Source organism: Mytilus edulis, chromosome 2 (assembly GCF_963676685.1).
Source record: "Mytilus edulis chromosome 2, xbMytEdul2.2, whole genome shotgun sequence".
NCBI lineage: Eukaryota > Metazoa > Mollusca > Bivalvia > Mytilida > Mytilidae > Mytilus > Mytilus edulis.
This window is the reverse complement of record NC_092345.1, coordinates 16,852,348-16,905,720: the sequence shown is the minus strand read 5'-3', so window position 1 is coordinate 16,905,720 and position 53,373 is coordinate 16,852,348. Positions and strand designations below refer to the sequence as shown.

Sequence of the window (53,373 nt, the reverse complement as noted above, 5' to 3'; positions counted from 1 at the left end):
ATACATTGATACGATGAAAATGTATAAAAGATTCACACAGAAATCACAAATTACTACCGAAAAATGTTCAGGAAACGGGAAATTCAATCTGAAAAAATCGCTAAGATGTCCGTAAATCTTTATCAAAATATTTTCAAGATGACCGTAACATAAAACAAGGATGACCGTGATTGGTAAACAGATGACCGTAACTTGTAAAAGATGACCGTAATTTGTAAAGAATGATCGTAACTTTTAAATGATGACCCTCAATTCTAAGAATATCCGTATTTGTATTCATAGCGTTTTGTTGTGTTTGTCTCAATAGGGGCTCAGTTAGCGGATATAAACATGTTTCGTCATTTATTTTTAACTATTTGCTGTATTTTGAGTTCATGACAATTATAGTAAATTGCAAATTTCTCGTAAACAATGAAATATTTATTGATAACGACTTTAAAATTTTAATACAAATTGACAGAGATACGACGAAAAGTTGAAGAAACAAGAATGGGTCTCTAGTACATGCCTCATCTACACTATAATTTTCTATGTTCAGTGGACCGTTAAAATGGGGACAAAAACTGTAATTTGGCATTATGATTATAAAGATCATATCATAGAAAACATGTGTACAAGTTTCAAGTTGATTGGACTTCAACGTCATCAAAAACCTCCTCGACCAAAAACTTTAACCTGAGGTGGGACAGACGGACGAACGAGCAGACGAACGGACGAACAAACGAACGGACGAACAAACGAACGTATGCACAGACCAGAAAACATAATTCCCATAAATGGAGCATAAAAACATTAATCAAACATATGAATATCCGGTAATCGAGCCTGTGTATATGGTTACAGAGGAAGCAGATTAAAATATTAGTTTGTCTTTATATATGAATAATATTGCTGTATATACAAATTGACAAGGTTCCCCTCAGTAGTGGATCCAAGGGGGGGGGGGGGTCCGGGGGTTGGAACCCCCTTTTTATTTACCAATCAGTGCATTTGAATGGGGACGTATAGTTTGAACCCCCTTTATCCTGGGTTGGGACCCCCCTTTTTTTAAACTAATCCGCCCCTGCCCCTTGTGATACGCTATACGCACAAGACTATTTTAAGGATCTATTTTGCTGGAGCTCGCCTTCACTAGTTTGATCGTAGTATTTTAAAAACAGGTTCCGTTATTTTACTTGCAAGACAAAATAGAAGAAAAAACAAAGATGATATAATATCAATTGTTGTACATCAATTGGCATTTTTAAAAAAGTGCATTTATTATATGTCATTACAAGGAATTCCAGAAATTAAAAAAATCTTTTGGCTTTAAGTTGAAGGCTATGCAGCACAATTTTTTTTTTTATTATACTTGTAAGGTGTCATTTAACGCGCTTTTGATGCATGTTTTTCCCACTTTTTCATGTGCATGTCTTGTTGTATGTTCATTTTAAAAAAAGATATATACCCTCTACCGTAAAAAAAAGATATATATGGTGAACTACGTATTTGAAGCACGTCTTATTTTCTCCTACCTATAGGATAATACTCTCATATAAATACGTTTTATATATCAACACCATTAATCATTTGATACACAAAAGGTACTTATACAAATACGGATATTTCTTAGAATTGACGATCATCCTTTAATTTAGAAATTACAGTCATCCTTTATAAATTACGGTCATCTTTTAACCAATTACGGTCACCCTTGTTATGAATTGCTAATTCTGTTACGGTCATCTCGATTGTGATTTACGGTCATCTTAGCGATTTTTTTAAATCGAATTTCCTGTTTCATGCACATTTCTCGGAAGTAATTTGTGATTTCCGTGTGAATCTTTTATAAATTTGCATCGTATTAATGTCTCCTTTGTAAAGAAAATGATATAGAAACACTGTAACAGACAATACAGATACTGACCTATTTTTTCATCCGACATCTTGGGATGACCGTGAATGCAGTTACGGTCATCAGCTTTACCCCAGTGAATATACGGGAATTGCATGAACTTTTAAAGAAGGAGCAAGCTATGGCACATGACAATATATGACATCCCAAGCAGTTATGTGTTTAACTGAGAAGGATGATATAGTCTGCGCACTTTAGTGCGGCTGTCATATAAGTAAGAGGTTTTGCTAGATATAAAACCAGGTTTAGATTGCCATTTGCTACATAAGGAAATGCCTGTACCAAGTCTGTAATATTAGAGTTGTTTTCCATTCTTTTGGTGTATATGAGCTTTTATGGGACTTTCCGTTTTGAATTATCCCTGGGGTTTGGTATTTTTTTTTTTTTTTTACTTTTTTATAATTAAAACTTTACAATTGTTGCAATTAATTCTTTTGACCAAATTACCGACAGACATTTCAAAAGGATATTTGCTTTTGTTCATATTGAAAGATCTGTTAAAAGTTAATAAATATGTGCGATATCATTTAGCTTTGAGTTGTGAACAACTATGACAAAACTAAACTGTATCATAACCGAAATTGGCATCATATACATTTCAACATCTCTAGAGAGTTAGTTGATGCATCTTATAACTACTATTTAGAGGCAGTAATTTGCCGATGTTTAAATCGTATAACCTCATTGAGAGCATGCAAATCAAAGTTTTAGAAACCTGAATACACGGGAACTCTGGAAGAAGGAGCAAGATATGGTACATAGATACAAGTTGAAAGGATTAAAGAAGGACAAAAGATACCAGAGGGACAGTCAAACTCATAAATCGAAAATAAACTGACAACGCCATGGCTAAAAATGAAAAAGACACACTGACAAACAATAGTACACGTGACACAACATATAAAACTAAAGAATAAGCAACACAAACCCCACCAAAAACTGGGGTGATCCCAGGTGCTCCGGAAGGGTAAGCAGATCCTGCTCCACATGTGGCACCAGTCATGTTGCTCATGTTATAACAAATCCGGTAAATAGTCTAATTCGGTAGGTCGCATTCATGAAAGGGAAGAAGATTGTAGTTACGACGTAAGGAACATATCCGATATCATCTGTGAAACGGTTATTCCAAATCAGTCAACCAACTCGTGGTGGCGTCCGAAAAATTTACGAAGGGATGATTTCAACTTTCCCATTTGGAACTCTTGGTTTAATAGATTCCTTGTGAGCAGCAAAATTCTATCAAGAAAATCATGATAGGAAATACAAGCACGGGAATATCGTATCAATTGGGAGATATATGCAGTTGCTGCTGGAATTTTGCTACTTAGAATTGTTTTCATCCGACCCGCATTGTCAATTTCTAGATATAAGTCAAGATATGAGGCCGACTTAACTGTATCTATTGTATCCTTTATATCTAGTTCGATTGGCGGAAAATAAAAGTTAAAAGATATTGCTAATTTCTTATCTTTCTTCCTAAGAAGTTTCTGTATGAAGTCATCCTCATAATAATAAAGAAACAAGTCGGCAATAAGAGGTGCACAATTGGTTCCCATTGGAATGCCGACAGTCTGTTGAAAAACACGTCCTCCGTTAGCCATTCTTTTTTATGATACCAACTTTTTTCAAATTGTCTTTAAGTTTGGAATGTGGAATACTTGTGTAAAGTGTAGAAAAGTTTAATGTTTTCATACTATTGTAAGATAAAAGAGAGTTAGATTGTATGTACTCTAAAAAATCATTGGATTTTTTTAGTATCCACATCTGATGTAAGCCACCTCTAGAATAGGCAGTTTAAGCGTCTAGTGCCTTGCATGCACCAATCACCATAAAAAAACCACATTCAGTCAAAATGTTCGATTCTGTATATTTTGAAATGGCAAAAATCGATATTATGTTTTATAGGTGTTAGCGGCAATAAGTGAAATTATGCATAATGATTAATCTTAATCCTAGACAATAAGTGAAGGCCTATGTAGTAGGTCTATTGCTTAAATAATTATGTTAGACATTACTCTTAAATCCTAGAATTTAAACTTAAACTGTCGATGCATTAATGTTAATGCCTAAAATGAAAATGATAGTAAATAAAAAGAAATGTATTCAAAATTGAATTACATTTGTTAAATAAAATAATAAGAACTGAATTTATATGTCATTTACATGAAATAAAAACAATACTAAACAAATATTGATAGCAAAAATCATAGAATAAATCTCCTTAAATATAAGAAAACTTGTTGGATAGCTGTTTTATTGGCAATGATACGATATCTCTTTATTTTAAAATTGTTAAAAAAATTGTATTGTGGTTTTCTTTACCAAATGATGCTGACATATGGTACAGACAATGGCAAAGATTTTAAGTTTTTAACATTTGCATCAAGTGATTGTGTAGTACATTTGTGTAAGGCCGAAATATTTTGTATAAAGACTAATTTGATTCCAAATGACCACTTAGTTAATTCATTATGCCTTACCCGTGTAGTAAGCATGTCATATATATTTCCTTTTGACGACTCAATATACCCTGTGATCGGGGATGTATTGGCTTTCCGTTATGGATAACTAGTTCTAGCCACATAAGCATTGATTCAGATTATAATAATAACCAAAGCTGTAAATACACGCGTACGCGACACACCAAATATTGTGAAATATCAATTAAATTAACTTTGAAGCACTTTTTGACAAAAAAAAGCTCTAATAAAATATATGTTGTTATGTGATCTTGGTACACCATAAGACAAATATAATTTCAATCTTACTTTGATTGGAAGTCCATTAAACCAACCTGTCATCTTTGTATAACTCTTTGGACATCAATGGGTTTTACTACTACCCCATTTAGCATGTTACAATTTCAAAAACAAAATGGAAGAAATAGTACAAAGGAATCATGACAAATTTTTGCGAGAACATTATTAGGTTATCTTATTATACAATATATAATAATGATAGGCCGCTATGAGTGATTTCTTTATATGGTTTCTCAAAATACCATACAGTTCCTCTAGAAAACTAGAGGCTCTAAAGAGCCTGTGTCGCTCACCTTGGTCTATTTGCATATCTAACAAAGGGCACAGATGGATTCATGACAAAATTGTGTTTTGGTGATGGTAATATGTTTGTAGATCTTACTTTACTGAACATTCTTGCTGCTTACAATTATAATGAACTTGGCCCAGTAGTTACAGTGGAAAATATTTTGTAAAAATTTACAAAATTTATGAAAAAAAATTAAAATTGACTATAAAGGACAATAACTTCTTAAGAGGTCAATTGACCATTTTGGTCATGCTAACTTATTTTAGGTCTTACTTTTCTGTATATTATTACTGTTTACAGTTTATCTCTATCTATAATAATATTCAAGATAATAACCAAAAGCTGCACAATTTTCTTAAAATTATAAATTCAAGGACAGCAACCCAAAACCGTTTGCCTAAATGGTCTGGAAATTTCAGGGCATTTAGATCTTGACCTAATGAGCAATTGTATTCTGTCAGATTTGTTCTAAATACTTTGGTTTCAGCGATATGAGCCAAAAACGGTATTTTACCCTATGTACTATTTTTAGCCATGTTGGCCATCTTGGTTTGTCAGCAGATCATCGGACACAATTTTAAAACTAGATACCCGAATGATGATTGTGGACATGTTTGATTAAATTTGTCTTAGTATATTCAGAGAAGACTTTTGTAAAAGATTATAAAAATTTACGATAAAATTGTAAATAATTGACTATACAGGGCAATAACTCCTTAAGGGATCAGCTGACCATTTTATTCAAGTTGACTTATTTGTAGATCCTTTTTTGCTGAACATTATTGCTGTTTACAGTTTATCTCTATCTAAAATAATATTCAATATAATAACCAAAATCGGCAAAATTTCTTTAAAATTACAAATACAGGGGCAGCAATCTAACAACGGGTTGTCCGATTCATCTGAAAATGTCAGAGCAGATATATCTTGACCTGATAAACAATCTTAGCCCATGTCAGATTTGCTCTAAATGCTTTGGTTTCAGAGATATAAGCCAAAATCTACATTTTACTCCTATGTTCTATTTTTAGTCATGGTGGTCATCTTGGTTGGTTGGCCGGGTCACCGGACACATCTTTAAAACTAGATACCCCAATGATGATTGTGGCCAAGTTCGGTAAAATTTGGCCTAGTAGTTTCAGAGGAGAAGATGTTTGTAAAAGTTAACGACGACGGACGACAGCCGACGGACACCAAGTGATGAAAAAAGCTCACTTGGTCCTTTGGGCCAGGTGAGCTAAAAATGAACTTTAAAATTTCTCTAATCATTCTTGTTTACTTAAGTAACCAGTCATTCAAACCTCCAATTGTAAACAAAAATGTTAAACAATTTTTAGATGTTATAGTCTATATAGCTATCTTCTTTTCTGGTGCAAAAAAAAAATATATATTCAATTAAACCGGTGGAAAGATAATGTCTGGCAGAAATTCATTTCTACAAATTGTCTATTTATGACTGTCAGTTTTTCTCATCAAATCATCGAAACACTAAAAGACATTGCTATATATCTTGTGCGAATTCACTTAGTATAAATACTCCACCCTAAACAGTCACATTAAAATATCTCATAGCTAATTATAAATTTGGAAAAAAGGAAAATAAAGAAAATGTAAACAATTCGGATTTGATAATCGGGGTGTTGTACTTTCTCTTTGATCTTTTTTTAAATTCCTCATTTGTATAACTCACATATGTTTATCCAGTGTACATATGTTCATTGAAATGTAATTCTCCGAATAAAAGAAAAATACAAATAAACATATTTTGGTTACCGGACATCCTGAAATAAAACCTGCATATCTTTTGTTTAAATGACACTCTGAAAACTAAACCTAACAATTGATTAATAAAACCCGATCGGATAGTTTTACTTTGTCTTTCACGAAAAAAAATATCATATATCTTATGGACGACATCAAAAGTTCAAAGTCCACTGACCCCCCCCCTTCTTAACTTAATTTGGGAAAAAATTGATTTACCAATAGGGATATATGTAAAAATCGATTTTAGATATACAAAACTTGCAGAATTTTAACCCTACCCCCACCCCCACCCCAAACTATTTGATTTAAGTTTTTTTATCCTACATCGATCTTTTGATGTCGTCCCTTAGTACATTTACAAACGAGATCTTAAAAATAATCACAATTAATCGAGGACTAGAGCTAATCAGGTGGTGCTACTTGTATATGGTGTGATCAAGATCCAACATAAACTCTTGTCAAATGAATATTCAAAGCTGACAAAAAATCTTTGGACTCTTTTTTTAATTCAGTAATGAAGATAGTTGATATACGTATTCAACATTTTAAAGAACATTTTACTACTAACAATAACCACAATAAACCTATTTCTCGTATCAAACATAAACTAAAAGAACTAGCCAAGGAATTTGTTTTTGTCCCGGCCGATAAAGCTGCTAATAATATTATTATTGTTTGACGTAAATTTTACATTGAGGTTTTGAAAAAGGAAATCACCAATTCACCAACATTCCAACTGACTCCATTTCAGAAAACGAAATCTGTAACAAACATAAACTTTTAGCCACCGCTTTACAAGCAGAGCCAAATACAATGAAAGTCCCAACTATATGTATTGGCTTCCGAAGCTACACAAAACCCCTTACAAATATAGATTTATTTCGTCTTCAAGCCATTGTTCAACTACTAAATTGTCTATTCTTCTCACCAGCACACTTGGTACAATTAAAAACCTGATAATAAATTGTTCAAATAAGGCCTTCGAAAATAGTGGAATAAATTACTTTTTGAGTGTCAAGAACTCGTTGGAAGTACTTGATAAATTGCATGCTTATATTGGTGATTTTGAATCTGTTCAAAGTTTTGATTTTTCTACCCTGTATACCACATTGCCTCACATTCTCATTAAGAAAAAATTCACACACCTAATTAAATGGGCATTCAAAAAATCAGAATGTGAATATATATGTTCAAACTCTTTAAGGTCATTTTTTAGTAGCAATAAACAAAAAAACTATGTTAATTGGACATGATTTGATACTATATATATATATGTTCCAGACCATATGAGTATACGTATACTCGTACGGTCCGACCATACGCGTACGGTCGGACCGTATGAGTATACGCGTACGGTCCAGCTGATGTTATGGGATCATACTGGTTAAATTTAAACAAATATTTATCAAAATCATTATTTTTAGTTATATAAATTGATTTTATTACATGTATATGGATGAAATGATTAAGCGAACAATTGAAATTAGATATGTGTTTATTTTTATATCCGTGATTCCTATTTTGGTACTCAAGGTGACACTGACTTCCACAAAGAACGTCATATTTTTTTTTTTACAGTAACATAATTTGTTCATGCACGTTGCTTTGCATTTTTTTTTTTGTAAAGTTCCTTAATATTCTAAAACGATTGTCCTCCCACTCTAAGTTTACTTCCGATAACTTCAATTTTAATTAGCATACTTGGCTTCAATATATGAATTACTGACATGCTAAATACAGGAGATTAACAGATTAAATAAACGTGATTTTTTAAAATAGTTATAACATTATTTTGTTTTATTTCAATTACTATTGAACTTTTTACATTAATTTGAGATGTAAGCTATGTTGATCTGTTATATACATTTGTATCTGATAAACGTGACCAACTTCTTAATATTAGTCAGACCGTACGCGTACGGTCAAAATACTCATACGGTCTGGAACATATATATATGTTCCAGATATGTTCCAGACCGTATGAGTATTTGGAATGTACGCGTACGGTCTGGACCGTATGCGTACTTTTTCAAAATACGCATACGGTCGGACCGTACGCGTACGGTCTGATTAATATTAAGAAGTTAGTCAAGTTTATTAGATACAAATGTATATAACAGATCAACAGAAATTATGTCTCAAATTAATATAAAAAGTTCAATAGAAATGGAAATAAAAACTTATTATTTTAACTATATAAAATAATCACGCTTATTTAATCTGTTAATCTCCTGTATTTAGCATGTCAGTAATTCGTTAACTGCATGCAGCCCATTATGCTCATTGAAATTGAAGTTATCGGAAGTAAACATAATGTGGGGAGACAATTGTTATAGAATATTTAGGAACTTTACAAAAAAAGACAAAGGAACATGCATGAACAAATCATGTTAATGTAAAAGAAAATATGACGTTCTTTGTGGTATATTTGTAGCAAGTGTCACCTTGGTCCAGAGTAACAAAATAGGATTCAGATATACAATTAAACAAATATTTAATGTCAATTGTTCGCTTATTCACTTTATTCATCTATTTGTAATAATAACAATTTGTATGACTAAAAATAAAGATTTTGATAAATGTTTGTTTAAATTTAACCCATATGATCCCAAAACATGTCTGCTCAGCTGGACCGTACGCGTATACTCATACGGTCCGACCGTACGCGTATGGTCGGACCGTACGAGTATACGTATACGGTCCGGACCGTACGCGTACGGTCCAAATACTCATATGGTCTGGAACATATATATATATCTTTATTAGCCTCCCTAAGGAGAGATAGTGATACCAATACAATATTATTGCATAACACAATATGTACAAATTTGAGTATACAGCAAAAAATAATAATAATAATTGAAAGTACTTTCGACTTAATTCACATTGTTAATTCGGATTGAGAAAAAAAAACTTTGAACTTAATTCATATTGTTAATTAGGAATGAGAAATGTTTTGCAAAATCTGTAAACATATTTGACGCATAAAAATTGAAAACGTTTTTTCTGCTCACAGTCTAGTTCAAATTCAGTTTCGCATGAGAGTAAAATGTAACAGAAATCTTCATCATCTAAGGAACCAAGAAAGGCACTGAAAGTTATTGGGATTTAAGCATAGTAGCTCGCACCAGAATTCATCTCGAATTTTGGATAAATAATCACACGAAGAAATTGCGTGAATACACGGGTCGGTGAAAAGTTTACCACATTTATCACATAAAATACTATCACTGTTCGTATTGTGGACCAAACAACACAGGGATACTATGTAATTTGCCTGTTTACGCAAATACGGAAAGTCTAATGCAACTGTCCATGCAGGATGAGGCTGAAATACTTTATGTATCTTCTTGAAAATGTTAAAGTCACTATCTATATTTATACGTTGTTGCCATTCCTTAAGTTCATATTCAAAAATAGATCTGTGAACTATTCGCTTCCATATACGCTGAGACGGAAAATGTCCGCTATCCATAAACTTTGTTAAATAGTCCGATAAATGGTATTTGTAGAGTATATCCACACAGTCCTATGAAAAATCCGATGCACAATTGGTGTACTCTTGATTGAAATACTTGAGTTCAAAAAGTTTACGTACGAGAATACGAAATGAAATTGCTTTTTGTGGTAAATTACAAATTCGTCCGAAGAACAGTAACTTGCGTTCATTAATAAAACTGTCTAGGTTTAACCAACCAATGAGAGAAAGGCACATATCAGTTCTTGTCCGTCTAGGTAGTCCTTGAATGAACTTGCAAACATAGTGATGCGTTCGTTCTAACATAAGTGTTTCTGTTTTAGACACCTTGCCCCAGATCTCGCATCCGTAAAGAGCTTTTGGGTAGCATACTTGGCGAATAATTTTTGCACATACTATAGGGTTGAGAACAGCAGGATGAATACCAGAGCGAATCACAAACGCAGTGGTTGCTCTTAATGTTCGACACGCTTTTAATGTACGATCCATTGTTTTCATCGAAGTGTCTAGTGAAATACCAACATGTGTTGCACTTTTAACTGATAGAATAGGTTCGTTGTATAGGAATATATCTGGACCTGTTAGTTTTTTGCCGAATTGAAGAAGTTTGCTTTTCGTGGGTGAAAAGGAGAAGCTCCATGATTCGCTATATTGTTCACATATTGATACCATTTTCTGAGCAGATTCGTGATTTGTGGCAATGAGAGAAATGTCATCGGCCTGGACGGGAGAACTACTATTAATGTCATATAAGAATGCTCCTTTGTTGCTAGATTCAAGTTCATTTATCAAATCGTTAATAAAGATCAGATATAACTTGGCAGACAACGCACTACCTTGGCGCACACCACGGTTCAGTTTAAACCATTTCGAAAGTTTTCCACCAAACAGAATAGCACTTGATAAATCTGTGTACATGTTATCTAATAGTAGCCATAATTTTCCGGTCGCACCATATTCAAAAAGTTTAATACGTAATCCATCAGGAGGTACTGTGTCAAATGCTTTAGTACTGTCTAATAAAACAACTATAACTGTTCCGTTCTTTTTTATGTGATGAACAAATTTGATAATACTTTTAGATATTTGGATGATATTTTGGCTCTCAATAATGACGACTTCAGTATACATGTATATTAATGAAATTTATCCTGTTGAACTTACTTTAAATAAAGCTAATACTAACAATGACCACTGCCCTTTTCTCGATCTTGATATCTATATCACTAATGGAAAGCTGAATACTAAAATTTATGATAAAAGGGATGATTTTTCATTTCCTATAGTTAATTATCCGTTTTTAGATGGTGACGTTCCCTTATCACCATCTTACGGTGTTTATATATCTCATCTTGTACGATTCGCTCGTGTATGTAACAATGTTTTAGATTTTAACGAGAGAAATTTATGTATTACTGAAAAATTATTACACCAGGGTTTTCGATATCACAAACTAGTCAAAACATTTACTAAATTTTATCATCGGTATAAAGACATCATTCGTAAATATAGCTCAACATGCAGACTTCTAATACGTTCAGGTATTTCACATCCATTTTTTTATGAAAATATTCTTTATAAAGCACAAAGGTGTCAGTATTCACCTCAGAAACTTACAAAACCTTTGAATAGACTTATTAAGAAGGGATATAATTACGATACTGGTGTCAAGTCATTAAAGATTGCATATTTTGGCGTTAGTATTGAGTCACTGATAAGGTCTTTGCATCGGAACTAAACACATTTATTCTAAAAACAGTTTTTGGCATGACACGGGTTATGTTCTTCTCATATATGTTATGATGGTATGATACTAAACCCATAACGGGAAGGATTGTGCCTGATGTTCATATGATGAAATCATAATCTTTCAGTCAGTTTAATTGAAGTCTGGAGCTGGCATGTCAGTTAACTGCTAGTAGTCTGTTGTTATTTATTAGTTAATGTCATTTTGTTTATTTTCTTTGTCACATCTTCTGACATCAGACTCGGACTTCTCTTGAACTGAATTTTAATGTGCGTATTGTTATGCGTTTACTTTTCTACATTGGTTAGAGGTATAGGGGGAGGGTTGAGATCTCACAAATATGTTTAACCCCGCCGCATTTTTGCGACTGTCCCAAGTCAGGAGCCTCTGGCCTTTGTTAGTCTTGTATTATTTTAATTTTAGTTTATTGTGTACAATTTGGAAATTAGTATGGCGTTCATTATCACTGGACTAGTATATATTTGTTTAGGGGCCAGCTGAAGGACGCCTCCAGGTGCGGGAATTTCTCGCTACATTGAAGGCCTGTTGGTGACCCTCTGCTGTTGTTTTTTATATGGTCGGGTTGTTGTCTCTTTGACACATTTCCCATTTCCATTCTCAATTTTATTCAAAGAGTATTAAAACTAGAGACTCCAGTGAGCCTTTTAAAAATACTCACACTATTCACCAGAAAAATGACGCCGAAGTTTCATATTTATTTGCTCTCAATTTTTACATATTATACTTTTTAAGACGGCAAAAACATCGATTTTTCATTTGGTCAAGACATGTTCTTGTCTGGCATTCTGATATCTGACTCAAAGATCCAATTTGAGCTGTTCTCATCTCTTGTCGTCCGTCCGACAGACATCCCCACACTGGAGAAGAATAGAAATATGAACATTGTCACTTAGGTCTTCTTCCGATCGGCATCTCTACCCATTTCCAAAGTAGAGCCCATGTTTGGCTGCGGGGTGTACAAGTAAAGAGACACACCGGTCAGGATGGGGACGTCAGATGGCCTCTTTACTGGGCCTATACCTATTGCAGTTGTTGTTTATTTGTTCTAAACTGTCAGATGTTTTCTTATGAAGTAAGTGCCCTTCAATGGCGAGTTCGAGTCATTTGTTGCGGAGTTTCCCTATTTACATAAAGATAACCAGCAAGACAAGATCTATACCTATAGTAGCCATTTGTTGAAGTCCCCAGTCGAATCCTTATAGGATTTATTGCCCTTAAATAATTATTTTAATTTTTTTTAATGATTTTGCCTATTATCTTAAAAACAATAAGAAATATAACAGTCCATTTTCCACATAAAAGATACATTTTCTTGTGTCAAGAACCATACAAATTTGGAAGGTTTATTTAAGTTTTGAAAATAATTACAAATGTTGGAAATGTTTTGAAAACTTAAAAATCTTCTCTTTTGACATCATAGAGTGGACATTCCATAGGCACTTAGTCTGGTCTCAGAAAAAAATCCTCATGTTATATAGGTTGATAGGAATACTTTTTTCCTGAGACAAGTGCTTGTGGGACATTCTAATAAAAAATGAAGCTCATCCTCAACTTTACCAAGTGAGCTATATTTAAAAAAGATGCCGCAGTTAGTCTATCTATATGTTTTTTATTTGTTAATATCTCTCAATTTCTAAAGAGTGAGCGCTTATTAATAATTTACAACTTGGCTGTCTTTGTTTAAATCCTGCAGTTCTAATTTTATAGAAAAATATAAGTAGTAATTAAGCGCTCCTTTTTCTGGGTTAATTTTTTGATACTTTAGTCTATTCCCAAATGTAAAATAACTTTTATATAGATCATTTTTAAATCATGGACCTTGTGGACAATTTGTTTAAAGCCTTTTCCCTTTTTACTAAATCCGTTATTTAAAAAAGAATGATTCGAACTATTAATTTCAATTATTTTCGTATTTTTTCTGTATCACACGAACAAATAACTGATCCTTATATTATATATCAGTGATCGCTGTGGATGGTAAACTTGGAAAAGATAGTAAATAGCAATTACACTTTTATTTGCTGTATATTTATTTTATGTTCGTATGATACAGAAAGCCACGAAAATAATTCAAATCTAGTTTGGGGAAAAACACGGATTTTAGAAAAAAAAAAAGGGGGGAGGGCTAAATAAAAATTGTCCTGTTCCCAAGTAGTGAAGTACATATTATTTTAATCAAGTTTAAATAACCAAAATATATACTGTCATATGTTAGATATAATTTAAACAGTCATCACGCTGTTATGTTCAAAGGGAAATAATCATACCTGTCTTTTTACCTGAGAAATTGGTCACGTGACTGATGATTAAGGGAAGCAACTGTTTTGAAATGCATAAGTAGGAATATGGCGATGTGGAGAAGCAAATTAATACTATTTATAGTGTTCCATGTCTCTTATGCCCAATACAGTGAAAGAGACAGTAAGTTGAACTTTTTTCGAAGTTTATTTGCAAAATATATAAACACTTACTACCTGTTCCAGGTAGAAATTACAGGTGTGAGATCCATAACATGGCGGTTGTTTTCATAATAGAAAAGTTTACGGAAGTGACTTAATTTGAGAGTCAATGACTATTATAATAAATAAATCAATTGTTTGCTCACTGAAATAGTATTTAATTTCTTTATTTTTGGCTTTTATACCCACTGCGGACAGGTTATTTGCATTTCTGTAATTATCTTACTCAAGATTTTAGCCTGTTCTGAGTGTTCATGATGGGATGGCACAAACCTGATCCTAGGGCAAATGGTCACTTTGGCCCAAACTGATCCACTCAAATCAGATAGAGGGGATCGCCTGCATCCATGCACTATTAACGTTCATCAAGCGTCTAAGTGATTGTTATTGTGCAGGATAAACTAGAAATAATGTTTGTTTTGTAAGTACTTAATTACAGAGGTGGATTTAGAGGCCCCCCCCCCTTTTTTGGGAAAAAAATTGGTTGCTTATATAGGAAATCATTGAAGCGTGACTGTAGCGGGCCCCCTCTTATGTCAGTTTGTGGGGCCCAACTTATGATAATTTCTGGATCCGCCACTGCATTACTATAACAATTCCCAAAAGATGGCAGTGCTGATTGTCAAGTGAGAATTTAATTTGCCCAATAATTTGTGCAAAATAGCATTATAGTATTTTTTTTTGTGCTGGTCATTAAACTTTTGGCTTTAAGTTATCCGCTAAACCACTTACTCTATTCTATAGTTAATGTTAAAACAATTTCAACACTTTTAAGAACATTAAATAAAACCAATATGGCATAAATTTCAAAAATGAGTCCTCAGCCCATATCTTCGATGTAGAGTTTTGGATAGATTGATTAAAATAAAATCACTTATTAAGTAAGTACTAAAACATCTTTAAAATTACTGATTTATGGCAGCTAATGCATGTTTATTCACAATCAGATAGCTGATTATTCAGATTAGAACACAGATAGGTTTATATAACAACAATCAACCTTTTCATTTTAAGTGTTAATGAAACCAATGAACAGTATTCATGGATCAGGACAATATGAGGAAATTCAGTCAACAGAATATAGTGCCTTAATATGATACATATAGACATTAAGCCTGGCACCGAGTCTGAAATATGAAAAATAAAGTATATAATGCAAAAAAATATATAAATGTACATAATGTACAAACAAAGAAAAGAAACAGTATTAAGTACATATATTTTAAAATCTATTTTAATCTCATTTAAAAATCACTACTGATGCCAAATTATTTTATTTTATTTTATAATTACTGCAATATTTGAATAAAGTGAATATAAGACATATATATTTTAAAGGAAATATCTTCACAGTTAACATCCCTAACCACATTATTTAAAAAAAATAATAATTATCTTTTGTAGTTTTAAATCACCAAATCCATTAGGTATTTTACATTAGTATGAAATTGCTACTTAATATATTACAACGGATTTAACCAGTTTTTAGCACATTTGATCATATTTTACTTAATTTTATCGCTTAACAATAAATGGTTTACTTTTATTCTAGACTCATATAAAGCAATAATAACAGATTTTTAACATAAACATGAGATAATATAGTTTTAAAAAACACCCAAGTCCCTGTATATATGCCATGTAAAAAAAAAACCCAACAACTTTCTTTCTTTTATATGCATGTGCTGTATACATATTTTTAATGTGTTTACAAATTTTAATAAGACATTAAGGGTATATACTCCATTCGGAGGTGCTCCTACTTAAAGGAGGCTAATACACAGAAGAAAAAGTTAATGACATGACCCTGTATGGTGTTTAATTAGCAATATGATTGTATTTCTATTTGAATTTACCACACTGCAATAAAATGTATTTTTTGCAAAAATTGAATTATTGAAACAATGCTAAAAAATTAATAAGGTAAGGTATCCCAAAGTGTGCAAATCTTGTATTCTGCCTACATAGAATTAGTGGAGAAGAGAATGAAATTGAATTTTCAATCTTCTAGCAATGACTCTCTATGGTTATCTGTATAAAATGTATATATTTAGCTATAACACTATGAAACTACCACAAGTCTGTACTCTTTTTGGTTGAAATAAGCTTAAAAAATCATATTGCCCAGTATTGCCCAGTATTACCCATTTCAGGGAGTATTGCCCAGCCCGGGAAAACCCGTGTTTTCCCACCTGGGTTTTCCAGGGCAGGTAATACTTTGCCAATCCTGATTATTATAAAATTTATAAAGATTTATTAATTACAATTTACATGATTTACAATTATCTTTAATTTTAAATTTATAAGTACTTTTTAATTGGGGCCGGTTCAACATGAATCCAGAATCCCTCTTATACATGTAGTTTTGTACTAATCCTCTATCCTGCTTATTATTGTGATATTAGCGCTTGTAATTTCATGTGTTGCCCTCTCAGACTTCATTTCCCGTTTACAGGCTAAAATAAGTTGACTTTCACATGTCATGCTAACAAAAGTATTGGACAATCCCAGATAAAGGTTATACCCTAATGACAACCACTAATTTGGCCAGAATGGGATTACTCAAAATTGGAATAAGAGCTATATATATGAGCTGGGCCAGAAAAAGTATTTATGTACATTGGCTGATACATGTAGTTTGATAATCGTAGTCAAGAAATGGTAATGAGCCTTTCATTGAACATAAAAACCCATACAAAAAATAATTGTACAGTAAAACAAAAAAAAACATGAATATTACTGTGCATCTTAAAAAAGGCAGGTTTATATAGCAGTCTTTTGGAACTATTAAATGGAACTGTCTGGAAAATGTACCAAACTTTTCATACTACATGTAACTTTAAGATGTACTTTGTAACATCTTGTGACTTTCAATAGCTTTTTTCCAATAAAGAAAAGACAATTTTATGAACACTCTACATGTATAATTTTTTTCTATTTCTAGGAACACGATATCAAGACAGTGATTGTTTACAAGGTACAGCCCTTGGTGTAAGTAGTCGGGGAGGTAATAGAATACCAAACAGTAATTTCTGGGCATCGTCTTCCAGCAGTGATGTCAGACAGCCATACAAAGCCAGATTAGAGGATTCTACAGGTATAATATGTAGTTTTATATCATATAATAAAGGAGATGTGGTATGATTGCCTATGAGAGAAACATCTAAAAAAGTCATTATGAATTTGATTTACGCAATATAGGTCCCCATACAGCCTTCAAGAATGAGCAAAACATATACTGTATACAGTACTGCGCAATGGATATGTAAGATCTTTGACCACATTTATTTTGTGTCAGAAGCCTACATTATGTCAAAAATTTGATCACAATCCAAATTCTGACAGTATCAAGCTTGAATATTCAATTTATTTGTGTCCAAATTTGCCCCAACTGTTCAGGGTTTCGATCTCTTCGGTCGTATCAGGCTGTGCTCAGCAAAGCATTTTATTACAATTGTAGAAAAATGAAATTCTTTGGTTGATGACACCTTATTTCAAATAACAGACAAATGACAGAATTAACGTACATTACTATGTGACAGTGTTTAGATTTTGAGAATAATCCACAGTTTTTCTTAGAATGATTTCTTAATGAAACTTGATGCTGGGGTTTATTGTAGAACTTTTAGAAAATTATAAAATTTTGCTAGTGTTTAGCCCTTTTTTTTATAGTGATTTTGATGTTTTAAATATATATGTTGTGTACAAGTTATCATTTTGTACAAATTATAATTTGTACAAAAATATTGTACAAATTATAATTTGTATTTTGACTTTGTACAAATTGTAATTTGTACAAAAAGTGCTTGTACAAATTACAATTTGTACAAAAATGGACAAAAATTCACTTATAACTTGTACAATTATTTATCATATGGATTTTGGTGAAAAAAGCATCGATACACATTATTGAAATGCTATTAAATGACCACACAGTACACCTAAGTTACAAAATCAAACATTATTTCTTTATCATTCGTTTGAGCAGTTGATCTTGTGATTTATGGAATCAGGTATTACAAACCATCTTTTGACTCCCAAATCGATGACGACCTGTTTTACTGGCATTTTAACTGCTTCACATTTATCTCAAAGTTTTCTAAAGAAGAAAGTATGAGTCTAGATTATTGATAAATGAGAAGATACATGGTATGATTGCTAATGAGACAACTCTCCATCAGAGACCAAATGACAATTAAAATAACTGACAGCATGATTTGTCATGTTTGTACAAAACAATATAAGATAAACGTAATTTGATTTTCAGACTGCTTTAAAACATGTTTAACTTTGAAAACTGTAAAAATCTTTAGATCTTAATATGAAAATCCTTTAAAATTTATTATTGTTGTTGTCATGGTTGTTTTTGGAAAGATGTTTAAAATTATTTGAAAGCCACTTTGTCTTTTCTCAGGTGCATGGACAGCAAGTATTTTAGATACAAATCAATACCTAGGAATAGATCTTGGAGGAGAATACATCTTAACTGATATATGGACACAAGGTAGACAAGGGTCAGGGGAATTTGTGACAGAATTTTATATCGCATTCTCCAGTGACAAAACAACATGGCGGGAGTATACAAATGAATATGGAATTAGACAGGTTTGTAAAAGTTACATTGTATTCTCTACAGCTTTAGAAGAATGTTTGATAAAGTTGTGAAGTTTCTTTACATGTACATGTATGTTTCATATGATAAAAAATATAACTTTTGATTGGATGACAGCAATCCTGTGCATGTGCTTCCAATCTAATGAAAAGGTCCCATGAAAATATAAAACTTTTTTTGGTAATTTTTATACAGTTGAAAACACACAATATTAGGCTTATCGTAAATGTATCAAATTCTGTAACAATCTCATTGAGTCAGTTCCATGTACTGTAAATTCAGAAATTATTGCATGCATTTATTACTGCGAATTTTTCATGTAATAAGACTAAATTGCAATTTACTTTTTTGTAATATTGAGAAAATTCTTTTTTTGCAAGTTTAAATTATTGCTATCATAATCCTGTCGCATTTTTCACAAAAATAAAAAAATTGCAATAATTTGTGCATTTGCAGTACATTATTATGTAAAACTACATTATTATTAGCTCACCTGGCCCGAAGGGCCAAGTGAGCTTTTCTCATCACTTGGCATCCGGCGTCCGTCGTTCGTCGTCCGTCGTCGTTAACTTTTACAAAAATCTTCTCCTCTGAAACTACTGGGCCACATCAAACCAAACTTGGCCACAATCATCATTGGGGTATCTAGTTTAAAAAATGTGTGGCGTGACCCGGTCAACCAACCAAGATGGCCGCCACGGCTAAAAATAGAACATAGGGGTAAAATGCAGTTTTTGGCTTATAACTCAAAAACCAAAGCATTTAGAGCAAATCTGACATGGGGTAAAAATGTTTATCAGGTCAAGATCTATCTGCCCTGAAATTTTCAGATGAATCGGTCAATCGGTTGTTGGGTTGCTGCCCCTGAATTGGTAATTTTGAGGAAATTTTGCTGTTTTTGGTTATTATCTTGAATATTATTATAGATAGAGATAAACTGTAAACAGCAATAATGTTCAGCAAAGTAAGATCTACAAATAAGTCAACATGACCAAAATGGTCAGTTGACCTGTTTAGGAGTTATTGCCCTTTATAGTCAATTTTTAACCAATTTTCGTTAATTAAAGTAATCTTTTACAAAAATCTTCTCCTCTGAAACTACTGGGCCAAATTAATCCAAACTTGGCCACAATCATCTTTGGGGTATCTAGTTTAAAAAATGTGTGGCGTGACCTGGTCAACCAACCAAGATGGCCGCCACGGCTAAAAATAGAACAAAGGGGTGAAATGCAGTTTTTGGCTTATAACTCAAAAACCAAAGCATTTTGAGGAAATCTGACATGGGGATAAAAATGTTTATCAGGTCAAGATCTATCTGCCCTGAAATTTTCAGATGAATCGGTCAATCGGTTGTTGGGTTGCTGCCCCTGAATTGGTAATTTTGAGGAAATTTTGCTGTTTTTGGTTATTATCTTGAATATTATTATAGATAGAGATAAATTGTAAACAGCAATAATGTTCAGCAAAGTAAGATCTACAAATAAGTCAACATGACCAAAATGGTCAGTTGACCCCTTTAGGAGTTATTGCCCTTTATAGTCAATTTTTAACCATTTTTCGTAAATTAAAGTATTCTTTTACAAAAATCTTCTCCTCTGAAACTACTGATCCAAATTAATCCAAACTTGGCCACAATCATCTTTGGGGTATTTAGTTTAAAAAATGTGTGGCGTGACCTGGTCAACCAACCAAGATGGCCGCCACCGCTAAAAATAGAACATAGGGGTAAAATGCAGTTTTTGGCTTATAACTCAAAAACCAAAGCATTTTGAGGAAATCTGACATGGGATAAAAATGTTTATCAGGTCAAGATCTATCTGCCCTGAAATTTTCAGATGAATCGGTCAATCGGTTGTTGGGTTGCTGCCCCTGAATTGGTAATTTTGAGGAAATTTTGCTGTTTTTGATTATTATCTTGAATATTATTATAGATAGAGATAAATTGTAAACAGCAATAATGTTCAGCAAAGTAAGATCTACAAATAAGTCAACATGACCAAAATGCTCAGTTGACCCCTTTAGGAGTTATTGCCCTTTATAGTCAATCTTTAACCATTTTTCATAAATCTAAGTAATCTTTTACAAAATCTCCACTGAAACTACTAGGCCACAATCATCTTTGGGGTATCTAGTTTGAAAAATGTGTCCGTTGACCTGGCCATTCAACCAAGATGGCCGCCACGGCTAAAAATAGAACATAGGGGTAAAATGCAGTTTTTGGCTTATAACTATGAAACCAAAGCATCTAGAGCAAATCTGACAAGAAGTTAAATTGTTAATCAAGTCAATATCTATCTGCCCTGAATTTTTCAGATGAATTGGACAACTGGTTGTTGGGTTGCTGCCCTCCAATTGGTAATTTTTAAAGAAATTTTGCCGTTTTTTGGTTATCTTGAATACTATTATAGATAGCGATAAACTGTAAACAGCAATAATGTTCAGCAAAGTAAGATCTACAAATAAGTCAACATGACCTAAATGGTCAATTGACCCCTTAAGGAGTTATTGCCCTTTATAGTCAATTTTTAACAATTTTCATTAATTTGGTAAATTTATGTAAATTTTTACCAAATATAGTTCTCTGTTACTAATGGGCAAAGTTCATTATAGATATAATTGTAAGAAGCAAAATCGTTCAGTAAAGTAAGAACTTCAAACACATCACCATCACCAAAATACAATTTTGTCATGAATCCATTTGTGTCCTTTGTTTAATATGCACATAGACCAAGGTGAGCGACACAGGCTCTTTAGAGCCTCTAGTTAATCACTAGATAAATTAGATTGTCATTAAATTTTATTTTAAAAGTGATGTTCTATAATTTTTAGATGTTTGGTGGGAATACTAACTCTGACATGATTTCTAAGAACTACCTGAAATATCCAGTGGTTGCTAGATATATAATGATCCACCCACAGAGATGGGTTGGCGTAATTTCAATGAGATTGGAACTCTTTGGTTGTAAATACAGTAAGTGTTCATATAGCAAAATGTTACAGCCGATTGCATTACATGTGTAGGTAAAAGAAACTTCTTTGGTTAGCTTGCTTGATAGCTGAACTGTGAAGTCATTATTAGGAAAGATATACTACCCTCCTTTCAAAGTAGCTTAGTTCTACAGGCAGACAGATTGGTTAGTTGTCGGACTAGTCTACTCTTAAAGGAGGGTAGTTTGCCTAACCTAATAATTACTTCATGGTTCAGCTAACAAGCAAGCTTATTGAAGAGTTTACCTTTACCTACACACACAATGCAATCGGCTGTAAGAAACTGGACTTGATTCTTTGAACTGTAACAAAAGCATGACATAGCCATCAACATTTGAGTTCAGTCTATTGTTAATGAGACATCCATATATTTGTCAAATCATCATGGAATATTACAAAACTTGGACAGAAGCTTTTTTACAGCTGTTATCCTAATGGTAGCAAGTTAAAGGTTTGGTTTTGCTTTGTTTGTATTAAAGTTTGATCATTCATTGTAATTAAGATTGACATCTGCAAACAAAATATTAATGGAGTTTAACCTGTATATTGATAAATTTGATTATTTGATAATTTCCAATAAAATTAAAATATAACATACATTAATACAAACAAAACAAGCAAACCAACTTAACATTTAACTTGCTGGCATTAGGATAACAGCTATTAAAACAAAATATTAATTCATTTCCAGTCTTTGGTATAGACTCTGCATAAATTAGACAAACCCCATATTTTTTTATGATGCAACATTGTGAAATATTGAGTTTGTTGATATCAGTTCTAGATTGATAGAAGACCTTAGAATAAGCAATTATATGAAATTAAATAATTTTTCTCTTTAATTCTGAACAGTATGTGTTTATTTATCTTGCAGTGTATATTGACATCAATACATGATTATTTAATTTTATTTTAGCCTCTGAAGTAGCAACCTTCGATGGGAAGTCCAGTATTAGCTATGATTTATCAGTTGGTAACACTGGTCCCATGCCTTCTAATAATATCAAATTAAGATTTAAAACTAAAGAGCAGAATGGTGTCCTGTTTTATGCCTCTGGTAACCAGCGAGATTACCTGTCATTAGAGCTTGTACAGGGAAGACTAGTCCTGCATATTGATTTAGGTTTGTATGATAACTACTGGTATCAAAAAATGCTGATAAGACAACTCTCTTCCAGAGACAAAATGACATAGAAATCTGCTACTATAGGTCACTGTAGGGCTTTCTACAATTAGCAAAAAGCATACTGTATAGCAAGCTTTAAAAGGCCAGGTCACTGAAATGACAAATCTAAAACAATTCAAACAAGAAGACTTACGACCTGATTTATGTACAAAACAATAAACAAACGATAACAAAAAAAGAAGTATAAAATACAGCAACAAATGACAACTAATAAATATGTGTTCTATTTGGAAAAAATCTATTAGTATTTTACAGACATATGTTTTAACAAGTAAGCTTAATCATCTTCAATGATGTATTTTTATGTAAATAAAAGTCATATAATTTGAAAACAAAAAATAATTGGTTTAGATACATCTTGATGTTGTATTTTTTTGATATTTTCTTTCGAAGGATCTACAGCAAATAACCCTGGCGCCACTAATCAGACTGGTGGTAATCTCCTTGACGACAGCCAATGGCACGATGTGATTATATGGAGAAATCGTACAGATGTTCGTCTGGTTGTTGATAGGCTGGAATCATATTTTAAGACAAATGGTCTTTTCTACAGATTAAATTTAGACAGAACAGTAAGCGAAAAACATGAAAAAGTTTGCATAGTAGTTTTGTTATGTTTTCATTAAGGATGAAATTTGATTGATATATCATTACATTACATGTATATAGAGATTAATACATGGCCTTTTCCATATCAGCCTGGGTATCATCCAGAGACCCCCATATCAGCCCGAGACGGAGTCGAGGCGCTGATATGGGTCGAGGGATGATATCCAGGCTGATATGGAAAAGGCCATGTATTAATCGCTTTATCATATACTTCCGACAATAGTTTTATGTAAGGCAAAAAAAAAAACACAAATGCAACAACTAAAACAGTCAAAAACTTTATAAAGAAGTTAAGTTATAAATCCAATATACTACAACTGTCAATGCAACCAACAGCATCACTACCTCCATATACATATATGTACATTTTATGGTAACATTTCCTATAGAGGCATTTTGAAACATTGAGTAGTTGGAAGAGTTTCATGATCATTATTACTCCATGTTTGTTGTACTATAAAATGATTCATAATTGCCAATGGTATTTGTTAGTAAGTACTAAACTATCCCCACAAAACTGTTCCCGTAAATTTTGACGTCGTCATCAATATCTGACGTCACAATGGAAAAAATAAACAACCGATACCGGAAACACCGGAAGTAACTTGCACGAGAAGCACTGTTATGGGTTTTTGCACGAGACGCCCCTGATATGGGTTATCAGACCGGGCTGATATGGGTTATCAGCCTGGGTGGGAAATTATGGCTTGTGTACTTCCGTTCGTTACACATATGCAAAAGCTATCATATTAATGCTAAGTATATGATAAATTTCATTATACCATGTTATGTTGATTAAATAATATCAACTCGCATCATTCTAAAATTAATCTTCATTTCAAAATGGAAATTAACATTCATGATGACACAAGCCTCCAGAATCAAATGAACAGGTAGATAAAAAAAAAACCTGACAGAAATCATGTTTTCATGATCCCACCAAAAAATTGTAATTACCAGTATTGAATACTTCTATTAGTAATTTTATAGGGTTGTAAAAGTGTTGACTGTGTGCCCATTTTTAGAAGAGCTTCATAAAATATGTACTTAATGAATGAGTTTCATATCATAATTAAAACTAAGTCGATAGATATTAATTCTTGTGATATGGGATAAGTGTCAATGGTGGAATCATTCAAGGACCTCATCTAGAAATCACCCCAAATTAAAAAAAAAAAGATTTATCATATACAGTGAAACCTGGGTAAACCGAACCCTGATAAAACCGAATTTCAGTTTAAACCGAATAATTTTCAAAGTCCAACAAAATTTCCCTATCAATTAACGTTAATCTAACCTGAAAAAACCAAACCCTGTCAACACCAAATTCTGAACGCTTTTTGAAGGCTCGTTAGTAAATTTATATTTAAAAATTACCTGTCAAAATCGATCAATACCAATCAAAACACTAAAATATTATTAATTATTTGCATGATTTAATTAAACAAACACAGGATGTATCCCCGAGGGTATTTGAGGTTTAATGAACTTGTGAGTTGTTATTACAAACTAATTAGCATGTTTGTGTCCATGTATAAAGTGATTTTTTTTTGTAAAGAAACGTTAAACTGGTCAGGTACCCCATCGCCGATAATGACAAGAAAGGAACTTTCCCTCAGATTAATTAAATGCACGTTACTCAAATAATTACGGCCTCAAAATCGTAACTGCCATTCTGTAGCTAAACTGTTTAATTAAATAATAGTTTTAAAGCCTATCACTGGATTAAGAAGTCGTGCAACACAACAAGGTCAATGGATTTCGATATCCGGATTCCCTTTAGAGGCCCTATATATTTGATTCGAATTCTCCCGAAGTCCTCCGTTAGCTATTTAGCAACGATAAAGTCCAAGAATAAACTGGATCCCTGCTGTTGTTTCACTCTTATCGTGTGCCGAAGTATCAACCAGCGGGTGACCAGTTTAGTCCGAGAACTCGTGTGTACAATGACGTTCCCGATTCAACTACGGAATCTTCATTTGACAGTGACTGTGAATCTGAATTGGTTAGTGAATGAACGGATGAGAAAATAATTATAAAAAGCAAAATCGCTCCACGTCGGACATCTTATAACGACTAGCGTGATGGACGGAGTGGCGTTTGATTTGTAAACAAAAATGTAGCAAAACGTCATCTTCTTATATTTTTACATTTACATCTAAATCAACACAAAAATAAACTGTCGTCTGTTGTGTCACCTATTATCCCTTGTCAGTAAATGCCAAAATTATTTTGGTGTTGTTTACCTCTACAATCCGAACACCTGTGAAAACTGAATAAAACGCAAAGTCCTGTGGGTGTTCGGTTTAGACAGGTTTCACTGTATGTGTTATTCAACTGATTAAAGTCACCAATCCCATATAAAATTGAGAATGGTAATTGGGAATGTGTCAAAGAGACAACAACCTGACCGTAGAGCAGACAACAGCCGAAGACCACCAATGGGTCTTCAATGCAGCCAAAAACTCCCACAACAGGAGGAGTCCTTCAGCTGGCATGCTATAGTGTACTTCTGATTTTAGAAAAAGTTACAAATGTGTTTTCCTCAATTTTTGCATATGGCTATAAAAGTAATAATAAATGCATCACAAAATGAGTTTTTTAATACATTGGAATAAGGTAATTATCAAATTGATCATGTTATTGTTGTAGATTTTCTTAGGAGGAGTACCTACATTTAATGTAGAAGGTATCACAGTACGTCATAATTTTACTGGTTGCCTGGAGAATGTTGTATTTGAAGGAAGTAAGATGATCAGTGATGCTAAGAACAGGATACCAGGTTACACAGTTGGTAACAGTCAGATAGCAACAATGTTTTCTTGTAAGGTAATGTTTGTTTGTTTCCTGTTTTGCAAAAAGAATACATTATCTGTCTGAGATATAAAAGTTAAAGAAGATTTCATTACTGGTATTGACAATTTATTTATAAAGCTAAAACAATTATTATTTTATTTCACTATAAATTTTATAACTTATCATAATCCCGTAAGAAATTATCTCAACACAATCATCTATGAAGAAAATTTGAGGGATTTTATGCTTGTTTTTGAGAAGAAAAATATAGCTAAAGGTTCTAATTGGAAAACTTTGGTATTTTCAGTGAAATTAACTGACACTATTTAAGATTTATAAAAACAGGTGATTTATTCATTGAAAGAAATTCTCTTATCAGTTAACATGATTACAAGTGCTTTTAATATTATAAAACCCCAAGAAGCCTATGTAATTTAAAGATATTCTATTCAAGATGTTAAAAAATTGCTGAATGACATTTTAATTATTTTGTTTTAGATTGATGCACCATCACCAGCTACATTCCCCTCCATTGGTTCCTATGTGAAATACACAAGTACTGAAATAGGATTGGCTGTGAGAATTAACTTTGACTTCCGTACCCATGATCCTGATGGAATACTGTTTTTCCATCAGCTAGAAAAGGACAAGGGTGGTGGATTTATACAGGTAATATCAATGTTTAAAATGGTGAAATAGTATTTTTTACTCAAAGCAGTCAATTTTTTTTTTATATATATGTAAGTAAAGTGACTTCCTACTACACCATTGTGCATTTAAAATTGAATTTCTGATTTCTTCCTCCATTTTATGAATTATTCATATAATGCAAGTAAAGCAAAGAAAGCTTCACATTTATTAAAAAAAATGTTGAAAAAATTTGTGGTTGCTCTGTTGTAAAACTATAGCACTGTTTTAGATTTGTTTTATGTTCTTCCTGTACTATGACTATATTGTGGATATGCAAATATGTGAACTTTGCTAGATTGTTTGAGATTGTTTGAAAATGATGATATACAGGTGGAATTTCCATTTCAGTTGAATAGACTGACTTTTCCTGGAATTTTAAGCTTTAAATTTGGAAAATAGAAAACTTAAAATTATATATATATATTTCCATGGATTTTCTGTCCCAGACTGAAAATATTTCCACGTTTTTTTTTTACTGAAGTTCATTTCAATAATATGGTAAAGAATGAATGATTGATATTTTCTAGGTTGAATTCTTGAAAGGAACAACTGGTTTTGTTCAGTACAAGTTACAGACCTCGGACCAAGAATCCTCTGCAGACACTATAGAAGATGTTGTAAGAAACAGTAAGTAATAATTGACCTATATTTTAACCTTTGGGGGTGTTATGGGTGTCTTTGCAAATTACTGACATCTACATTAGACTGACTGATTGGTGGTTGGTTTAAACAGCATTTACACGTAAAGATAAAGGACGGAGAGCTAAATTAAGGTAGATCATAAGTAAATCTTTTTTGAGACAGAATTTTCTTATACTTAGCCAGAATGAAGATTTTAATATGCTCTTTTCAAAAATATAATAAAAAGTAGGAGTCACCGTGCTATTTTTCAAGCTATGAGTCGTTTAAAATTGCCTAAATTTGGTTAGATTGTTCATGGAAAAACACAATTGTGTGCATAAAAAATAATCTATGAGATAGAATTTTGAAATAAATTGTGAAAAGATAGGTTTTGTCATATGTTTTAAGAAAATAAAAAGAAAAAATGGTGTCACCGAACTTGTTTTCTTGCTACAAGTTAAAAGAAAAAAATTCCCTATCTGTCCAGTATAAATTTTTTACTAAAAGAGTTATCTTCCCTGAAATGGCTCATTTGAAAAAAATGATTCAAAAAGCAAAATAAAATGATATTTGGTTAATTATTTTGAATTATACAATAAATTGCCAAGTTTTCTTTATATTTATTAAACAGTCTTACCATCAAATTGCAAATCTGTCCAAATTTGCAGATTTAGGCAAATAACTAGACCGATTTTTTACTGTGATTGTTCAATCCAAGATGGCGGTATACCATGAATCTACCTTAAGTAGTATAAACATCATGTAGGAATTACAATGAAAATTGTATATGAATATAACCATGATTATTGGAGGCTAATTAACAGGCCTTCAACCAGGTATGCACAACAATAAAAAATGTCAACTCACAGAATTTATTTTACCTTCTATATGATGGAATATATATAAAGGCTAAATACAAACAAAGGTATTTATACCCCGCTTTAAAAAAGGGGGGGTATACTGTTTTACCTCTGTCTGTCCTTCCGTCAGTCTGTCAGTCCGTCAGTCAGTCCGTCCGTCCCATGAATATTTTTCGTCGCATTTTTCTCAGGAACTACAATACAAGGATTTCTGAAATTTGGTTTTAGGGTTTATCTTAGTCAGCTATACCGTGTGATGCGTTTTCAGATTGATCACTGGACAACTTCCTGTTTACCGAATACTTGTATGATTTTACAAATGATAGCCAAGTTGAAAATTTCCGTCACATTTTTCTCAGGAACTACAATACAAGGATTTCTGAAATTTGGTTTCAGGATTTATATAAGTCAACTATACAGTGTGATGCGTTTTCAGATTCATCACTCAACAACTTCCTGTTTACCGAACACTTGCATATTTTTACACTATTAATATTATCCACTTGCGGCGGGGGTATCATCCGTGAGCAGTAGCTCGCAGTTTCACTTGTTTTAAAACTCTTTTAATCTATTAGATTTTCAGTTATTTATTTAGAATTGTCAATGATCTTGGGCATTTTATATTTAAATACAAAGTTGAAATTTAAATTTAGATTAATTTGATAAAATCCGTAGATCGCAGTACATGAAACATCAATTATAAATATCCAACTCTAAAGTGGGACTTTATTGCAATCACCATATACATGTTTGTCCATTCATTTATCTGTCTCTTTGTCCAACAAATGTCCTTGTCCCATTTTTCTCTGATAGATGTCACAAAATAGAATTACTTGATATTTAGTAAGCAAATTCCTACCAAAAGTCAGCTGCTTCCTCCACCTAGAAAAATTGACTGCAGGGGCGGATCCAGCCATTTTAAAAAGGGGGGGGGGTCCCAACTTAGAGTAAAGGGGGGGTTCCAGCTATATGCTCCCATTCAAATGCATTGATCGGCCAAAAAAAGGGGGTATGCCAACCCCCGGAACCCCCCCCCCCCCCCCCCCCCCCCCCCTTGGATCCGCCTATGGACTGCCAAGAAATAGCAAATTAGTGTTGAAATTGGTGTTAAACACTGATCAATCAATCAATCAATATTAAGTCTTGAGATTGAAGAGGTGTAACATGTGAGCACATAATTGTTAGTTACCCACTTCCTGTTTTTGAATGCTATGAACTACAAGCATGACAACATGTGCATTACTGTTTGAAATTAAGGTGGTCATTAACTCTACAGGTAGATAACTCCGTAAAATCAGCTGAATGTTTTAATCACCATCCATTGTTAAAAAATGTTTGGTTTCTCAATGATCAAAATAAGTGTTTGTCATTCAAATTGCTTTATACTATTGAATTTTTCCAATAAAGTGTATGGTTCAAGTTTTTTGAGATATATACTTTTTTGTCAAAAGGTCAAGGAAATATTTGTCAAAATTTTATGAAAATCATACAAAATTAGATTTAGTTGAGGTGCTTGGTATCAAATTAAATAAGCTGTAAAAATTACATCGTTTTTAAATGTAACATTGCATATAATTCCATTACAGCTGCTGGAGATTTAACCAGTGGATTTGCTGATGGATTGTGGCACAAGTTCTCACTTCTACTTAATAATGAGAAACTAAATGTAACAATAGATAGAAATTCCAAAGTCTCTATTAGAACTATGGCAATTCAGGCTGGGTCTACATACTATTTGGGTAAGTATTACTAAACAAGGATCATCTTTTTAAGTAGAAAAAGAATATTTAAACAATACAAGCAATAACTTTGTTTCAAGACTGTTATTGTCCAAGATATAACTATGCTGCTTGATGCATTGTTCTCGTCAGAAATTAATGTTAATAAATTAAAGTATTCATTTGTAAACATGAATGTATCACCAAAGCGTAAGGTAGATTAAAATTTAATACCCGATGAGTTAATAGTATGATGTTTAGAATTTTGAAGAAGACAGTTAATTCGTTCTTAAATAATTTTGATGGTATTAACCTTATACAAAATTATCAAAAAGTATTTTAGTTTTCGTCTATCAACTTGGAATTACTTTATACTATAAATATTATCTTTCTCAGACAATTTTCAATTTACCTATTTATCATACTATGCCATTGTAGTTGTATGAAAGATATGCATATTATGATCAATTTATCAAGATTTTTATTTATGTCTTTGTACTGCATACACTAAAGGATTGCATAATTAGGTTGAGGAAAAAAAAATTTATGATCTATTACATACATGGTACAGGGATTGCCTTTGAAAATTCACAGAAAAGATTCTTTTAAAATTCATAAAAATATACAGATTATTGTGTATATGTACTGTATAGCAAGTTATTTTCGCGGGGTGTAAATTCTTGCTTATTTTCGCTGATAGAAGAAAATCGCCAAAATAAATTCCTCCAATTTTAAGTGTACATGCAAAGGTATTGATAACAGTTTTTAACCTGCCAAACTATTTTGTATACCCTTCAATGAAAATTGCGAAATTTTACACCGGCGAAAATAACCAGCTATACGGTATCTTGTGTTAATATCATAAACAGTAATGTATAATGTATAAGTTGGTCATTTAGGTGGTGTTGGCTCTATTAGTATAAAAGGTAGAGTATTTAGAGGGATAAAAAAACATGGTTTCTTAAAATCCTTTTTGTTCTCTGCATCATGTTCATTGTTTCACCTTTGAAATATGTTTATTTGTTGTGAAATTTCACAATGATATAATATTGTTGATAATAAACTATAATTTACCTTGTTTTGAAAATATTAAACATTCACTTCATGCATTAATGGCTGTTTTTCTTTCCCACTGATTTAAATAACTGTCCTATGAAAGAACATAACATTTTGCAAATTAGTGTAAATACTTATTTTTCTTATACCCATGCAGAGGTAAACATTATCTGGGGAATAGATGGGTTTCTTGGGGGTCACCAGTTCAACATAATTTTGGTTGCAATATAATTTTGGTTGAATATTTTAAAGAAATTGTTACATCAGAAAAATGGGAAAGGAGCTAGCTCGAGGGACCACTTATTCTATGTCTAAAGATTTCTGTTCATAGTCTTGGAGGAAGACATGAGCTTGGTCACAAAGGGTTTTGTTTTTGTTTATTCTGAGAGCATTAAAGAAGCCCTTTTCCTCTCTTGTTTATACCATCCCATAATTGTTCTTTAGATTACCTTTCAGGCTGGTTTCTTTGTGATTTTTGCATGATTAAGGTTGTACATTGTACAAGCAATATTGTTTTACTTCCCAAAGTTGGTTTCGGTTTTCTAAATTTAGTTTGCTTCAACCAAATGTTATGAAACTTATACACAATGCTTATTAACACTAACTACAGATCAGGTTTGAATTTTCATGTTTTGGTGGCTTCATTTTTACTGTTCTAGAGTTATGTTCTTTACAAATGGAAAAGTTGCTGACAAATTTCAAACATTTCGATCAAGTAAGAAAAAATTCAATTGGACTTATCTTCCTTTGTCCATGATTATAGTTGAATCAACTATGTACAATCAATGCTTTTTGAAATCTTCTGTGAAAATTGGAGTTATCTTTCTTTGTCCAGATTGGAAGTTGAATAGACTAAAACCAATGCTTTATACAATGTAATATTCAATTTTACTACCAACTGAATCAAAGCAATTCTTACCATTCAGTGCTTACAAGCACTTTGATTAACATTCAAGGCTTATGTCCCTTTACAATTGGAAAAACTTCAGAATTTTTTCATTTCTGACTTTCTGTTCCTTTACCTTAAGCATGTTAAGTTTGTCTCAACTCATTTTAAGGAAATGTATATATAATGCTTATAACCACTAAACTCAGTTTAAGTTCAAATTTTGGCAGCTTCAATTTTACAGTACTTGAGTTATGTCCCTTTATAATGTTATTTGCTAGCTGGGGCATCATCTGTGTCCCTATGGACACATTCCCCATTTATTTTGAAAAGCGTCACTGTCTATTATATTTTTTTTTAAAATAATTTATGCATGTATGTAAGAATAAAAGTGCATATTATTTATTATTGTTTGTAAATTATTTTGTATGCATTTTTGATACATGTATGTTGAATGTTTATGTATAAAACTGTACGTGCATGTTGTTATTAGGTTTAAATCTGAGAAATATATTTTTACAAATATCAAAGTTATTCAATTATTCACAAGCAAGTAAACAAATTGAAATGAGCATCAACATGTTTTAAAAAAGGATGGGTTTATTAAAAAAATAAATGTAAATGAAGTATATAATCATGTAAGAAAATGATATGGTGTATTGAAAGTTGACATTTATTTATGAGTCTGTGTGCTCTTATGATATGTCCCGTGATAATTTGATATAGCTTGGTTATTTTGTGGGAGGTTTCATTTAAAATGTCTATGACAAATTGATTTACCTTGGAAATTTTGTAGGAGGTTACTAGTTTGATTTTCCTGTGTAATTTTGTAGGAGGTTACAAATTTGATTTACCTGATTAATTTTGTAGGAGGTTACATCCTATGTCCATGATAATTTGATTTACCTGGTTAATTTTGTAGTCAGTTATACATTTGCTTTACCTGGGTAATTTTGTAGGAGGTTACTAATTGGATTTACATTGGTAATTTTGTAGGAGGTAACTAATTTGATTTACCTGAATAATTTTTGTAGGAGGTTACATCTTGTGTCCATGATAATTTGATTTACCTGGGTAACTTTGTAGACGGTAACATCTCATGTCCATGAATTGATAATTAGTTTACCTGGGTAATTTTTTAGGTGGTTATAAATTTGATTGACCATGGTAATTTTGTAGGATGTTACTTATTTGATTTACCTGGGAAATTCTGTAGGTCGGTACTTTTTTGATTTACATGCATAATTTTGTAGGAGGTTACTAATTTGATTTACCATGGTAATTTTGTAGGAGGTTACTAATTTGATTTACCTTGTTAAGTTTGTAGGAGGTAACTAATTTGATTAACTTGGGTAATTTTGTAGGAGGTTACTTATTTGATTTACCATGGTAATTATGAAGGAGGTTATTAATTTGATTTACCTTTGTAATTTTGTAGGAGGTTACATTTTTGGTAATGGCTTCAGAGGATGCATGAGGAGCGTAATCATATCATCACAACCTGTCGATGTTGCTGCTATCTCAGAAGTTGACAGGCCATCTGTTTTGACAGGAAGTTGTGGATTGGTTGACAGGTAAATATACAAACTGGTTAAAAAAAAATCAATTTATATGTGTGTAAAAATTTACTGTATGAATAACATACTTTAATCCATATTATTTTCCTATCAGGACGATTTATTTTTTGTGACTTTTGTGAGAAAAAAGTAACATGAACTAAAAGGTTGCAAACATGTAAAACTTGTATATTTCCTTATTGAACTACATCAAGCTAATTTTATAATTGCGACATTAAATTGTCGTGAAATTGACTAGCATGGACTTCAAGTGAAATAAAGAATCAGTGAAAATAATTTGGTTTGCAGTATCATGGAAAAGGTTTTGGGTGTTTATGTATAAATGTATTTTGTAGATGTACCCCTAATCCATGTGAACATTATGGTGTATGTACACAGAAGTGGGATAGTTTTGTATGTGTATAAACGTATTTTGTAGATGTACCCCTAATCCATTTGAACATTATGGTGTATGTACACAGAAGTGGGATAGTTTTGTATGTGTATAAATGTATTTTGTAGATGTACCCCTAATCCATGTGAACATTATGGTGTATGTACACAGACTTGGGATAGTTTTGTATGTGTATAAATGTATTTTGTAGATGTACCCCCAATCCATGTGAACATTATGGTGTATGTACACAAAAGTGGGATAGTTTTGTATGTGACTGCAGTAATACGGGATACAAAGGAGAAGTGTGTCATGTTTGTAAGTATCAACTAACTTATGTTTAATTCTTTTTTTTAACCCATTTGCCATAAATTTAAAGACTCTGTCACATTTAATTTGTAAACTCTAATTGTTTTGTATGACAGACTGGTAGTTAACACAACTTCTGCCATATATGAGTTTTCTAAAGAACAATAACCACTTATTTTTTCCTGCAATGATTTTCAATAGCTTTCTTGATAAAAATCCTGTCTATAGAAATAATTATAGCATGTATATTTGTTTTATCTTTTCAGCTGCATATTATTTATCGTGTGAAATGTTTAAGATGTACAGTAATGACGAAGGATTAGTTAATACACAGATTGATCCAGATGGTTCCGGTCCAATGCCTCCTTTCCCAGTAGGATGTGATGGAAAAAGTAAGAGGAGTGTAGAAGGAGTTTTCTAAATGTGTAAATTCTAGTGTTAAAATTGTGTATAAATGTTTTCAAAAGCAACTCCCATGCATTTTGAATGGCTAATGACTTGTATAAATTATATTTTAAGCTAATGATTTGATGCTTTTTCCTCGAGATGTTTAAGTAGTGAAAAAAAATATAATACATTAGGTTCTTTAAATTTTAAGAGGAAGAATGTTTACTTGAAATGAAGTTGGCATGTGTGATATAAGTATTGTAATATTTAGCATGAAATATAAATGCTTCTTACATCTATAATCAGTTTAGATTGGAATCAATATTGCAAACTTCTATCTAATTTTTTTATATGACATTATTTGCAGGTATATTTGTAACTTATGTTCAGCATAATGTAGATATATAGTACAAGGGGATACATAACACCTAAAATCAGCTGAATGCTTTAATTACCGGGTACATACTAAAGTTTGGAGAAATCAAGCTTCTCGATGATAAGAATTCATGTTTGTCAAACTTCTATGTATCCAATGAAATTATTCCTGCAAATTGTGTGGTTCAAATTTCTTGAACATGTTGAAATGTTTATTTATTTATCAACAGGTCATAGTTAATTATTTCCTTTGGAGAAATCAAGCTTCTCGATGATAAGAATTCATGTTTGTCAAACTTCTATGTATCCAATGAAATTATTCCTGCAAATTGTGTGGTTCAAATTTCTTGAACATGTTGAAATGTTTATTTATTTATCAACAGGTCATAGTTAATTATTTCCTCAAAATTTTATTAAAATCAAACGAGCCATTTTTTTTCCAAATGATTTTAGTCAAAGTGTTGTGGTACCCCCTTAAGTACAGTGAATGGATAGCAGACATGTTATTTTAAAGAAATACAATTGATAAAAAAAAACATGTGTTCGTACAACTGTGCAGGATCTTCTTATTTTACTGGACAAATGTTTATTGCAATAGAAATTACTGTATTTATAAGTTAAGTGAGGTTACATATATTGTAATCAGAAACATTGAAATGAAATGAATATTTATGATCTTTCACAGAGGAAAGAGGAAAAATAGTAAAGACAGTGGTCTACCATGATGCCATGGAGCAAATTACAGTGGATGGCTTCCAATCGCCAAACTTTTACAAGAAAGTCATACAGTATTCTGGTGATATTGAATCTCTGACAAATATTATTGAACGATCAGCTTCATGTTACCAGAATTTAGAATATAGATGTAACAATTCTAGACTTCTTGGTGAAGCAGGTGAGAAACTATTATTCAGTTTAATTAAATTTCAGGTCTATGCGATATATGTTAATGCAAGAACAACTTCATACCTGCCAACTTTTCAATCCCTTCATGGGGAATTTTATGCACAAGAGGAGCTTGGAAAATAAAATGAAAATGAGGAATGTGTCAAAATGACAACAAACAATCTGACCAAGATTTTTAAGATTATTAAGTTCATATAATAGAGGATGTAAATAGTTAGGCCATCTCCTCCCATTGGGGATATCCCCATAAATCGAGATAGTTGGGCTTGGTTGGCAGGTCTTGAAGCAACTGAATGACACATTGGAATAATACAGATCTAGAGTTCAAGGTCAAGTTATCAACAACATTATGTCCAGCTCTTAAAGGACCTGAGTCTAGAAAAGTTGAATAATTGGCCATTTCAGAACCTAATGGACCATGGGTTATTTCATTGATCTTTACTAGTTAGCTGATGTTTTGACTGACTCTTGTAAAAAGTACATGCATTTATCATATATGTAGCTCCATAAGGAGAAGGGTTCAAATCCAGCTGAGGAAAGAACAAAAATTAGCTATTCATCAAATTCACTAGCCCTTTCACTGGTTATACAAATTTTCTGGTAAATACATATATTATATATTACTCTGAATATTAATTGATTTATATTTTATTTTCAGCAACAAATGCTGATTATTTTGCATGGTGGGTAGGAAGGACCAACCAGCCCATGTATTATTGGGGAGGTGCTGCCCCAGGGTCAAACAAATGTTTCTGTGGTCTGCAGGAGAAAGGCTGCACTGCTGGAAAAACAACCTGCAACTGTGATGCTGGGACAATGAATGAGTTTGATGGGGGAAATATTGTACACAAGGATTATCTCCCCATAATGGAGTTATATTTTGGTGATACTGGTACGATTGGCGATGATAAGATCGGGAAATATAAAGTCGGAGAATTAGTTTGTGAGGGAGATTGTAAGTACATTTATGTTTCAATTTGATAATTTTGATGAGGTGACTTATTTTCTTGCCTTTCATGGATATCAATAAACTTTGTGTTTATCAAAATTTTATTACAAAAAATACAATTGAATTGCTATAAACGAATAATAAGAAATAGGAATACCATGTTATGTAAAGTTTTCTAATGGAATACATAAACCATATTTTATTCTCCGCCATTCACCAAAACTAACCAAGAAGCACACATAGATTTCTGATGACCAGAGTACATATTTGAATATTGATAACAAGGGATATTGATGTATATATGGGACTGAAATGACAAAAAATGATGTCAGTGGCAGATCCTGAAATTTTCATAAGGTGGCCTGCTCCAGTCATGCTTTAGTGATTCCCTTTATAATCAATCAACATTTTCCCACACAAGGCGGAGGGCATCCCCTCGGGGCCCTGGGATCTGCCTATGGTAGTGCAAGGCAGAAAAATATGCATTTGATAAAAAATAAGAAAAAAGATACTTTTTTTCTTGTATCAATATACACTGTAATTTCAGAAATAATTGTGTGCATTTATTTTTGCGAATTTTTGAAAAATGGACAAAATTGCAAGATTTATATTTGTGATTTTGTGAAAAAATGCAAACAGATATACAAAATGTATCATATATCAGAATGCAAGTTCTTATTATTGCACAATTCAAACCAAGTCGCATTATTTGCATTGATAAAAAGCTCACAATAATTTTCGAATTTACAATATGTGAAAACAAGTACATTTTGTTTCAGTTCATCAAATTCACATTTCTTAATCTCCATTTGTTGATCAACAGACAATGTCAAACACATGTAATAACTTTTGAAGTTAGATTAAATCATTTATATATAAAACATATATATTTGTATATTTGCAGCTGTTTTGGACAGTATTGTAACATTCCGTAAGGCTGATGCCACCATTAAGATCGACACATGGGAAGCCGATCCTGCAGGGGATATCTGGTTCCAGTTTAAGACTACAGCCACTGATGGAACTATCTTACATAATATTGGGGATCCAGATTACATCAAGGTTGCCCTGTTCAGTAAGTGCATATTCAATCATTATAAGGAAGTATAAAATAGTATTTTATTGATGGAATAAAAGGATATAGAGTCACACAAAATATCTGCATGCACTACATGCATATGTTGATTAATATCTTACAGATTACATTGTTTTTTGCTGGGATTTTTTTTCAGATTTTTAGATAAAAAAAAATGCTAAGCTCCTTTACATGATAATTAGGCTACTAAAAATTTGTTTTAGTTTAATGCGATGATTCATATGGTTTTAAGTATTCGAATGCAGTTAAAAAATATTTTTTGGACTCATTAGAATAAAAATGGGTACCGTGTTCTAATTCTGGCAAACGTGGGAGGGTCCATATGATAAATCTAAATTATCTATTAGGTTTGATTGTTTTTGACATATTTTGCTTTCCCATACAATGTATTTCTATTGCCTTATTCACATTAATTTTACTGTGACTTTTTTTTATAAATTGTAAGTGTTTCTTTCTACTTAATGCAGTTAATTCAAAAGTCAGACTATTGACTCATTTTGTTATGGAAGGACAGTCTTACTTACAAGACATTAACTTTATTGTATAATTTGAAATAGAAAGTAAAAGATGAAAATATGCTGGATGAGCATAAATTCTTTATAATTTCAGATGGTGACACAATACAGTTCAGTTATGACACAGGAAATGGTGCAAAGGTTGTTGATTTCAAGACAACAAATGCCCTCAACGATGACCAGTGGCATACAGTACACGTGGAAAAGAACAGGAAACAGGCATGGTTACGTGTTGACAATTTCCCAGAAAAATACATAACAGAATCATCTGACGAAATGTCTAGAACTCTTGATCTAAAGGAAGGACTTGTCATAGGTAAAAGTTAACAGGGTTTTCCCTCGGTTAATTTTCTTTTTCACCAATTCTTTCATCATGTTCATTAATGAAATTATTTCAAATAAAATCCATGACTTTTCTCAATTTTGTAGATCCTTAAATAAAACGGCTTTATTTTTTCATCCAGGCATTGTTAAAAGTAAATAGTTAAAGTATGTATATAATAGCAGGGCTAAAAGTGTTTGAAGTACAGCAACGTAAATTTATTTTATTATTATATTTATAAAATACCGCTACATTGACAACAACACTTAAGTAAACTGCATCTTTTATTGTAGACATGTTTCGCCGATTAGATCGGCTTCATCAGGACAAAGTATACAAAATTGGAACCCCTGAAGTACAAAAAAATGGTATCATGTATGTGACGTCATAATTGTCACATACATGATACCATTTTTTTGTACTTCAGGGGTTTTAATTTTGTATACATTCCTGATGAAGCCGATCTAATTGGCGAAACATGTCGACAATAAAAGATGCAGTTTACTTAAGTGTTGTTGTCAATGTAGCGGTATTTGATTTTTTTATCTGACAACCCTGCATACCATCTGGTATCCACTTAAGGGAACTCTACCAGCACAAAACATAAGAGGCGTTGGTTCAGCAGCTCTTTATTTAAATTTATAAAAGTTAATTTTAGATCACATATTTAGTCTTCAAAGCTGTATGTCCAAATAATTTGATTAAATAATACAATTTTTAAAATTGATAAGTTATTGTTGATAGCTTTCAAATGCTTGTATTTTGTTTAATAATAAAACTTACTGAAATGCTGAGCATTAAGAATATATTCAAGATATTGGTGATTTCATTTAATATTGTTTTAAGAAATTATAAGACATTGGAGTTAACCTCTTGTGATAACCTTTGCTTTCATGTTGAATAATGCTTATTAATATTTTATTTCAGGTGCCACTGTTGAATTCAAAGCAGGATATGTTGGATGCTTAAGAGGCTTGAGAGTAAATGGTGTTTTAGTGGACCTAAGGGGCCTGATCTCCCGTGGACAGGTATCTTATGGTGTTACTGAGGGATGTATTGGTAAATGTAGCAGTAATCCTTGCTTTAATGGTGGTACCTGTATAGAAGGATACTCTGGCTACACGTGTGACTGTTCCTACACACCATGGAGAGGATGGATGTGTGGTAGAGGTATGTGTATTATACAGTGAAACCTGTTTAAAATGAATCCTGTATAAACAATTAACTTGACTAAACCAAACTTATTTCCTAAGTCCATTCATAACAAATTAAATGTGTTGTGAACCAGCTGATTAAACCTATGGTCTGCCAAAACTGAACAAAATCTTTTAGTACCAAAGAGGTTCAGTTAAAACAGGTTTCACATTAATTTTTGGTCAGATTAAATGGTGTTTATTGTATAGGGACACTCAATGAAGAAGATGGATGTGTGCACATCGTTCTAGTTATAAATGACCTTGAATTTAGATGTCTATTTTGCACCTCAAAACTTATGTCTGATCAGACTTCAATTTGAGAAACAGATGTTGTATTAAAAGACCTGATGTTGAACTGAATGTATCATTTATAAGACACAGATATAAATCTTATAAAAAAGAATACATAGTATGATTGCCAATGAGACAACTCTCCACAAGAGACCAAATGACACAGATATATGTCTTACCTGTATGACCTAATCACAAACTTGACTTATTGTTAATTCACGTTGGTGTCAGAAACATCTACTTCCAGGAAACTTGTGAACAAAATGTATAATAGGTCAATGAATCTAATCAGCTGATTATTCCCTGGGTAGTCAGTGGAGTGTAACAGGGTATGTCAAGAGAAGCTTGGAATCTTGATAGTTTTTGTAACAAGCAATATTTGATGAATAAAATTATAATGTTGTTAAAAAAAAAATCCAAGAGATCACAAAACTTTTTCTATAACACTTCTTTTTGCAGCATTGTAGAATGCATTTTGTGTTTCATATATCTTAGAACTATAGATCATAAAATTCTGTAACTTATCATTTTACAGAGGTTGGTGTGAATTTACAGAAACATTTTATGATTAGATATGAGTTTGATAAAAGTCAAGGTCTTTCAACAACTGACTTCAAAGATGTGAAAGTGGGCTTCACTACTAAGACAAAACAGGGAATTCTGATGCAGATCCAGTCACCCAATGGAGAATACATATCCCTAGAGCTGAACAATGCTGGTAAGCTTTATATATATTGTTTATATACATATCCTTAGAACTGAACAATGCTGATAAACTTTATTTATAGAATTACTTATTTAAGAATTGAATGCTTCATTTTATAACTTCATAGGGTTGTAAAAGCATTAACTGAAGTACATTTGTATGAAGTGCGGAAGTGCTTCATTCTAAAAATTTGTTCACGGATCAACACTTTTACAACCCTATGAAGTTACAAATTGAAGCATTCAATACTTAAACTGTAATTACATTTTCTAGTTAGGATCATGAAAACACGATTTTAATCAAGTTTTTATTTAATTTACCTGTGCACTTTATTGCGGGACCTTGTGTCATCATGCAGGATAAATTTTATTGTGTAATGAAGTTGATTAAGGAATAAAGCAAGATTCCCAATCAGAATAAGGTAATATAATGAAACATAAATCTAATGTTATTATAATGAATTATATATCATTACAAAATTTCAATGTGGATTTTATTTTAGTCTCATTTACAGAGAAAGCCAAGGAAGCTATGCAAGATGTATATATTTTTTGCTCTTATATATGAATTTTTTGAAATGTGTGGTTTTGTTATCGAATAGATGTTGTTCTTGTGGTTGTTAAAAATTAGATTGAAGACATTTTGACAAAAAACTAATGTACATTTAAAAAAAAAATTGGGATGGAGAGCATAGAATACTGTGGATCAATTATTATTCGTGGGATAAAGTTCAAAATTTTCTGTCTACTAGTTTTTGCCAAAACCATATTAATCATACAGTGTCGTATATTCACAAAAAAACAATTTTTCCTCATCCCGTGAACATAAAAGAATAAAGTATTTAAGAAACTTAAAATTAATGGAATGTTTCATTCTATCTAAGGTGGTGTAAAATTTGTGGTGAATGTTGGTGAAGCTCAAAGATTTGAAATGAACACAAAGAATGATGGTATAGACTATACCAATAACCAACAGCATGTAGCTCATTTATGGAGAACAGGTGAAAACAGTGAATTCCTCAACTTACAGGTCAGTACATTTTAACAATTTAATTAAATCCTTGTTTTCAAAATTCCAATAGGGAACATACCTTTTATAATTGTATAAATAAACCAATTGTTCAGACGTTTCCGCCATTGGCCTTCTTCAGTTATTTATTATTCCTCTAAACTACATGGCTGACATTTCTTTTTTCAATCATTGAAAAGATGTTATAGATAAATGTCCTTGGAAACATCATGACGTCATAATACTCTAACGTCATAATAACATGACGTCACAATACTTTTGTATGAATGAAAGTTAAATTATATAAGTTTTGATCAATTGAAGTCATTCCTTTTTAACGTTAATTCCAAATGGTCTAATTGTATTTAATTTTTGCATCCATTGTGCCTCAATATATCTCCTGTAATTTGCGGATTTATCGTAAATCTGTTGCAGAACCTGAACTGTGATGTCCTCTTTAATTAAATTAAATTAAATTTAATTAAATTCAATTAAATTCAAATTTTGTGGCACAATATTCATTCGTGTAGGAGTGACATTATCATTATCTAGTCTTGAATTATTTGAATGTTTTAAAATCCATTGAAAGTTAAAATTAAGCAATTTTAAATGTTCATGAAATTTTATTAGTTGTATTATTAAATTCAAATGTCAATTTAAGACCTGTATCAGATAGATCATTCAATCTAATCAATAAAAAAAAAAGTTCGAATATGATAATATAGACATGATGGACTGCCAAATATTGGTATGTAAATAAAAACACTGAACATTATCTCAAATGTTAACCAAATTTAAGTCTACCAGAATGAAATAGATTTATAAATAATTGTTTTGATTGCAGGTTGATGATTATCAAATTGCCTTTGACAAGCTTGGAGATATTGGAGATCAGATTCTGGATGATCCTAAATATTTATTCATTGGCAATAATGGTAAGTTGTTATGATGTAATAGATTATTAGTTACATATATATAGTGTGCTAATGACCTTTTCTCTAATTTTTGCACTATTTTCACATTTCTTGATTCTTGAGCAAAATAGTTCTCCTCACTAGTAAAAAATCTGTTCTCGGGAAATGATTGGTCAAATTTAATAGTGACATTAAATTTTCTTGCTTTCTTCTAAATTTTCCTATTGTGACGTCATGAAAGAAGGTGTCCATGCCTGATGACATTGCATATAAAGAACAAACTTTCTGCAAATCTTTAAAAAGAAAAGATAAAAAAACATTAGTAATCGTGAGAGAAACAGATTCCACTACTATAAAAAGCTAGGCAAGCCTAGCGCTTTAAATGGTAAAATTTAACTGTCTCAAGGGGAGAAATATTGTAATACACTTGTTGCAGTGATTGAATCTATATATATTTTTAATTGACATTCTTGTTTTCTGAAATTGAAATATTGTTGTTTATTACAGATACATCAAATGCAGAGAGAGGATTTGAAGGTTGTATTTACAGGATGTCAATAGATAATATTTTCCCTTTGAAGAGAGCATTCCAGGACCCCAGACCTTCCTATATGTGGTTGTATCCTAACAGTAAGTTCTCAGATATTATATAGAGGCAAACGATACCAGAGGGATATTTAAAATAATAAGTCGAAAACAAACTGACAATGCCCATGTCTAATTAAGAAAAAGACCAACAGACAAACAATAGTACACAAAACACAACTTATATATTGCATTTCAATATGTCAGTAGAGGAAACAAATTGTATTGCTTCTTTAAAGTATTGAGTTATTTGTTTCAGCTAAGGCTAGTTTAATTATAGGAATTGTAATGAGAACTCATCCAAGATACTCTGCTTATTAGGGCAGGCATTTAGGATAGTTTTAGCTTTGTCTAGCCATTAATAATTTTTGTAAACACTAAGTAGGAGGCCAAAGAAAATTTTGCACAGTTGTGTAAACATTTTGCTCATTGATTTGGGGAAATGTTTCATATTCTCCAAAAGTTATATGTTCAACACAATAAAGATATATTCCTGTTGCTCTATTCAGATACAATACGAGAAGATATGTGTGGTTTTGAGGAAGTGACAGTAATACCTGATCCTATTGAGATTCGTCCAGGAAGTGGTGGAACGTTAGTCAATATCACATACCCATACGTAGAAGATACCTCAGCTAGGGATAAAGCCATTACTGGAGGTTTGTTAGCTTTAACATGTTGTTCTCACCTTGTGAAGCTTTATAACATTTACAAAAATCATCTTTAAATCCTGATAAAAGTACATCGAAATTATACTAGTCTGTATATTAAAATTTCATTTACTTGTAAAAGTAAATATCAATAAAAATAACAATACAGGCACGGATCCAGAGGGGGGGTTCCGGGGGTTGGAACCCCCCCTTTTGTTTGGATGACCAATGCATTTGAATGCGGACATGTAATTGGAACCCCCCCTTTGTCCTGGGTTAGGAACCCCCCCCCCCCTGTTTAAAATGGCTGGATCCAACCCTGCAATATATATCAAAACATAAGTACTAAGAGGAAAAGATTGCTTTAATTTTTATGAGTGGGAAGTTAAATTAAACATTGCATTGATTGTAGTTGATTCAACTACAATTATTGACAAAGGAAGATAACTCCAATTTGATTTTTTTTTACTAGATTGAAATTTGTCAGCAATTTTTTCATTTGTAAAGGGCATAACTCTAGAACGGTACAAATGACTCCACAAAAATTCATACCTGATCTGTACTTAGTGGTTATAAGCATTGTGTATAAGTTTCATAACATTTGGTTGAAGCAAACTCAAGTTAGAGAACAGAAGCCAACTTTGGGACCTAAAACTTAGTGCCCCCTCCGCTATTGCGGGGGCACAAAAAATATTACAATCTAAAAATGATCGTAATCTATACTGAAATGTTCATGACTTACAAGTATTTTTTATTGTAAGATTTTTTGCTGGTTTTTAGATTGTCACAAAGCACGTCCATAAACTAAAATTTATTCATTTGTTATTTATTTACAATATTCACCATGTATCATCAGTACACCGGATATAGGTACTAACCAAGCGGTCATGATCGATTTTGACCTTACAAGCTAACGAAGATCTTTGTTTTGCTTTATCAAAATTCAATGTACATTTCTTAACATTTGAAATTCCTGCTCCCAAATCATTTTTGCATCGATTTTTTCCTATTCATAAAACAACTTTGATATTCAAATAAGAACAATTAACTTGTTCATGCACAAATAAATGTGAAAGTCAACACACACTTTCAATTTCGATACAGTTGTTGAGTCATTTACATGTTTTATCTGAAAGAAACCTAATACAGGGCAAAAGTAAAAGTTACCAATCATAAACCTACCTGTGATTACTCATTCCTTGAAACTGTTTAGGTTATAAACGAGTATATAAATAAAGTTTTTGTGTACGGTGTACAACAACTTAACTATGCACCGTACATAAGAATTTATGTGGTCAGCTAAACACCGTACACAACGCTTCTTTAGGGATAAAATATCGAATAATAACAAATGTATGAAAGATTTCAATGCCAATTATTGAAACAGCTATACTTATTACACACACAGATTGACCTATCAGAAAAAGAGTTGCAATGAATATAGAATTATATCGGATGAGACGAGCGCCAACTTCTTTTACAAGTATTTGCACATGCTTTTAGTAATCCCTCTTGTTTTGGGAAAATAATGAGACATCTCTAATCATCAACCTACGACCAAATCATTTCTTAAAACAGCAATTATGTTTAGATTGAAGTACAAATTGATATTATGTGAACAAAACAAAGATTTTTCGTTACCGTGTAAGATCAAAATCGCTCACGTCCGCTTGGTTAGTACCTATATCCGCTGTACGATGATACACGGTGATATTGCTTGTACAACCTTAATCATGCAAAAATCACACAGAAACCAGCTTGAAAGGTAATCTAAAGGACAATTATGGGATGGTATAAACAAGAGAGGAAAAGGGCTTCTTTAATGCTCTCAGAATAAACAAAATGAAAATAAAAACCATTCATGACCAAGCTCAAAAATCATCTTTAAATCCTGATAAAAGTACATCGAAATTATACTAGTCTGTATATTAAAAAAAGTAAATATCAATAAAAATAACAATATATATCAAAACATAAGTACTTAGAGGAAAAGATTGCTTTAATTTATGATTGGGAAGTAAAATTAAACATTGCATTGGTTGTAGTTGATTCAACTACAATTATGGACAAAGGAAGATAACTCCAATTTTAAAGATTTCATTGATATTTTTAGAAGATATTATATTCCTGTACCTTGCACAAGTTATGTAATATTCTTGACAAAGTGTAATATCATTTGTAACTTGAATATCTGAGCATATGTAACATTGATAGATTGTTGGAAATTTTATTGAATAGGATGTATAGAATGGTACAATCAATGCACTATATTTTGTGTATATCTCTAAAGTAGTGATCAACCTTGGAAGATTCAAACTTCAAGTTAGTATCATAGGATTTATTTATATGAAATATGAAATATAACCCTGAATCTTAAGTTTACTAAAATGTTCCATTTATAATCTTAAATTCAAACATATCTTATTTTTATTTTTAGGTGTATTAGCAGTTGTATTTTTAATCATCATAGTGTGCATTATAATAGCTGTAATGTATTTCCGTGAAAAGGGAGACTATTCAACCAAAGAAGCCACAGGTCAAGATTTTGTGGATAATCCTGACGCAGCTCTCGTCATTAACTCCACTGGGGTACCAGACATTGGTAAAAGACAAGAATGGTTCATGTAGTACAACTTCCATTTTGTAAAAATGTGATAGAAAATCATTTTTTTCCTAATTTTTTTTTATTTGGTTAGCAATATATTTTGATACTAGCATTTAAGGTTCTTATAATTTAAATTCATTTGCTATATAAATAGTTTTTATGTTATTAAGTTGTAAAACATGTTATCTAAAGTGATTTTTTTTCTGAACTAGTGATAGTGTTATTCTAAAAAATTAAGTTGATACAAATGAAGAAAGATACCTAGAATTTTGTTTTTTTAATTATTTTTAATTATTTTTCATTTAATTACATATATATCAAAAGTGCTTTGTAAATATCATTATCATGCTGATGTAAATAATTGTGTATACTATATATATTGTAAATTAAATCAAAAATGAATTCTTCATCTTTTAAAAGCACGTTTCATTTTGATCCATTTCAGATCTGATATTGTAAATTTTAGATGTTTTTTTTGTAGAGCTTGAATTTTATTACTCATGAACAAGATATGGAAAAAATAATATTTGATTTCCGAAACTGATACATATATCAATCATTTTGTTTTATCCTATATGTTTAGTTTTTTTTATCAGAAGAAAGTATAAATGAAAGCAAAATCAGTGACATTGAATTTTTACAAAATTTTACATATTTTTATTTGGATAAAGTGAACTTTTCTGCATTTCAAAAAGCACAAGTTTCAGTTTTATTTATAATACATTCCAGAAATTGTTTATATTAATGTATAAAATATGTAGATATTATTTTTATAACAAAGGTTGTATGTATCATAGGTCAGATTAGTTCTTTTTTAACTAATCGAAGGAATGCCAAGTTTCTATAATTTGATACCTAAAAAATTATATACCTCAAAATGTTTATAATTATAACTGACGTCAAGCAGTTTTTGATAATTGAATATTTTGATTGTTTATTTTTAAAACTTTGAAGATTTCAAATGAATAAATGCAAGGGGTGTGCCATTTGATGTGTTAAGTGGGTGCTAGTGACACAGTCTACTTATTAATAAAGCATATCATTTAAAATAGGGAGAACAAGTTTCATTACCCCTAAAAACATTGACATTTCACACAACATACATGGAAATAACAAAATATTGGTTGTCTTAAAACTATGTTTGCAAATATTGTAATTATTCAGATAATGATGTTGGTTATTCACACTAAATAAGTTGTACTCCAAGGATATATTGAATCTTGAAAGTTTCACTTGTTAGCTTTGGTTTTGGCTAGACAAAGTGACTTAAGCAAAATGTTTTTGTTCCTGCTTACTGACACACTAAAGATCATGCGCTAAAAAAATGAAATGGGAGGGGGAATCCATTAGCATTTTACACTACATCACAGCTATTAATGGGACAGCAAAGTGGCTTCCTTTAAAAGGGTTTAAGTGAATATTCCTTTGGGTACCACTATTTCCATTAATAGTGTACAGGAAAACTCATGGTTTTACTTATAGATAAATTGTATACATTAGTTACACATATCATATATTTTACTTTGTACATATCATTTTAAGGAATTCATTATGTGGAGAATCTATTTGGATGATTTTTGCCATTCCATTTTATAACAATGATATATTTTACAATAAACTTTATTGATTCTATAAATGTGTTGGGTTTTTTTTGTCCTTGACTGCATCAAATTTTAATGAATGTGCAACACTAGTATTGTTTTGAGCTTTGATTTCATCTCATTTTTTTGATTTTATTTCATAAGTGAATTTAAGAATATAAAGTAGTTATCAGAATTCCCATGAAGACTAACTCTGCACCACTTATTGCAGACCTGTTTCTGTATTGTTATGAGTTACGATTTATGACTAAAATCAGTAAAGACCCATCGAAACAACATCTGATTCAAAAATTTTATAACACTTTTAGATATTTGGATGAAATATTGGCTCTCAATAATGACAATATCAGTATGTAGACTAAAAAGATTATCCTCCCAAACTGACTTTAAATAAAGCTAATACTAACAATGAACACCTCACTTTCCTGGATCTTGATATCTTTATCTTTAACAGAAGATTAATACCAAAATTTATGATAAAAGAGATGATTTTTCATTTCCTATAGTTCCTATATATTTTTAGATGGTGACACCATTGAAGAAAGGTTTAGAAGACATCACCTTGTGATATTTTTCTTTTTCATGCACATCTCATGTAATGCAAAAAAAAAAATATCATGCGACTCAAACTGTTGGTAGGAATTGTAACTTCCTGCTTATATTGGTACTTCTTGATCTTTGATCAAATTAAACTCAACCACAAATTGGTCATGATTTTAGATTTCATATTGGTTACTGGCTGACAAGAGGAGGCAGCTGCCTTCACATGTTATTTCCTGCCCTGTTTGGACTTTTGGGCTGTCTATTTAATTTAAACATATTTATTTATAGTGGATTGGGAAACAAGTTATTGTAACTTATATTAATCCCTTTCCACTTTGCAGGTGGGAGTTCTGCCTTGTAGCGGCATTAGCCTGCTCTTTTTCGAAATCTACAAGGGTGTCTTTTATGTGCAAGAGATATGGCTCTCTCTTAATATGGGTCAGCCATTTATCCTACCCTTCCAACGGACTATCATCGTTTCCTTAAGACCATACTCGCAAATGGTGTCAAGGGATGTCTATTTCATCTCGTGAAGTATAAAGCATTAAGCAGCAAGACTGTGCAAGCTGAAATGTCTTGCCTTCTTTACTAACCATTGCTTTTATGTTGATTGTCCTAATTGTAAGCTTTACTACAACTATCACATAAACTTAACATGATCCAAGAATATGAGTTCAATATCAGATGAACCAAACTGGAAATACATGCACACCTTACAATCATCCCATACACCAAATATGCTTATGATTTAGTTGAACTATGACATATAGTATTCAAGAAATAAACTTAACCAGGAAAACTTAACATTGATTAATGAACCATAAACATGATGTCATGGTCAGATGATAATTACCATACAGACATAATTGCATACAATCATTCCATTCACCAAATATAGTTGACCTATTGTTTTACAGTATAAGAAAAATGACCAAAAAAAAACAAAAAAATAACATTGAGCAATTACTTTTTTAAATGAGGTCAAGGTCAAACAAAACATGCCAGACTGACATGTACATCTTAAATTACATTTATTCACTAAATATATTGGACCTGTTTCATAGTTTTAGAAAAACAGACCAAAGCACAAAAACTTAACTTCAGCCACTAAACCATGAAAATAAGGTCGAGATCAGATCACACCTGCTAGTTTGACATGTGCATGTCAAAATCATTCCATACACCTAATATAGTAGGCCAATTGTTATAGTTATTGAGATATGGAATTAACATGAAAACGTAACCTTGTTCTGCAAATTAGGTGGCAGGCTAGATAAAAAGTTAAGGTAGTCTACTCAGCTACTAAAAGATACCTATACCTTACCTTATGTGACATATGTCATAGTGAAGACAAGAGTGCACACGCTGAAATGTCTCGCCTTCTATACTAATCATTGATATTATGTTGATAGTCCTAAGTAAAAAGCTAAGCTTTATAACAACTGTACCATAAACTTAACATTAACCAAGATAACTAAACAAAGACCAATGAACCTTGAAAATGAGGTCAAGGTCAGATGAACCATGCCAGGCAGACATGTACAGCTAACAATGCTTCTATACAACATATATAGTTGACCTATTACTTATAGTTTAAGAAAAATAGACCAAAACACAAAAACTTAACACTGTGCAATGAACCGTGAAAATGAGGTCACGGTCAAATAAAACCTGCGCGACTGACATAAAGATCATTAAATATTTCCATACACCAAATATAGTTGACCTATGGCATATAGTATTAGATAAAAAGACCAAAACTCAAAAACTTAACTTTGACCACTGAACCATGAAAATGATGTCAAGGTCACATGACATCTGCCCGCTAGACATGTACACCTTGCAATCATTCCATACAACAAATATAGTAGACCTATTGCATATAGTATGAGAACAACAGACCAAAACACAAAAACTTAACTATAACCACTGAACCATGAAAATGAGGTCAAGGTCAGATGACACCTGCCAGTTGGACATGTACACCTTACAGTCCTTCCATACACTGAATATACTAGCCCTATTGCTTATAGTATCTGAGATATGGACTTGACCACCAAAACTTAACCTTGTTCACTGATCCATGAAATGAGGTCGAGGTCAAGTGAAAACTGTCTGACAGACATAAGAACCTTGCAAGGTACGCACATATCAAATATAGTTATCCTATTACTTATAATAAGAGAGAATTCAACATTACAAAAAATTTGAACTTTTTTTTCAAGTGGTCACTGAACCATGAAAATGAGGTCAAGGACATTGGACATGTGACTGACGGAAACTTCGTAACATGAGGCATCTATATACAAAGTATGAAGCATCCAGGTCTTCCACCTTCTAAAATATAAAGCTTTTAAGAAGTTAGCTAACGCCACCGCCGTAGCCGCCGCCTCCGGATCACTATCCCTATGTCGAGCTTTCTGCAACAAAAGTTGCAGGCTCGACAAAAACGAGCAAGAGATGATAACATAAGAAATAAATGGGGGAAAGTGTCCATGCAACACAGATGATGCCCCTGCAAATTTGAACTTGATCTGAGTTTTGTGGTAAGAAGCATTGTGTATAGGTTTCATTCCATTTGGTTGAGACAAACCAAAGTGAGAACTGAAACCAATTTTAGGAAAAACAGATTTTGCTAACTATAAAACCAGGTTCAGTCCACCATTTTCTGCATAAGAAAATGTGTGTAAACACGTCAGGAAAGTTACAGTTGTTATCCATTCCTTTGATGTGATTGAGCATTTGATTTTCCCACACGATTATGTATTTTCATCCGGAGTTCAGTATTTTTGTGATTGAACTGATGGACAAGGGCAACACTTAATGACCCCTCTGATGACGGCAGGGGCATAAAAAAAACAAACTACTGGAACTAGCACTTTAAAATATATTATAAATAAAGATGATCTATTGCAGCATTTGACCAGTACTTTTCCATATCTAAGTTTATTTAATAGATAAAAGTTTTATATTTGCTAATCATTGATTTATGGTGTAAGACGTTTAGGATCTCTAGGGAACATTGATGTTTTCCTAATGTTGTCAAGTCCTAGAAACAACATGGTTACTCTCTCCATACCTGAAATGTATAGAAACAACATGGTTACTCTCTCCATACCTGAAATGTATAGAAACAACATGGTTACTCTCTCCATACCTGTAATGTATAGAAATATAGATATTAAGAAACAACATGGTTACTCTCTCCATACCTAAAATGTATAGAAATATAGATATTAAGAAACAACATGGTTACTCTCTCCATACCTAAAATGTATAGAAATATAGATATTAAGAAACAACATGGTTACTCTCTCCATACCTGTAATGTATAGAAATATAGGTATTAATAAACAACATGGTTACTCTCTCCATACCTGAAATGTATAGAAATATAGATATTAAGAAACAACATGGTTACTCTCTCCATACCTAAAATGTATAGAAATATAGATATTAAGAAACAACATGGTTACTCTCTCCATACCTGTAATGTATAGAAATATAGGTATTAATAAACAACATGGTTACTCTCTCCATACCTGAAATGTATAGAAATATAGATATTAATAAACAACATGGTTACTCTCTCCATACCTGTAATGTATAGAAATATAGGTATTAATAAACAACATGGTTACTCTCTCCATACCTGAAATGTATAGAAATATAGATATTAATAAACAACATGGTTACTCTCTCCATACCTGTAATGTATAGAAATATAGGTATTAATAAACAACATGGTTACTCTCTCCATACCTGTAATGTATAGAAATATAGGTATTAATAAACAACATGGTTACTCTCTCCATACCTGAAATGTATAGAAATATAGGTATTAATAAACAACATGGTTACTCTCTCCATACCTGAAATGTATAGAAATATAGGTATTAATAAACAACATGGTTACTCTCTCCATACCTGTAATGTATAGAAATATAGGTATTAATAAACAACATGGTTACTCTCTCCATACCTGAAATGTATAGAAATATAGATATTAATAAACAACATGGTTACTCTCTC

General features: G+C 31.9%; 2 protein-coding genes across 3 annotated transcripts in view; one reads left to right on the top strand and one right to left on the bottom strand.

Annotated features, from left to right (window-relative positions):
- The first annotated feature begins 14,215 nt into the window (after positions 1-14,215).
- LOC139511581 (neurexin-4-like) lies at positions 14,216-48,833 on the top strand. 2 transcript variants are annotated; one of them, XM_071298425.1, is made up of 25 exons: positions 14,216-14,373; positions 17,356-17,508; positions 18,826-19,016; positions 21,853-21,994; positions 22,928-23,134; positions 23,591-23,769; positions 26,459-26,635; positions 27,101-27,271; positions 27,820-27,919; positions 30,360-30,512; positions 31,391-31,417; positions 33,872-34,007; positions 34,595-34,701; positions 34,959-35,084; positions 36,140-36,349; positions 37,019-37,315; positions 38,214-38,384; positions 39,015-39,236; positions 40,170-40,412; positions 41,265-41,447; positions 42,319-42,464; positions 43,288-43,378; positions 43,865-43,987; positions 44,452-44,601; positions 47,030-48,833. In XM_071298425.1, the coding sequence occupies exons 1-25, from the start codon at positions 14,298-14,300 to the stop codon at positions 47,218-47,220; spliced, it is 3,972 nt and encodes a 1,323-aa protein (XP_071154526.1). In that variant the 5' UTR covers positions 14,216-14,297; the 3' UTR covers positions 47,221-48,833. The 2 variants fall into 2 exon arrangements, with proteins under 2 accessions (XP_071154526.1, XP_071154527.1); XM_071298426.1 differs by lacking the exon at positions 31,391-31,417.
- A 3,381-nt stretch (positions 48,834-52,214) lies between these two features.
- Positions 52,215-53,373, bottom strand: part of LOC139511580 (aspartate--tRNA ligase, cytoplasmic-like) — a 24,249-nt gene continuing 23,090 nt past the window's right edge. The window contains exon 15 of the mRNA XM_071298424.1: positions 52,215-52,420. Within this exon, the coding sequence (XP_071154525.1) occupies positions 52,329-52,420 (92 nt within the window). The 3' untranslated portion in view covers positions 52,215-52,328. The remainder of the gene's footprint in view (positions 52,421-53,373) is intronic.

Bases quoted from the DNA above. Each gene is read 5' to 3' on its own strand.
- LOC139511581 (XM_071298425.1), top strand. From the start codon at position 14,298: ATGGCGATGTGGAGAAGCAAATTAATACTATTTATAGTGTTCCATGTC. The intron at 30,513-31,390 runs GTAAGTATTACT...TTGGTCATTTAG, and splicing joins TGGGTCTACATACTATTTGG to GTGGTGTTGGCTCTATTAGT. The intron at 34,702-34,958 runs GTAAGTATCAAC...TTATCTTTTCAG, and splicing joins AGGAGAAGTGTGTCATGTTT to CTGCATATTATTTATCGTGT.